Source organism: Sebastes fasciatus, chromosome 20 (assembly GCF_043250625.1).
Source record: "Sebastes fasciatus isolate fSebFas1 chromosome 20, fSebFas1.pri, whole genome shotgun sequence".
NCBI lineage: Eukaryota > Metazoa > Chordata > Actinopteri > Perciformes > Sebastidae > Sebastes > Sebastes fasciatus.
Window position 1 is genome coordinate 23,614,131 of NC_133814.1, and position 60,948 is coordinate 23,675,078.

Sequence of the window (60,948 nt, forward strand, 5' to 3'; positions counted from 1 at the left end):
TTCATTTGGCGCTGAGCGGTGTTATTCAAATTTGTTGGAGAGTTGATTTCTGTAAGCAAAATAGTGCAGAGACGTGCAAGTTTCCCTCCAAAGTCAACGATACGCTATGAGGTTCTTTGACATTCGGTGATTGAGGCACCATACACAGAAGCCTGAGATGGTTTTGTAATGCATTTAATTATCTATATTCTTCTAGGTCGCTTGTCCGCAGAAGAGGCCAGAGGCATCTGCTGCGTGAATCAACTCTCTCCACGTCTATTCCTCTTCAGTGGAGGTAGAAAACATACTGTTAGCCCCGTGTTCCTTCCTGCTGGGTCACATATGCTGACTAAGGCACCACTGTGATAACGACATGAAACCAAGCAAGGCCTCTCCGAGCAACACTGAAACTCAGGCATGTGAACAAAACCGGGAAAGAAATTGTCAGTATTTTGTTAAAGCGATAGCAGCACATCATTTTAGATGTTGTCAAAGGCTGTGAGTTACCCTTACAGAAAAGAAGTTTATTCAAGTATGCTATTAGTATACTTCTTTTAAACTTAAATTAAGAGAGTAGGCTTTCTGATGTACTTTTTATGTACTTATGTACTCAGAATTAAACTTAACAAAAGACAACCGACAAGTATAAAGAAAAGTCCAAGTATACTTAGCTTATACCAACAAGTATACAGAAAAGTCCAAGTGTACTTGGCTTATACTGACAAGTATACAGAAAAGTCCAAGTGTACTTGGCTTATACCGACAAGTATACAGAAAGATCTAAGTATACTTGGTTTATACCGACAAGTATACAGAAAAGTCCAAGTGTACTTGGCTTATACCGACAAGTATACAGAAAGATCTAAGTATACTTGGTTTATACCGACAAGTATACAGAAAAGTCCAAGCATCCTTGGCTTACACCGACAAGTATACAGAAAAGTCCAAGTATACTTGGCTTAAACTGACAAGTATAAAGAAAAGTATATTTGGTACTATTAGTTAACTTAAAGAAAACTTACAAACGTACTTGCAGTAAAAATATTAAACTAGTAGTTTACTGAGAGTATACTTTAAAGCGTACTTTCATAAACTAAAAAATGGACTTTAAGTATATAACTAGTAAACTAACAGTATACCTATAAGTTAACTTGAAGTATAGTTCATATTATAGTTGCAGTACAAAATACAACTTGGATGTAAACTGGGTGTGTACTCAAAGTTTACTACTCATTTAAAGTATACTTTTATAAACTAAAAAGTGGGCCAATTTAGTCCCAAGAAGTATTGAAGTAGTACACTTACAAGTATACTACTAGTGTACTTATTACATAAAGTATACTTGGGAATATACTTGAACTATACTTTAGTTTACGTCATAAAATAAACTTGAAGTATATTTCTTTTTTGTAAGGGTATATATCATCAGTGTTATTTTGAGTGCCGTCCCAGACTTCCTCTGATGATACTGTGAGAATTTGGAGATGATGCAAACGCTTAATGGGAAAGTTCTCAGCAGATAGACAGATGGTAGACTGAGTCATAAAAAGAGACACTTTCTCATAGAAGTATTTTATGAACAATTAGCTTTAGCTGTCATAACATTAATAATCCCACGCCTCGGTATCGGGCTGCTCTGCTCTCACACCACACATCTCCCTGAGAGGAGCGTTTCTATGAGAAAAGTGAATACAGCATCTGATAGTCAAGCCCAGCTATCAATTATGATGTCGAACAGAAAGACAGATGACAAGTACAAATTATGTATTTTTTGAGAAGAAGTTTCTAAGGAAAATATGACTTTATGATTGGCATAAGGTTTGACGGATCCTCCCAGAATCATGTGTTTCACAAAAAAAAAGTTACTAGATACACAGCCATTATTTTTGACCACATATAAACTCAACCCAGTTGCCAGAATTTTTTTTTGGCATTGTACGTTTCCCAAACCACGAATACATTGAATGTCAACGTTTCCGAACCCAAAAATATGTTTCATATCATCTCATATCACGCATGCAGAAACACACAACCACATGTGGTTAATGTTGTGAAACAATTGGTTAGGTTTAGGCAACGAAACTACTTGGTTAAGGTTAGAAAAAATAACATGGTTTGTGTTACAACAATAATGTAACAACGTAGCGCAACAACGTAATGCAACAACGTAATGCAACAACGTAATGCAACAACGTAACGCAACGCAACAATGTTACACAACAACGTAAAGGCGTTACGTTGTTGCGTTACGTTGTTGCGTTACGTTGTTGCGTTACGTTGTTGCGTTACGTTGCGTTACGTTGCTGCGTTACGTTGCTGCGTTACGCTGTTGCGTTACGCTGTTGCGGTACGTAACGTTTCACATCATCTCATATCACGCTTGCAGAAACGCACAATCACATGTGGTTAACGTTGTGAAACGATTGGTTAGGTTTAGGCAACAAAACTACTTGGTTAAGGTTAGAAAAAATATCATGTTTTGTGTTACAATAATAATGTAACAACGTAACGCAACAACGCAACGCAACAACGTAACGCAACAACGTAGTGCAACAACGTAACGCAACAACGTAACGCAACAACGTAACGCAACAACGTAGTGCAACAACGTAACGCACCAACGTAACGTGGTCTTCTGGGTGATCGTCCTGTGTTTGTCACTCTTAGTTGATTTTCTCTCTTGTTATACTCGTTATTATACATCGGAACTTTTAATAACGGTTGCTTGATATACTACGTCACTTGCTCTGACTGAATGCAAAAACGTCCACATTCATGTTATCTGTGGTTTGCAGAAATGTACAATGCCAACATTTTGTCCTGCCGACTGGGCTGAGAAACGACGTACTTTCAGGGACCTTCTTTGCAACCCGGGTCACGACTGGGACACATACAGTTCCAGAGGCTCTTTGACATCTGATAAGGGCTGCAGAGCTGAATTGATCCCGATCTTAAACTCTCCTAAGCTGGGGAGATTGTGCAGATATCTGCCTCGGCCTCTCCTGGGTCGCGCACCCACGGCCACACGGATAGGAAGCAATTTCCTCTGCACTTGGAGCTGATTGCACTGAGCTGGTCCAAAGGGGTCAGAATAAAGCAACAAAAAAAAAAAAAAAGAAGAAGTTTACGCTTGATTAATCAGCAAGAATAAAACAGCTTCCATGTGGGGAGAAATCTGAATTCACTGTCTAGTTATATCTCTGTATATTACAGGAAGTTAAGGGTGAAAGACGCAGACGCTAGTGCCCTAAAATAACCTCCTCAGCTGATGAATGATGACATAAACATGCAAACAAGCACAAAGGCACCGGCCTGTCTGTGGAAGTAGCCATGAACCCTTAGGGAAAAAACTCCAGTTTGTTGTTCTGGGAAGGAGAATACGCCACTGTTTACTTCTCAGTTCTGCACAAATCTGTTTTGCAGTGCCAGCGAGCTGAGCGTGGTGTCTGTGGTTTTTCAAGATACACTACGATATACTCCTCGAGGGCGGGTAGAGCCGCTAGCTAAGGGGAGTGTGCCGGGGCGGTGATATAATGCGACAGAGATTAATTTAATCCAAACGGGACAAAGATGTTGTTGTCATCGGTTTCACTCCCGACCAGAGAGCTTTGTCACGTTCAGAATCAGCTGTAATGCGCCAAATAATTTATGAGTGGAAGGGAAAGAGAGGGTCACGGTCTGGTTGGCACCACATTAATACAATCAGCATCATTGTGGTTACCGATGATGACATCAAGAAAATTGGTTTCTCTGTGTTTCTTGTCTGTGAGGATTCAAAATGCCAGCGGAGAGCTCTGGTTATAGACGGACTACTGACGGTCATAAATCTGCTTCTCATGTGCTGCATAATCCCACACTCACCATGTCTTTACCGCCACCCACACAAATACTTCGCTCCTGTTTCAAAATCATCCGCTGCAGATTTCATTGTTGCTGTGCGCTCTTAAAGGAGGCGAGCTTTTAACGATCCCTCCTCTCATATTTTATTTTTCAGAGTGAACTCGCCTTATTGGAAACATGCTTCAGCTCAAGCGTTTTCTGGGTGACCACCACTTTTTTATGGGTGTGTTTCTGTGTGCCAGTGTGCATTTACATGTACAATACGCAGCTAAAATTGAAAAGACAACTCTGTCCATTACTCAATAAATGTATCCGGTTTGCTCAAACACCACATGGTGGATAGGAACTCCCGAATGCTTCAGAATTAAACATATTTTAGACGTGATGAGAAGCAGCAAATTAAACGATACTTAGAAAGCCCCGTTGTGCTCCACCCTGCGAGGGAGGGCCGGGCCGGGCCGGGCCGAGCCGGGTCACTGTCTTTGGAAAATGACCCGTTGACAGCGAGGAGGAGTGAAGTGAGTCAGCTCATTTCATATGGATTTAACCAAACTGATTACATGTGTGGACGTCAGACAGCTTGCTGGGAAATAGTTGTAACTGCTGAAACGTCTTCAACATGCTGTCTGTGGTTTTCCTCTGTCAGCCTTCATTTGAAAACACGTTATCTCATTTGTTAATCCATTTTAGTGCATATTTATTGCATTCATTTATTTATTTTTCCAAGTAAAAGTCTTGTTGTTTGTCGGCCTTGCTGAGATTCAACCCCCTCCCAATCTGCAGCTCTCTGCAGCGTTTAGCCATTTTCAGCTAATTCCTTTTGTTCATCAGTTTGATTGGATCACATGAAATAACTATAATTAGCAGCTCTGAATGAAAGACAAGCCTAATGTATGCTATCTGTCTAGAGTGAAAAGGCGGTGGACCAAATTTCACAAGTCCCTGAGAAGAGAGGAGATCATTTTTCTAAGAAGTTGGCGGACAAGCGATAAAAGCAGAGTAGAAATCTGACTTACGTTCGACAGGTGGCAGGAAAGACAATAACAATGGCAAGTAAATATTGGCTTTGTCAATCCATTAAAATATTTAATCGCCATTAATCGCAAATTAATCACATTTATTATCTGTTAAAATGTACCTTAAAGGGAGATTTGTCAAGTATTTAATACTCTTATCAACATGGGAGTGGACAAATATGCTGCTTTATGCAAATGTATGTATATATGTATTATTAGAAATCAATTAACAACACAAAACGATGACAGATATTGTCCAGAAACCCTCACAGGTACTGCATTTAGCATTAAAAATATGTTCAAATCATAACATGGTAAACTGCAGCCCAGCAGACAACAACAGCTGTCAGTGTGTCAGTGTGCTGACTTGACTATGACTTGCACCAAAACTGCATGTGATTATCATAAAGTGGGCATGTCTGTAAAGGGGAGACTCGTGGGTACCCATAGAACCCATTTACATTCACATATCTTGAGGATATGTGACCATGACAGTTTTTCCTCGCCAAAATTTAAAGTAAATTCGTAACGTTATTTAACCTCATTCACGAGAAGCTACTGTGACATGGTTGGTACCAAAGGATTCTTTAGGTTTTTCTAGTTTCATATGATGCCAGCATCTTCACTAGATTTAAAACTGAGCCAGCTGCAACCTAAAAATCGCAAGTTGTGTTAGCATGCAATACAAAAAAACAGTTACAGTATAACGCAGAAAACAGGTCAATTTTATTTAAGAGCAATCACATTGACTGAGAGAGCTATTTAACTCTTTGTTAACGTGTTAGCCATAATAACTTCTGTTGCTTCTCTGTTTCCGAGTCTTTCTGCTGTTATTATTGTTGTTATAAATGTCAATGGGATTTTTTTCCTACAGAACCAAGAAAGCTCTCTTTGCTGTAGAACCTTCTTCATGCTTCTTAAAATGAATATTTCTAGTTTCACTCTTATACATGAGCGACAGAACAGTTTACAACCCGTCAAACCTAAACAGACGTTTTAATTGCTCTTGTGTGTGTGGAGAAGTTGACCTTGCTTATGTCAGCTTTCCTTGAGTCATCAGTCCCGTTGACCTCAAGATAATTACCCAATGACAGGTTGTGTAAACTCGTGTGTTAGATTGGCCTTTACGTGCCCCCCTCCCCCTCAATCACACACAAAGTCTACAACAGTTACACCAATTCATCTCTTCTGGAAAACTGAACTTTTGCAGTATCACCTAAAATATCTATAAGCAAAAACACACAGCACTTCTTCATGACTCCAGAAGTGAAATATCTTATATGTTTCTGGAGTCCATAAGGTGGTGATTAAGCGAGGAAACGCATTCTGCCTCCTCGACCTTGGGGCTTGTTTAGAATTGTTTGTTGACAGCCCTGTTTCCTATCCGCTGAACCTCCTGTTGTCCTGAGCGCATATGGTTGGCTCGCCTCTCTACATGCCTGGCCTCGGCTGAGAGACCGAGGCTTACATGGCTCAGTGGAGGCCTCCTGACCCGTGTGCTGCTACTGTCCATCTCTGGAGAGGGGTCACCTACTTCTACGTCTTTCTAGAGAGAGTCTGTTTCGTTCTTTAGATTCACCCAGAATCAGTTACTTAAGATGCAGCCGGGAAGTTAACAGCGGAAGACATCTTTGGTCTTGACGCCAGCTTCTTTCCGTCCCCGCTGAATCACTCGCTCTCGGCCGGCAGGAAACACTACCCACCTCCTTAAAGCCTGCGTCGTTTGAGGAACACAAAGTCAGCTGAACTTTCCCTCGTCTCTTTATCCCGCCAGACAACTCTTCTGGTTTCCATTTGTTTTAAGCTATTAGCGCTCATGACCTGATAAGGGAGTGGTTGGAGGAGCGCAAACATCCGTCTCCGACTACATCCGTCATCGTCCACATGTGTTTGACTTGAGCAATAATATCCGCTCCTGGAAAAGTTGGACTCAAGGGCCCGGAGGTGAAACTACCGGCGTGTAGAAGCATTTATGTAATCCTTCGATGAAGGCCTGAAAATTATGTGTCCCAGTAAGTTCAGAAAATATATTCCATCTCAATAAACGTCTTGGACCACCTACAACATTGTTAAGCAATTCAGCGGCGCAGGCAGCTGACCAGAAACACAACACTTTTAAAGACTTTTATAGGGGTTAGTTTTTGGCACGAGAGAGGAAAGTGCTTCACATGCTATGAATGTCACCTCGAGTCACTTTCCACTGGTGGTTTTTCACAGTCAACAGAAGAGACTTGCTTGCTTTTGCACCACAAAAACACACATCAGTCAAAGACCTCTTCAGCTGCACAATCTATTTGATTTGACTGTCTCTTGTGCATCTGGCAGAACATCAGTGAGGTCTGTGTTGACAGTGCTTAAGCCATTCGAGTGGCGGCCTCATAGACAACTTTCTGGCCCGTGCGCTAAACAATAAGCTTCCACTGCAACAGAAGATGAAATTAGATATTTCATCGTTCCGTTACGGCAGTTTCGACGCAGCAAACAGAAACATGCATTTGTGAGCAACATTTATTCCACGTAGGTCTTTTTTCTTCGGTTGAATTGAAAACGTGGCGACACGGAGACGCTCACTGAGAGCAGGTTAAAGTGATTATCTGAAGGAGTCGTCAGCTGAAACTAAAGGTTCACATAGAGTGTGACTCTTCAACTCAGTGGTGGAAGAAGTATTCAGATAGAAGAGTAGTAAAAATCCTCCACTACGAGTAAAAGTCCTACATTTAAAACCTTACTTAAAGTGGCAGTAGGCAGTATATTTTTGGCATCATTGGGCAAATATTCCATAATAACCTTTCAGCATATTGTAATTCAAGTGTTCTGAGAGAAAACTAGACTTCTGCTCCTCCTCATGGCTCTGTTTTCAGGCTTTAGAAAATCTAGCCCGTGACAGGAGACTTTGACCAATCACAGGTCATTTCAGAGAGATAGCGTTCCTATTGGCTGTTCATTCAACGGAGGCAGCTGTCAATCACTCAACGGTCAAACTAGGCAGCGCTGATCAAATATGAATCAATATTCTGTTACGTTAATGCCTATTTCTCACCTCAAATGTTTTCAGAATCATCTCGTAGTGCACGGTTTAGCTGTAAAATGAGAAAGTTTGTGAACCAGCTGGTGGGCGGTGCTTGGTTTTTTCCTCAACCGATCACAACATAGCGGCCGGGTTCATTTCCTCCAAATGGAAACGCCCACCCAGCCGTTAGCAAAAAGCAGAGACGTAGTAATATAATCATTAAGGTTATGAATAAATGCTAGCACTAGCTGAGTCAACGTTAGCTGTGCTAAGTTTGGAAATATCTGAAAGGGTTCGTTCGGATTTTTTGTAGTTGAGTTGTACGTATACTCCCAACCCGGTCTCACAGGAAGGCGTATAAATACCACGCCATTACACGGACATTCCGCGTGTCATGAGTACACATTTTAGCGTTTCATTTGTACGCCACGCAAACGTCCGCAGTTAGTTTCAGGCAAGGAAACCACTTAGCCTAAGTAAGCTAAGTAAAACACGTCATGTCAACAAAAATCATGTGACAATCGTCTTGTGACAAACCTCACTAATGTAACTTACTCCATAAGTGTCTTTCTCGCTTTTTATACTACGTCACTAACTCCTACCGTAGCATTTATACGCAGATGTGTTTACATTGCAGTCAGTACAGGATACATGGCATACAAAAGACACGCAAAAATCAAGAAAGGCGTACTTATTGGCGTATAAATGCCTTGTGTATTATCGTGGCCGTTTTGTGCAAGCGGGCTGATACTCCCGGAGACTGGTAGCTTTGAAGAGAGCGATATGACGGCTTCAGTTCCCCGTCGAAAAGGGTTGTCTGACGCCAAAAAAGCCACCAGACTCCATTCATAAAAGCAGTAATTCTACCTCGCAGAACACGAGAGTTGCTGGTCTGCAACTGCCTCGATCAGTTAGTTTGTGATTTTCGGATTCTAAATAAAAACGTTTTTAGAGGGGCTGGGGAAAATAGCATCTTCACGCTAAAACATACGTACTCCGACCAAAATTTGAATGTTGAATGTTCCCTTTAAATATAATGAGTAACTTACATTGCAGGATTGTTTCAACCGGATGAACTCGGCGTAATTCTTCTCCGATAGTGAAATAATTTCTTCTCCCACATTTGGACGCCAGTTGTCATTTATTGTGGTCAGTATGTCAGTTCTATAAATATTCCTTATAGAGGCCATGAGTCAAACCAGGACCTGTTAGTGAACTCTCGGCGTTAATCGAGTCCTGTTTCTTACACTCGTAACAGAGCGGGGATCCTCGGGGACGTCTGCACCTGGTATTCAAAAACTCCACCGATGACACTTCACATCGAGAACGGAGCGAAGTGTCGTAGACTTGTTACATTTGCTGGGAATAGATCATGCCTGACTTCCCGTGCACCTCCCCAGATCTGCAGGGGTCACCTGCGGGTCGCCGTGTGTGCACGCAGTAACACGGGGCAGATGCTTTGTCAGCATCGATATATTAACGCACTGTTCACGTACTGCTCTTAAGTATGTGTTCTTGACTTCCTGGGAAACTTCCTCCATGCTCGTAGCCGAAGTTAAAAGCGTGGCATGTGTGTTCTCTCCTGGAAAAGCGGGCTTGGAAATGACATAATGACTGCACATTATGGATGATGTAGTGAAATTTAATATCTACTGTTCTCCACTGGCACGACAAAAGACGAGCTCGCGGCCACAGTTGCCACAGTGATTTTCTGTTTTGTGTTTAAGTTTATTTGGCGCTCTCTGGGAGCTCTTGTCCCCGTAATTAAAAATAACATTTGCAGATAAAACTCGGCGTAAACACCTCATTTAGTCTGGTGCACTCTCTGTGCCTGGATTGCATAACTCCCGTTTGTCTGCGAGTCCGAAGCTTCAGTGAGCGTCGCTGGTCGTGCTGTTTGGCGAGAGCGCTCCAGATATGACAAGCATCCACAGAGCGCTCGAATAAAGCAAAGAGGGATGCGTTTTGAACTCTGAGTGTATGAAGCCTGGAGCCATGAGGGAGGAGAGGAGTGATGTTGAATGATGACTGTGGCTCAAATCCACCCTCATAAACAAAGAAATGTTGGAGATCTCCTCCTCCTCTTCTTCTATTCTTCTCCTGCTTTTGCAAAGACATGCAGACACTTCAAACGCCTGCATTTCTTTGCACAGACATCAGAGATTTCCCAAGAATGCACGTACAAATACACGCTAACTTTAACCCTATATTTAGCTTATTTAGTTTATTAATGTACAGTATTTGCCAACAATTATAACTTCTGATATGAAGACATATTTGATGTCATTACAACGTAAAGTAAAAGTAAAAATATCAGAAATACTGATACAAGTAAAACTCCTGCAGGTATTTGCATTAAAATATACTTAAAGAATCAAAAGTAAAATAACTCATTATTCAGAATGGCCCATTTCAGAATAATGTATATTATATTATAATTATTGATGCAATAATGTGTTCATCACTTTAATGTTGCAGCTGGTAAAGGTTGAGCTCATTTGAACTACTTTATAAAGTATCAGGTAGCTCAAACTATAATAATACATCATCATTTATAAGTTGATTATATTTTGTATTTTAATCATCTGAATCTGCAAAGTTACTAAAGCTGTCAACATAAATGTAGTGGAGTTAAAGTATAAAGTAACATAAAAAGGAAATACTCAAGTAAAGTACAGGTATCTCTAAATTGTACATAATTACAGTACCTATGATATATTAGACCGCCGTTTGTGTCCCGGGCGTTAAGTTTCACTTTCACGTTACAGTCAGCTGTTTGTTCGTGTCCAGTGTTCACAACGTGAAGTCACATTTTCACTGTAAAAATGTAGTAATTTTAAGCCAAACCATGTTGTTTCTCTCTGAACTTAACTAAGTGTTTTTGTTTAATTTACAACATTAAGCACAGGTTTAATGTGATGGAAAAAGTGACGTCCGACAAAGTGTCAGTATGTGATGAGAACATGTTGAAAATCGTAATTTATCAGTTGATCATATTTTGTATTAATAACCTGAATATGTAAAGTTACTAAAGCGCTCAACATAAATGTAGTGGAGTTAAAGTATAAAGTAACATCAAATGGAAATACTCAAGTAAAGTACAAGGATCTCAAAATTGTACATAAGTACAGTACCTAAGAAAATATATTTAGTTCAGCGTGTCCTCATACAACGGTTCGTATATCTTACGAAAATGTATTCCTCATTTTCCGTTCGTTTTCCAACAAATGTCCAGCAACACTCTGCTGCAGTCCTTTCAACATAAATTATTGGTTAGGTTTAGTCAACAAAACAACTTGGTTAAGTTTAGGAAAAGATTGTGGTTTGGGTTGAAATAACTCCGGAAGTGACATAACTTAAGTACGGAAGTTACAAATAAATCAACGTTGACTTCTGGTTTCACACAGGACATGAACGCCGGTCTCCTGGACAAGAGTCTGGTGTTTTTTTGACCCACCCATCCTCCCTGACCTCCTACGTACGCGGTTGATTTCGTGGATTACATATGAATTGATTTCGTGGGATATATACTAATTACAGTGCATTACTTTTATAGCTACGAACGGATGAGAACAGACTGTTTAGTTACATCCCACCACTGCTTATGGTGCCAACAGAAGGAGTTATAATACATTAAAGAGGACCTATTAAAGGGTCTGCAAAGGTACAACGTCCACACCAAAGGGAGTTACTCTCCCCCACAGAAACACTGCTCCTGAGCTGCCTGAAGCGCCTTGCAGTCCCGCCTTTTCTTCCGTAACGTGGTGATGTCACCAAGTAACACATTTGCAAAGCTAGTTAGAGCGGAGCTGGAGAGGAGTCTGAAGAGTTTGGTGTGGTTGACCAATCACAACACAGTGAGCTTTTCGGGAGGTTAAAGTGTAGAATGATAACAAATACGCCGTCTCTTTCAAATATATCTGCCTTTACTTTATTCATGTTCTGTACAGTATTTCATTTCCAACGTCTCTATCATACTATATGACAATAATGGCTATCATTTACTACAAAAGGTTGCATAAATAATTTAAATGTGGAAATAAAAAATAAATATGCAGTTCATTCTTTTTTTTTATAACAGTCTTTCTTTTGTGTCTGTAGAAAAACAGGCCTCCCTCCCTCGTCGTGAGGGCTCCACTGCACAGGTACGATATGTACAATCACAGCCTTCCAGTTGAAAACATACAATCAGGAAAAGAAGCAAACATTAGAAAAAAGGAAGCAAAATGAGCGGCTGACAATATGTGGAAACGTGGTGGATGTTCTTCATGAAGCTCAGTCCCCGTTGCTGAGGAAGGAGGTTGTGTCGTCTGCAGATTTTATCAACGACACAAACTGAATTATTGTTTCCATTATGGTGTTTTTATTCCTATCTTTCCTGTTTGGGCTATTTACAGAGATGGGAAGTGTCTCCGACACAACGGATGGATCTTGGCTGTGGATGGCTGCTCGCTGCTCTCTCTGAAAAAGAATTCAAGTGTGGGCGTGCTGGCTCTGCCCTTAGGTAACAACACAACCACGCTCAATCTTCTGATGCCTCCTACACACATGTGCACGTCTTTCTGTGCTGATTCCAGCAAACAGGAACTGGCTGGAGGAAATGGCTTTTTATGACTCAAATAACACAGGAATGGGCTCATTTAGTAATTACGAGTAGTCACAGCAGCCCCCGTGGTGTTAAAACTGCCTCCGTCTCTTGACTATCTAGTCGTGGGAAAAGGCGCTGCTGTAGCTGACTCCTGGTTGTGGCGGCCGTCCTGCAGACTGAGGCCTTTAGCATACTTGCCAACCCTCCTGAGACTCCCGTTTTTATCGCCCTCTCCCGGTTTCCTCCCGAGGTCACAATTAATGGCACTTTTTTCCCTTTTCATTATCTTAGCCTGTTTCTGGAACTGAACAGAGTGTATAATCTAGGGATGTGATGACATTTCTGTATTAAAAAAAAGGAAAACGACGGTGGGGACGTAATATAATCGGTGTGTGCCCGACCACCGCGTAACACCGGTAACACCGACTACCGTGGCAAGCCTAGTATAATCCCTACTGTTTCCACCCGGACGACAATAGAGCTACACCAACTGACGTTCCCCGGTGGAAGAGAGCAGTCTGTGCTCTCGCCACAGCGCTCGCCACAGCACCCAAAGCCGTCAGGGTGTGGCGCAAGACAATGGAAAGAACGGGTTTCAGAGCACAGTGTGCCGCGTATGTGTCGCGTTGCGTCTGAAAGGACCTTCAGTGAGTGAGATATGGAGAGAACTAAGACAAAGAAATACTCATGCGGGAGAGACTCCCGTTTTCCTCCCGATTTATGACAAATTTTCACAGTTTTTTTCCTTTTCATTATCTCAGTCTGTTTGAACTGAACAGCATGTATAGTCCCTACGGTTTCCACCCGGACGGCAATAGCGCTACACCAACTATCGTTTCCCACCGTGGAAGAGAGCAGAGTATGTTTGAGCTGTTTAGATCAATGTAGCGAAAAGCCGTCGTGGCGCGGCGCAAGTCGTTGGAAATAACAGGTTTCAGAGAGCAGTGGTGCCGCGTTGTTGTCGCATTGTGTCTGAAAGGACCTTCAGTGAGTGAGAGACGGAGAGAACTAAGAAAAATACTCAAGCAGGAGCAAAAAATAAATAAAAACAGATGAATATTAGTTTATGCCAAAGATTAACACACCAGAGGGGCGAATTATTCAGGTTTCTTTCCTGGGAGTTAAAGGTAAAATGAAAAGTTTAACATAAAAATGCTGTTGCAGTGTAGTTATTATTTTGTTATTTTCACTCTTTTAAAGTCACCAGAATGAAGGAAACAAAGTCTCTGAAACTCAAACCCTGCTTTGGTTTTGAAATCCCTATTTTTAAGGTCTCAAGGTTGGCAAGTATGGCCTTTAGTGAGCTGCCTGGACCGCCGTACAGACCTCTGAAAACCTGTCAACATCCCACCGTCAGAGCCCCCAGAGCTGCAGCCATCTCCTCCACACACACAGCCAGAAGCAGATGGATTACAACCACTCTGGAGCAAAGATACACCTTTTCAGCTTTAAAAACGGGGCTGTGTTGCGGTGCAGCGCTGCATCCGCTGGATGTTTGTACAGATGGACTCGGAGCCTCGGGGAGGACTTCTCATTAAACGAAAATCTGTTTGAGTGGAGGACAGAAACCAAGCCCGGGGAGGTTTGGAGCTGTTGGGGGTGATCAGATTCTTGGTGCTACATCTTCCAGTCACAAGCACCCTGCCGCCGACTCATGCAAATAAGCAGCAAAGTTCACAAATCTGCTGAAAATAAAGACTGGCGACGTAAAACCAGCCAGCCAATTAGCTTATGAATTCGCTCTCTTGGATTTCTTTGTGCACCTCCTCCCTATCTGAAGGAGATCTGTTGGTTGGTGTGTTGTGTGACGGGTGTGTGAGTGTCTGTCCTTAAAGATGCCGGAGAGGAGCGTCAGTACGAGTTGCTCGTCAGCGTCGGCGTGTTGTTCTTGCTCCGGTCTTGAGACAAACGACTGTGCTTCTTGTTGCGTTGCGTCTTCGGCACCTCCTTAACCTCCGACTGGTTGTGGTGGGGCCTGAAGCGCTTGCACTTGCAGGAGGTGACCACGCGGATTTTGTAAGTCCGAGTGTTGCCGTTGGGACACTGCAGTTGCACCCTGCGCGTCCGGGAGTGCGCCGGGATGCAGCGGTACTCCGAGGCGTTGCCCCGCCACCACTTGCCGCGGCCGATGGAGTTGGGCATGAGGTGTGAGGGCATGCACTGGCCCGAGCACACCAGCTCCTTGACGGGCTTGGCGCTGCGGCAAGATCCGTCGGTGATGTAACGGGTGGAGCGCAGCTCTCTACAGCTCAGCTCCGCGGCACCTGGTTGAAGAGCAGAAAATCACAGTTACACTCGTGTGGCTTCGGCCCAAAACAAACACTTTGAATCGTGCATGCCAGTACGGACGCTCTGCAGGTTAATCTCGACGCCGCAGCTGTTTACGTCAACGTGACACCACAGATACAAAGTAGGCAGCTAATTTTGACACATTATGAGGCAGCCGGAAAGACACAACTTAACGCAGCAATTTGTAAGTAAAGATTGGAGAGATCATATCAGAGTTTCTGAATTTGATTCACGGTCTGATCATTAGCTGACGACGGGCCTCGACAAAGAGATCCAGCTGGCAGCAATCAGCTGATAGCAAATCCAGACCAGAGGGCCATTAAACAGCTCAATCAAACTTAATGGAGGTTTTTTGGGCTGGAAGGAAAAAGCTGGCATTCAGCGCCGGCCCTCAGGAAACGTATGTGGTGATGGAGGAGTAAATAGCTGTCTGCTTATTTTAAAGCAAACTGGACCAACTGGACATCTGCCAGACTGATTTGAGTTTCAGCTTTCTAACAGCCGTATGCCTGACTTATTGTTTTGGGTTTTTTACAACCAGTGTGTAAAAAAAAAAAAGGGTCAGAAATGATACACTCGGAGAGGGATCTGTTTTCCTCTGTGGCTTTCTTTGCAAAAAAAGGGCTGAACAAAGGATTTATGTGAGGTGACTTCCTTTTTTTTCTTCTCCCCTTGAGAACCTGATCTGGTGTTATTCTGTGGCCGCCGCTGAAGGGACCACAAAGCCGACACTGGGCCGCGGTTTGCACCACCGTATCCCAGAAAGCCAGGTTGTCTTGTTCTTGTGCATTACCCCCCCCTACATTTCCTCTCCGCTGTCAGCCTGAAAAAAACTAATGATGGTGTCCTGCAGACTACTGTAGAGTAGCGTGAGCTGCTCGTCTCCCTCGGTGGCAAGCCCTGGGAGAGGACTGGAGGGAGGCCAGGCCGTGGTCAAAGCCTCGGCCGTGACCCCACAGGGACCACGATCAGGATGAAAAACTGAGAGTAGGATGAAGAGAATAATCCAGGAGGATTTCTGTCTCCCTGTGTGAACCTCAACACGTATTTATATACATAACTCCACCATTGGAGACTAATAGCTTGTTTAATGTGAGGATTTGCACTAATATCCCTCATCAGTCACACTAACACATCTTGACTTCCTAATTCCCCCTTTCGTCCGCTGTCGTTCTTCTAATCTAACCTCCTTGAAATGGGAGGCAAATCTGTGAGAATATTTCCACCACCCATGTTGAATTCATAAGCGTGAGATTACAACCTTCACTGGACACAGGTGGGAATCATTCTCAGAGGCAGCGTTGCATTTAAAAAGCTATTTCTAAAACCCTGAAGAACAAACTGCATGTTGTTGCAATCAGACGGTGATGGCGTAAGTAGAGCTTGACTAACAGTATAAAGAGAGGAGGAAATAAGACGAGGTTAAAAAAAAAAAAAAGCCCCAATGTCTCTCTGAGTGCTCCACTTCAGATTTGGGTTGTAGAGGACAGAAACCACAAGAATGTGCCGCTCTCATCAACCAACCATCCAACAATCCAACCAACTCTGGCCACAGATTCAACTAGAAAACACTCTTCCCACACAGCATCAGGGAGTCAGTGAAGTCTAATGAAGAGGCAGGTGGTCTTTGTGCATTTTTTTTACGTCAGAGCCTCTGATTCTTATCTTATCTTATTAAATATGTAAAAAAAAAAAAAAAAGTCTAATTAAATAATCTAATCCTTTAGACCAAAACAATAATACAAAAATTATAATAAATAAATAATCTAGCCCTTTAGAAAAAAAAAAACCAAAATAATAAAAAAAATAATTATTATGTAATCTAGTCCTTTAGAACAAAACCCCAAAAATAATAATAGAAAATTAACAATTAAATGATCTAGTCCTTTAGAACAAAACCAAAAACATAATAATAAATAATTAAATAATCTAGTCCTTTAGAACAAAAAAAAACAAAAATAATAATGAAAAAAAATAATAATTTAGTCTTTTAGAAGAAAACCAAAATAATAATAAAAATAATTAAATAATCTAGTCCTTTAGAAAAAATAATAAATAATAAAAATTAATTAAATCATTTTGTCCTCTAAAACAACACCACAAAAACATTAACAGGTAAACTTGTCATTTTTCTTACATTTACATTTTTCAGGCATTTAATAAAGATGATTTAAACATGTTTGGAGTCTGAGCAAACAATTCCCACAAATCTTTCATTTCATCTGAAAAAGAAAATATTTATCCTTAAAAATATCCTAAACTTACATATAAACTTTTAATATCAGTGTAGAGAGAATAATATTATACTTAGTATTATATATTTTCATGCTTTGCGCACTTGAACTTTCACACTTTGTCTATAAAACATAATCTTGTATGCATTTTTTAATGTTAGTTTCCTCACTTTTACGCACGAGGCCTCAACTATAAATTACCTTTATCAGGTTGCCCTGGCTACTGATGATCTAATTATCTCATTATCAGTCTTTAATTAGATTTATTTCTAAAGGTGCCACCTGGAATAATAGTTGTTATAATGAACTTACTGTAGGTGAGCGTGTTGGAGTTCCTTCCTCCGGTCTTGGCCCGGTTGTTCATGCTGTTCCCGGTGTTGCTGTTTGTGTTCCCGGTGTTCCCAGTGTTACTGTTTGTGTTCCCGGTGTTGTTGTTGTTGGCCGGCTGCAGCATCTCCTCCTGAGCCGTCCTCGTGTTCTCCTGGTACTCCGGTGAAACCTCCGTGTTGTCGTTCTTTAGTCCTTTCCATCCCTTCATCCCTGCTGTGCTGCAGCAGCATCCCTGCAGCAGCACGAGGAGAGCCACGCACACCTGCATCACGAGGCTCCGAGGTGGAGGAATCAATACGCACGAGAGAAAGGTAGAGATGTGGAGTAGTGATATAGAGAGATGGTGATGAAGTGATGCTCGCTTTGAAAGAGTTGGTGAGTTCCTCCCTCGATGCTCCTCCGGTATTTAAGCGACGAGAGTTCCAGTCAAAGATGACAATTAAAGCTCAGAGAGAGAGAGAGAGAGAGAGAGAGAGAGAGAGAGTGGGAGGGTCCAACCTGGAGGAGAGATGTTCATTCAGAAACTAGAGAGGAAGATGAGGAGAGGAGGAGAGGAGAGGAAAGGAGATGAGAGGAGAGAAGAGGAAGAGGAGAGGAGGAGAGGCAGGGATAAAGATGGAGGAGAAAGAGGAGAGGAAAGGAAGATAGAGGTGAGAGAGGAGAGGAAGAGAGGAAGAGAGGAGAGGAGAGGAAGAGAATAAACAGAGGAGAGGAGAGAAGGAGGAGAGGAGGAGGAGAAAAGTGAGGAGAGAGAATAGGAGAGGAGAGGAAGAGGAAGAGAGAGAGGAGAGGTGAGAGGGAAATAGATTAGGAGAGGGAGAATAGAGGAGAGGAGTAGAGGGAAAAGAAAAGTGAGAGGTGAGGAGAGGTGAAGGGATAAGACAGAGGAGAAAGGTTAGAGGAGAGGAGAGAGAAAATGGAGTAGAGGGGGAGCAGAGGAGAAGAGAACATTTATGATAGGAAATGGGAGAGAAGACTATAGAGAAGACAGAGGGGAAAGGATGGGAGAGAGGAAAGGAGAGGAAGAGAGGGGAGAAGGAGAAAGAGGAGGAAATTGAGATGGGAAAAGTGAGGAAAGGAGAAGAAAAATAGAGGAGGGAGAAAGGAGGGGTGAGGAGAGGATAAGGAAATAAAGTGGTTGAGAGAGAGAGAGAAGATAAGAAAATAGAGGTGAGGGGGAAGAGAGGAGAGGAGAAGAGAGGAAGAGAGATGAGGTGAGAGAATAAAAATAGAAAGGAGGAGAAAGGAGAGGACAAGAAAATAAAATAGAGGGGGAAATAGAGGTGATGGAGAAAGTGAGGGGAGAGGAGAGGAGAAAGGTTAGAGGAGAGGGAGATAGGAGGAGAAAAGAGAGGTGAGGAGAGGACACAAATAAAGTAGAGATGAGATAAGAAGATAAATAGAGGAGAAGAAAGAAAGAGGTGAGGGGGGGGAAGAGAGGGAAAAGTAAGAGGACAGAATTTAACAGAAGAATATTAGAGGAGAAAAGGAGGTGAGAGGAGAGAAAATGAGCAGCAGATCTTATTGTTGTTGTTGTTGTTTACATCATCATCTCCTCCGTTAATGATTTCAGCTGCATTACGTGTCTGAAAAGCATTTTTATTTTGTCAACATGCGTCTCTCTCTCCTCCTGAGATCCTGATATCAGTCTCTGGTCTCTGAACACGAGTTCATCTCTAATCCCTCCCGTTAATTATCCCTCATTACAGCTCTCTGTGGACACATTCACACGGTTCAGACCCTCCTCTTCCTGCTGCTATCAGATACTCTTCATCTGCTGTGTTCATGATTTTAATTCATCTTAATGTTTTATGTTCTATATCTGGTTTGAATAACATAATGTGAGGACTGAATGTCCGCTAAGTTCTTGGCATCCGTCACATCTCAGAGATGTGATGAGTGCTGACAGATGGAGGCTCTCTCATTCAAACACTGCCCTCTGGAGGAGAACAAACTACAAGTGAAGGAGGACAGATCTGGATTAGAGCTTCATTAGCATCACACTGATCTGTTCCTTAAAGGTCCCATATTGTAAAAAGTGAGATTTTCATGTCTTGTATATTATAAAGCAGGTTTAAGTGATATATAAATACTGTGAAAGTATCAAAACGCTCAATCCACAGAGAAATCCACAGCCCGTATTCAGAAACTGTGCGTTTGAAACAAGCGTCAGGATTTCTTGTGCATTTGTGAGGTCATAAATATACAATATTTAGACAATTGTAAATGTGTCCCAGTTTATTTCCTGTTGCAGTTTATGTGAATGACATCAACTGACAGGAAGTACACATGGACCCAAGCTGTTTCCTAGCAACGCAATTCCGTTGCCATTCCGTTGAAATGCACTAAAACGGAGCGTTTCAGACAGAGGGTGAATACAGGTATATTCAGGCAGACAGTATGAGGAAAATAATGTGTTGTTTGAACATTAAAGCATGTAAACATGTTCTAGTAGAAACCCATAATACAAGTATGAACCCGAAGATGAGCATGATATGTCCCCTTTAATGTCTAGCACGGCATAAAGAGGAGTCGGAGAATATCTCTTATGCCTTGCTCAATATCTCCGCTTTATACCCGTTCATTTGAGGCTCAGCGATGCTCCCATAATAATATGCTCTATATACTTTTATACGAGTCTTAAATCAGGGTTTGTAGAGCGAGCGGTGGCCAACTGGTTCATCTCAACTGGACTGGAGATAACACTACATTAAAATAATGATACTGTAAGATGAGGCTTAAATAAGTAAGTCAACATCGTTCTTTTAAAGTAGTGATTCTCTGTCAATTGGCTATAAATGATAAAAAAAAAATGTGCTGTATCATTAAAACTTGCATATCTACAGATGGAGACCATTTGCACCAATAAAACATGAATAATGAGTCCATTATTCCCACCCACGTTAGCTCTGGGCCGATAGAAACTCTGATATGATTGTGACACACAGCAGTAAATTCAATATTTATATTTGTTTTAAAGTTAAAGCAGTCACTGACAGTCAGCTTTAGACTGAGATTTATTTAGATTTATTACAACTATGTCAGTCTACTGTTCATTTCCTGAAAGATTTTAAGATCAGTTACTTGAAATATAGACTATAAATGATGTCAAGTTGAGTTCAAATGCAAATTGAAAAGTATCACCCTCCGTTTAAAAAGGTATATAAGTGGTATTAACATTCAATAACACTGCTAATTTCCCTGCTGTGAGACTAATAACAGATTATCTCATTTGATCTCATCTGAACATGATTCAATGATCAAAAGGAGTCATGGCAACAAGGCCGTCATGTTAAAGCGACGTCAATTAAATATGACGTGTGGCACAGCTGGATCATCTGTCTGTTGTTTTGTTATACAGATGTATTTTATGATCTCTGTCAGATGAGCAGAACAGTGTTCATAACAACTCAATTAATTTAACTTTAATTAATTAATTAAATTCACAACATGGCATAATGTGACGCCTCTTTTATTCGTCACGGGTGCCAAAAAGACTTCCGCAAAGGATACACCCGTGCATCTTCCCTCGCTCCTCGAGATGCATTTATAAGAATTGAGACATCCTTCAAGATGGCGCGCTGAGATCGATTTCCGGGTACAAAATGAGAAGAGCTTCAGAGGACTGGAGGAAGTGACTGTGAAGTACATGTGGGTAGGACAGTTTTGAGCTCTCATGAGCGTTTGCTGCACTGAAGTTTACATGGTTAATAAAAAAAACAAGTTCAAGCCGATGTTCAATCTCACTAATTCTTCATGACAAGAATGAACTTGACATGACAGATGAGAGCTTTTGGTAAGACGTTAGCGCGTTGACGTATTCATTTGGTCCCGGAGTCTTGTGTGCAACATTACAGGAGGGGAGGTCAAACAAACACAGGACTTTCAACCAGGAGAGAAGTGTCGTTACGTTAGTGACGTTTGTGACTGTTTTCCGTACTTATGTTACATTGTTTACGTACGAATTTTACTTATTTTACGTACTTATTTTAAGCCTACCTAAGTGGTGTTGTTGACCAAACATAACTGCAGTTTCACGGTAGCAACATGGCGTGAAATGTCACGCAAAAAGCTTAAAATGAGTCATCATGACGCACGGAATGTCCTTAAAATGGCGTGCTATTAATACGCCTTCCTATGAGATCAGGTTGCGATAACGGTTGCTCGTTGGAGTTGCTCTGACCGAATGCAAAAACTGTCGACATTCAACGTATCTGTGATTTGCAGAAATGTACAATGCCAACATTTTTTCCTGCTGACTGGGCTGCCAGTTTCCATTGTCGATATAAAAACATTGATAGTTCAACTTTAAGTATTAGTCGGTAACAAAACGCTGTATTTGAGTTCATTATGCGTGTCCATTAAACTATTGTCCACCGCTGCCTGAATCTCAGAACGGGTTGTTCATGTTCATGAGTATTGACGGGGCTGTAACTTTAACTGAAGCTGATTATCATTTCATGAGCCCAGATGTCTTAAAGTAAGTAGAGCGGACTGTCGTGTCCTCTCTATTGTGTTCGAGTCTTCAGCTCTGAGGTTGAGCCAGAATGTTTTTAGTGAGCGACGGATGAGCCGACTGTCTACACACAAAGCCAGCTCTGATTACAGCCTTCTCGGCGACGTCGCGACCGATGTCAGTCCCAGTCTCAATTTAGACCTCTCTGGGTTTCTTTATGGAGCCCTCGGGCCTCAGCTCAGTGTTCCTATCATGATAACATCACAAAGAGAACAAATAACAATCAGATGCTCCACAGATTGGAACAAATCCTCTGCTGAGCTCTGCAGAGGACGACGGAGCATAAACTTTTATGGAGAAAAACTGTATTTTCAGTCCATAAACAAACGTCTCAGCTCCTCGTGGTCGGCGTTCGCTCGCGTGATTCATCGTATAAGTTTGTTTCTACTTGATCAGGTTAGAAACAAACAATCACAGGCCGGTGAGAGTAAATAAAGGAGATATTGTTGCTGTGCTGTGTGTTTAAAACTCTGCAGAGTTTGTGGCGGTGAATTATTCATAATGTGTCCAACACAATTATGTAAAGTAGCTTCAAGTTCAGCTGTCTGGCTTCTACATTAACTCTTAGAAAGACATCACAGTGAACACTTTATGAATGTGAACAAACGGCAACACATTGCTGTGAGCCTGCCACATATTAAAAAGTCTAATTCAGATTTTTTCACATCATTAGAGTAGCAATAAGTAGGTTTTAGTAAAGAACGTCAATACTTTTTTGGTATCAACTAAAACGTGTCTGCAGCACCGAGGATCGAAAACTGTCCCCATTTCTTAGTCTCTTCAGTGGACGTTTAAGTCACATGTTTCATGATTTATTCACCGAGTCTGTTTCCTTTGCACATCGACACACCAGCTACCGCCTCACTCAAGTGTAACAAAAGTTATTCCAATAGTTCAAGGTAATATAAGATGATTCATAAACTACATATGACACTTATTACAAGATCTAGATATGAAGCAGAGTGCATCACAATAACTGTATGAAATGTAACAGCACTCTGGAACGGAAGATACTTTAAAACACGTTGTGAAATAACAGGCATATTTTGAATATTTTCTGGTCGATTCTCTTCAGATGTGGATCAGTGATAAATATCCTGATGCTGCAGCTGTCATATGCTGTATATATACAAATTGGACCAACTCCTACAAACAAATTAGGCTTCAAAAGAACAAGAACACATCACATCTGACGGGACAAATCTAAGTAATAAAGTTACAAAGCACTCCGCTCTGGAAAATCTGTGATCACATACAGATATTTATCAGTGTTTGTGCATTTGAAATGTAGATTGTATCCTATCTAGTAAGTGCACATCTGGATATATTTAGCTCCATTTATAACCTCTGCCCTTTCACATGTAAAAACGGCACTAACTGTATTCACACTTTTAAATATGTTGCCGTTTGTGAAAGCAGCTTTTTCTACAAGCAAATATCTAATGAAGACTGAAATTTTCCAAACACTAGATACATTTTCTCGCTTTAACGTGCATTATTCTGCAACAGAGGATGCTAAAGTGAATATTTTGTTGCCTGGACATTACGCTCATGATTCGTACACGTGTAAAGAATCTAAAAAACGACCACAAAGAGCGCTGTAACGTTGATCAATTGCTGTGCATCGACAGTGTTTCATTGACTGTGTCTCTGCTCTGCATCACTCTGTATATCATACTGTAGAGAATACCAGAGCTAACTCAGCTCAGACATCTGATTTATCAACTGCTCATATTATACACACACACTTCTCTCCTAATCATATCTGTACATCGTCGTTTAATGAAAATAATTTATCACCGTGCAGCTGAACGAGAGAATAAAGTGACGCTGCCCGTTTTCATGCAGCGGATTAAGCAGAAATGTTGAGACGAGAGAGAGAGAGAGAGAGAGAGAGAGAGAGAGAGAATGAGGGACGACACTAAAGACTGTAAAAATGGATTATAGTTCAAGACTTGTAACTGTAAGAACAACTTGTCTGCTGGCAGCGACGCTGGTTTGTTCAGGAGGTCACTGGGAGGTGACGGACTGAGCTGAAGCCAAGACACGATAAGCCTTGAAAGTCCAAAGTGGGATTCTTCTTCCTCTCTGATCTGTTATGTGGTTTCCAAGCGTGAAAACAATAGTTTTAACCCTGGCTGTTATAAATGAGACTGCAGCCATTCTCATTGTTTGTCTTTGGGCTTTTTCAGAGAAGCATCAAAATAGAAAAGTACGCCCATTGAAAACATGCCCTGCAAGCCAAGTAGTAGGAACTGTGGGAACTGGGTCTGGCTGGACCTCAGAGACCAGAACTAAGCCGTCCGCTGACCACCCCGAGCCTCTCGGCACACCGCTCGCCACCAGCACGCTGCCTGCCAGCCGGCTGCAGGTGCTATTCTTAGCCGGGAGAGGAATTACCCAACAAATTATTCACCACACAAAGTGGACTGCTATCTGTCTCTGATGCACACAATAGCTCAGTGTGCTGACTTTAGCACCAGGATGTTTTTAGATCAACCCGCTGGCCCTGTTAAAGATAGTTTTTCACCAACACATTGATGCATATTTACTAAAATTTGGTATTAAATATCTGGTAAATATCCATTTCCATTATCTTTTTTACTCATTTTGTTGAATACATTTGTTTATATATCTCAAAGTAAGGTATAAAAAAACAACTTATCAGGAAAAGCACTGGTACTAGTCCTGAAACATTTCAAACAATACCCAATGTTGGGGCTAAATATGTCAAATCTACAGTGGCCCTGAGAGCTTAGCACACTGCAAAATTGAGAAAACACAGCTTCACCAACTTCACAACTCTTTGATGACATTCTCCTTGAAATGGCCATGCCAGTTTTTCCTTGCCAAAATGTAGCGTAACTTTGGAGCGTTATTTAGTCTCCTTCCCAACAAGCTAGCATTACATGGCTTGAACCAATGGATTCTTAAAAGGTGCAGTGTGTAGGATCTGGTGGTATCTAGTGGTGAGGTGAGGAGATTGCAACCAACTTAAACCTCTCCCGTGTGCCAAGCGTGTTGGAGAGCTGCGGTGGCCGACGCAAAAACACAAATGTCCCTCTCTAGAGCCAGTCTGTAGAGTGTTACTGTGTGGGAAGTGAGTGGTGAAGCAAGAGAGAGAGAGAGAGAGAGCGACGGCGACGAGACCGAGTAACGTTATCGACTCCGGCCCAAGCAGGAAAACTAGAAACATGGTGATGCAACATGGCGGACTCTGTGAAGAGGACCGGCTCTCTATGTAGATATAAACGACTCATTCTAAGGTAAAGAAAACATAACTATTCTTATTATCAGGTGATTATACAGTAAATAAATCATACTTATTAATATTATATTCCATACCTGCCAATAAATTCCCCTTATTGTTACACACTGGACCTTTGACTTTAAAACTGAGCCCGCTACAAACTCTGAAAGATAGAAAAGCATCCATCGGCCCACTAGGCGGCGCTCTAAGGCCCACCTTAGAGAATAGCTGTACTACACTTCTAAAGCTCACACATTTACTTGTTTGTTTAATCCACATACACACACACAGAAATGTAAAACCTACAATTTCATGGGTCGGTACGTGCTGTAACTCAGCCTCACAGTGACAACACGAAACACCCACTAAAACCACAAACTGTTATTTTTACATTATGGAATAAAGAAACAAGTGTTGGTAGGCGTTTCTTTATACTTTGAACAGAGCGAGGCTAGCTGTTTCCCCCTGCTTCCACTCTTTATGCTAAGCTAAGCTAACAGCCTCCAGCTTCACACAATGTCGAGCTATAAATCCAGTCACATTTAACCCTTTAACTTTACTTCATACAAAGCTCAAGTCATCATTCATGCATGCTGTAATGTTATAATAGACATTACAGCTTTTCCAGTGTTGCATCAGGTGCCAAAGTGATGACTGACAAGCTGGAACGAAAAAAATATCAGCTTATGAAAATATGAGCAGCAGCGTGCCGTGATATATTATGTAGGTGGTGAATGAATAATCTGGTGCTGCTTCGGCGCCAAGGCTTCCTGACTGTCAAAATCTCCCAGAATACTTTGCAAGGTGTGCTAACTAAGCATGAAAGTACAAACAGGCTCAGCTGCCGAGCTCTCTGCGCGCACACAGACGGTTATTTGATTTGTTTTTTTACAAGATTAATAAAGCAAGATCGGCATGTGAGAGTAATCAACCACTCTTGTATTTAATCCAATAAAAGCTAATTAAAAGCAGAAGCATTAAGGAGATCGTCACGTGCAGGTGCTGCAGCTTTGCTGTCAGGTCCGAGCCCACCCACTGTGCAGCTTCCTGAGCGACTCCAGCCTTTGTTTTACACACAAATGTTGCCTTTCCTGCACATTTTCACAAAAAATATGACTCAAGTCTGGGACATAAACAGTTGCGTGCTTTATAGATATGATCACCGTTGTGGCGCAGCTGAAAGAATATTGCTAGAAAACCTTCATTTGCGTGCTTCTGTGATTTCTACATAAACAGGGTGGAGTGCTAATACAGAAAGTGATGTAAGAATAATGTTTTGCAGTTGTTTAAAATAATCAAGTTATGATTTCCCATGAACAGGATGTTCACTTCCTCGAAAAACTAAAAAGCTGCACACAAAGAAAAACACTCAAAGACTAAAAACTAGCTTATTAAAAACTTAAACTTTGCCTTAAAGACGTACTTATTGATGGAGTCTACACCGCTGCAGTATTTAGTAGTTATGAATATGAGGCTGTAAACTTTGAGCAGGTGATGCATATTGAGTGGTGCAGCCCATCTGGAGCTGATTAAATAAAATGCATCACTCAAACAGCAGAATACAGGCTGCAGACACAGTGCACAACCCAGTCTGATGTATTCTGCATGCTTATAATGAGCGGATATTTATAAAAGGTAATGGTTTAGGGAATACTTCATTTGCGGTGCTTGTGCAGTCAGATCTGCTACTCCTGCTAACACAATGGGTTGATAAAGTACAGCTTTGCAAACAATGTGGCAGTGAAATCTGTTTTGGAGCTGAAAAACGAGGCCTGCGTTTCAACAGCAATGTCACCGACTTCTTTTCCACGACTATTGAATGTCACTGTGATAAACCACGGCTCCGACCGGTCTCTACGAGGATGTTTTGGTTTATGGATAAATTTAGGATATTGTTCTTCTCACAGCAATCAGGTGGTTCTTATTACAGTTTCTCTTAAACGCTTTGGATCAGTCTTCTTTTTGAAATGGTCTCGAAACTGCCTTGTTTTATGTGTTGTCCTAATTTTAAAAGTATTTCATGTGTTTTTATTGGGGCTGTCAGAGTTAACGCGATAATAACGCGTTAACGCCACTAATTTCTTTAACGCAACTTGTGATTTTTAGGTTGTAGCAGGCTCAGTTTTAAAGCTAGAGTGAAGATACTGGTATCATATGAAACTAGAAAACCTAAGGAATCCATTGGTACCAACCATGTCATACTAGCTTGTTGCAAAGGAGGCTAAATAACGCTCCACACTTACACAAAACTTTGGTGAGGGAAAACTGGCATGGCCATTTTCAAAGGGGTCCCTTGACCTCCGACCTCAAGATATGTGAATGAAAATGGGTTGTATGGGTACCCACGAGTCTCCTGAGAAAAGGATGTGCACATTTGTATATACTGCATTTATCTGTGTAGCAATGTGTTGCACGTTTTGTACACAAAACAGAAAATGTGCCACTAAATGACATCAATGCCCGAAAAACAAACCCTACAACAATGAGAGAACCTGCTGTAGTTCAGTATAAAAACAACTAATTGTACCTCCCCACAGATGTAACACCATGTCATAGATATTTATGGGATATACAAGTATCGATTTTGATAATTGAATGGATCATTTTGCATGTGATGCCTCAAACGATGAAATAATGTTTAGAAGTTGTGAAGACAATTTCACTCAGAATCAACTCAGCGGTTTTGATTAGCAAGACATGTGCATTGTTCTGACTCTTTTGCACACATGTGCCAAAACACGTGCAATTTGCTTGACTGAAATTCAAATCTGTTGTGAAAAAAAAACAACCTAATTGTTCAGCAATTTGAGCTTTGGAAAAAATTATTTTCATTTAAGAATTGAGCCAAAGGGAATGAGAAAAACTGTTTCCCATCACTATTACCAAGAACATCTTAGGGATGCAAAAACTGAACCGTAAAAAAACAAACTGTTGCACCACTATTAAATACAGGTCTGCTAATCATTTGATGAAATGACATAAAGAGACATAGAATTATCTGAACACAGGCCTACTTGATTAAGTAGCCTGCCTTATTTCATGTATAAAATCAGTGTTATGGCTTCAGATAATATAGAAATATCATTCATCATCATCAATTTATTTATTTTGGAGTTCAAACACTTTGGAAATTGTCATGACCCAAAAACCGCAACACAAACCGAACCGCCGGGCTTGTTGAGCACCGATATATCACTACAAATCATGCCGCAAAGTATTGAGGAAGAGGAGTGTGCCGATTCCTAGTCAAGTGTGTTTTGTGAGGCCTGACATGGCAGCTTTATCGTCATATCTGTGTGTGGGTTTCATGTATAAACACTGGACCCTCAGGATCAACATACTGCACAGCAAGTGCAGTAAAACGGCGCTCGAGAGACGGAGATGAAACGAGCAGCGCCACCACGGGCACAGCCGCTTGGAAGAGGATCTGAGGATCGCTCAGCTCCACAGCCCAGTCTCTCTCTCCTTCTCCCTTTTCCCCCTCAATATTTCCTAATAATTAGCGCTGCGTCGCAGATGTGCGTTTCTCCCTCTTCACCCTGCTGCCTTTCGATCCTCCGACTGTGAATGAGGGATATTAGGATGACGATTTAAAAGAGAGCATCATATGCTTTCTATTTCATGCAGCCATTAAAATTGAGGACAAAGATGAAAGCTGACTGGCCCATATGAGGAAAAAAAGCTGTGGGGAATTATAGGAGAGCGTATTTAAGGACTGCAATCATGTTTAAGTAGTCTGATGAACTCAGAAACATAAGCAGAGAAAAATGTGAAGTTTGAAAATCAACTTACTGGACTTCATAAAAGCTGCAGGGAACCCGGATAAATGAGTCAACTGGCAGTAAAAGTTTCAAAGGCGACTGATAATTTTATTTAGTGAGATTAGGGGAGAAAGATTCATCTAGGCTAAGAATATGTACAGCTGATTGGACGTCCTGTTTCTCACCAATGAATCATTTCCCCCATAAACAAGAATCAGACAACAAGCTTCCACCCAAGTTCGCTAAACATGACGAGCGACTCCGAGTATGAACAAGACAATGATTCACACAAGAGAACACAGATGTGAGTTTTCAGCTAAAACATGACGTGACACTCGTTCCCAGGGTGTCAGATACGGCGCCCTTTAGCGTCTGTATTATTAGACGCTCAGAGAAAGTGGTCGGGGAGTTTCGTGACGTAGTTTAAAGAATGAAAACACACAGGTAGGGCGCTGGAGGGGAGGTGGACGGGTCCAACAAACACAGGTCTTTCATCCAGGAGATGGTGCCCCGTGTGAGGCCAACAACGAGTTTCATAACGTAAAGTTTTATTTTCACTTAACAAACGTAGTAATTTTATTAAGGCTGTCAAAGTTAACGTGATAACGCAAATTTGTTTTAATACCACTAATTTCTTTAAACGCAACTTGCAATTTTTAGGTTGTAGCGGGCTCAGTTTTAAAGCTAGAGTGAAGATACCTGTATCATATGAAACTAGAAAAACCTATGAAAAAATGTAGGTTAAATTTGGCTGAAGGCTAAATGTTGGTGAGGAAAAACTGTCATGGCCATTTTCAAAGGGGTCCCTTGACCTCTGACCTCCAGATCAGTGAATGTAAATGGGTTCTATGGGTACCCACGAGTCTCCCCTTTACAGACATGCCCACTTTATGATAATCACATGCAGTTTGGGGCAAGTCAGTCAAATCAGCACACTGACACACTGACAGCTGTTGTTGCCTGTTGGGCTGCAGTTTGCCATGTTGTGATTTGAGCATATGTTTTATGCTAAATGCAGTACCTGTGAGGGTTTCTGGACAATATTTGTCATTGTCTTGTGTTGTTAATTGATTTCCAATAATAAATATATACATACGTTTGCATTAAGCAGCATATTTGTCCACTCCCATGTTGATAAGAGTATTAAATACTTGACAAATCTCCCTTTAAAAAGGTACATTTTGAACAGATACAACATTTGCAATTAATTTGGGATTAAATTTGAAATCTAAAACAAACCTGAAACCAAATCCATCTTGAATTTAAGCTCATCCTTCCTCAGAGTCGCTAATTAAAGTGTCATCAGCGAATGTGACTGAAAGCAGGAACTTCAGTTATAAACATTTCCATACTGCGAGCTGCACATAGCTGAAATAAATGGCACTTCATCACACGGAGCCCCGGCGCTGTTATTGATGAGATTTTGGAAACAAGCATCCTGGATTCCTTCAAGTAAGCGGCAGAGAGGGACCTATAACCTGCTGCAACACATAATCCCTCCATGTTACTCCGGCTACTTCCTGACTCTCGCCTCCCCCTCGTGAACACTGTACCTGCATATTTCTGCATCACACACCCTGGACGGGGACTAATGGATGTTGGCTTTTTATTTCAGTAACTAAAAATATAACTATATCTGCATTTTCTAAGATTAAACAGTAATAAAATGGTGACTTTCTTGTAACATTCTCAACTTCTCCCCTACGAAATATAAGTTTATTCAAGTGTGCTATTAGTAATCTTAAATAATAAGAGTATACATTCAGTTTACTTTATGCACTTATCAGAGATATACTTAAGTATACTTGGCTTATACTGACAAGTATACAGAAAAGTCTAAGTATAGTAGAAATATATAAGTTAAAGTATACTTTAATAAACTAAAAAGTGGGCTACAAGCGCTGTATATACAAGTATAGTTGCAGTATAAAAACAATTTAACTACTTTACTGAAGGTACTTTAAAGTGTACTTTCATAAACTAAAAAGTGTCCGACAATATAAAAACTATTAAACTACTTTACTAAGAGTACTTTACAGTGTACTTTAATACACTAAAGAGTGGGCTACAAGTATATAACTATTCAACAAACAGTAAACCCATTTACTTGTAGTTTCAGCACAAAATACAACTCAGATGTAAACTAGTTGTGTACTCAAAGTTTACTTAATTTAGTCCCAATAAGTATTGAAGTGGTACACTTAAGTACATTGATATTAGTATACATGGGGGAAATATACTTGAACTTTACTTAAGTTCATAAAACAAACTTGAAGTATATCCTACTTTTCCGTGAGGGGTATTGATAGTGTGAATGGAGGCGGAGGAGGGAGGAGGTCCCTGGTCTACGGAGGCCCCTGAGGGACCCCACAGCTGCTCTGTAGTAATTGCTTGTGTAAGCGACCGTGGAGAGAGGAGCGGTGCAGAAGGTAGAGACGTTGAGCCTCCTCGGTCACCCTGCTGTGTGACGACGAGTCCGTCCCAGGTGTGTCGTCACAGTCTTGTGAAACATAAAATAGTATTTGCGTCAACATTTGGAGACTTGGAAGGATTTCTCTTTTCTCTCTCTGTCATCTTATTCCCACTCTTGATGTCATTTTCCCCCTCGGAGTCCCTTTGCTTTCTCTCTCTCTGGTGCTCCATTCTTGTGTCATTTTGTCCTCACTGATGTGTTTCAAATGAAGAGTTTGAAAAGAGGTTTGCCTCCACCTAGTGGGGAAGTTGTGCAGCAGCCACAGACACGCAAATAGCACTGCAGGACAGACGCTTTTTGTCATCTCTGGGGTCAGATCAGTTTCAATATTAATGAATGCACACAGAAGGATTCACAAATGTATTTAGTGATTTATATATTAATGACTCTCCACAAAAATATATATCGATGTATAGAAATGTAAAAAAAATCCACAAAGGTTCACAAATATAATTCTGATGCATTCACAAATATTTCTTGTTTTAGATGCAGCGACGGTGACCTTGCAAAATAGATAGCGGAAGGGGAGGAGGATGCCGGCTGAAATATGCGGCCAGCAGTCTACATCCGGTGAGTCAGACTAACTCTTCAATGTTTCACCTTTATAAAAATGAAACTATTTGTGACCCGTTTTTAAAGGTTGAAAGACAGTTTGGAGAAGTCAGTAAGAAAACAAACAGAAGTGAATGAAGCAACAAAGCTATGTCAGCTTACCTTCCTCCATGTTGAACTCTGCGGCCCCTCATAGGTCAGCACGGTCAAGACAGCTGCTTGTTGGTCAACGCCGTAAATCCCTGTGTCAAAGTCCAACTGTACACGGAACATTTGTACGGAATAATTTCACCTCCTCTGATTGCAATTAATTAATTTTGCCATGAAATTTCACGGTTTTAAATCCTGGTGTATCCAGGCCTTAAAGCCTCTGAACACCCACTCAGGTGTTTTCAATTCTTCTGGCTGTTTAGACCTCAACTCAAGTTGAAAATGGAGCTATGATGACAAATCTTCAGCTACCAATAAGAATGATGAAGGTGTGATTTGTCCCGCCCTAACAGGTGCAGGAAGATGCCAATCAATCAGTCCAAACACGCCCACACAGTCCTGAGCAGAGGTCTAATCAGAGTAACTGAGAACACCTGTGAGGTTTTACCGTTTACTTAGCTGTCAATCACCTGGTCCATGCACACCTGTCCCTCATTAAGCTCCTCCCCTTCTGCTCCCTGCTCCTGGAAACCGGCTGCTTCACCTGTGTTAGAAATACTGAGGTCAAGGGTCAACGTAATAATTACTTTTTATTTAGACATGTTCACATTGTAGACCTGCTCCAAAAAAAAAGTGATTCAATTATATTCATTATGTTGCTGTTGTTAGTTTACATCTCTCACCTTTAAACTGCATTCACCCTGTTGTTTTGCTTTAACTCGTTAACCCTTTCATTGGTAATTATGCAGCATATGATATAAAAAAATACTGACTTATATTTAGGGGGCTGCACAATTCATCGAATATTAATCACGATCGCAATTTGGGCTTCCGACAATTAAGCGAACATGATCACCTGCGATACTGACATTTAAAATACGTGCTCTGCTGCATAAATCAAGCGCATTAACTAAAAGCCAGGCGGCGTTCTAGACGATTTGGCTTCACTTTTGGGGAGCTGTCACACCACAGCGCGTAAAAACTTTACTGATTGTTGCTGCTGCAGTTTAGGGTAGAAGAGTGGTATACTGCATATTACTCGTTTTAAATGAAAATGCGCTAACTTCAGGTGAAGAATCAAATTTTTTGTCTTATTTTGATGCAAATATTTGCACATTAGAAGGAATGTAGCACAACATGAAGTCTGTTTATTTAGATGTTAAAGTGTAGTAAAAAATATCTGTTGTTACTAAAACAGGCCCGTTCCCATGCAATGCAGCGGAGAAATGACATATACTGTACATGTACAGTGTACACACACACATATATACTGATGGGTGGATATTGATCTAATACATCTTGTTTGTGAAAATAAGAAGCAACTCGTGATCAGATGTTAATACCTCAGCCATTTATTTCTTAAACATAAGAAAGACGGGACTTCTCCAAGGTAAGAAAAATAACATCGCAATTTAAAATCAAGTGCACTTCAACAACGTCTCATCCTGTAAAGGGAGTCGTCCCCTTCCTACTGCGTGAAGTGAGATACACAAACTGAAAAACAATCTAAAGAATCGATCTTTACTGTAAGGCTTTGGGTGGGGTGCTGTGTTCGTCGACATGTCAGTGGCGGTGACAAATATATATATATAGATCTATATCTATGTATAGATATAGATCTATATATAGAAGTGGATACACCCATAATAAACAGCCAATCCAACATCACAACAATGTCCTCCGCGACATCTGTACAACAACAGAAATGTGACGAGACTGTGTAATGGACTCCAGGAGGAGTCAGGCAGTGGGTTCATTTGTGCTAAAACTCCTGCTGTAAGCCGTTTAACAGAATGGGAGCGAGAAGAAGAAGATGAAGATGGCAGCGCTGCACTTTACCCGGCCAAACGGTATTTGTAAGTTATTTCCGGTGTTTGTTTGAACGCTCTCAGGAGCTCCAGATGGATGGAGTTTACTGCATCGTGGACAATTTGCAGCCAGATGAATTTCCATGATGTCAGATATCGACTGTCAGTCACGGAGGGTTTAAACATCTCAGGTTGGCTCAGATACGCCACGCGGGACGTTTCAAGTCAATTTAATGTACTTTTCTGTGATAAAAAAAACCCCAACTACCTGGCGCTCTGAATGATTTCCACTCCGGTAACTCGTACAGTTTTTTTAACAAGCGCCATGAATGAACTACAATTACCGTCCGGTCCAGGTACCATTAAAGGTGAGTCATCCAAAACAACACGGACAATGACGTACTGTGTTCAGCTTGATGGTGAAGTCGACAGAAGTAGGTCACAATCACACTTTCATGATTTCCTACTGTACAAAAACAAAACCCCTTCTTTATTAGCAGAGAAAAAAAACATATAATCACCTTGTGTCCTTGTAACAGGACAAGTCTAAAGAAAAAATAACTAAACTTTGAGGAGAAAAGAAGTCATCTGCAATTTCAACTCACACAGATCCAATATCAAACAATGTCCTCTCTATATAGACGGGTTTCTTGTGTTCAAACATTACCGGATGCGTTCGCATTCAGGGGGCAAAACCACCGTCACCATCGTTAATCAACGTAACCTTCTCATAGTTTCTACGTTCTTGTTGACTATACTAGACCCCCTGCAGAGTCCGACCACTAGATACCATCATCAGACGTATTAGCCCGTCAGGCCTGGATCCATAATCTCCTTCTGTTTTTAGCAAAAGCATGTGATCCTCTCAGAATATTAAATATTTTCAGTCCATCTTTTCTGTAGTTGGTGCAGTTTACTTGGTGCAGCTTGACTCTATTAGACATGTCGTGCTTTCTTCCCCCGCGCTGCGCACGCATCTCTGTGATGACGTGCCCAGAAACCCGTCTATAGTCGGCCGGTTAAGACGGTAAAATGCAGCAATTCACAACTGCTTTAGTGCGTGTTACATACTCAGTATATATAACAATATACATCAATGGCATTTCACATTTGACATTCTCGATAATACATAAAGTACTGTACCTGGAGTATAACCCACAAAACGATGCTGGTACCTTGTAGAACAAAACATTACAGGGTTTCACATTAAGGAAGATCAGACAGAAAACGTGTGGAACTATTTGTGACGCCAAATTATCAATATCTATTAAAAAAGATTTTGTTGGACAGCAGGTGGCAGTGTTTGTCTGTTACTCGATGCATAAAAAGAGTGTGAAGCCAGCAGTGTAGCCATCATAGACGCTTTCTTTCTTTGTTTGTTCACCCAAAAAAGGTACAATTTTGTAAATAGTGGCAGAAAACATCTACCATGGCTAGTTTGGCTCGTGTTTATCAGACTCTTACTTTAGGAGCCAAAAAACTGTCAATGATGTAATCAATAAGCAGGTTGGTGTAGGCAGTTGATGCTGTAGAGTACGTACCCTCATCCTGGACCAGTTTTACCCCAATAATTATCAAATTTAAACGTATGTAAAACTGTGTAGAGTTAGTAGTTTGTGAATTCAGAAGGAGGGCAGTATTGTAGAGCAGATGTGAATATTTGTATGAGTGAAACCCCAGTCCATGTAAAGCCAATTAGAAAACACACAAATGGCTTTTTTGTACAAAACAGTAGGTCACTTGGCACAAGACAATCTTGGTGTTTAATGCGTTTGTGCGAGGGGTTCTCTATAATCTGTCCAATATCTTCATTGTTGTGTGGTTTGGGGTTCATGAAGAGGTGGTGGGGGAAATGCAGAGTGACAACATGCGTTAAATTAAGACTTGAAAATGAGCTACTGCACCTGATTCATCTTGCAAGACACCAAAACAGAAAGCAGCGCTTGCAGGATGTGTGAAATCAAGTGTGTTGCTTTGCAGATCTGGAACATTTTCAAGTGTGTGAGGTGACCGAATCAAACGGGAACAACCTGTGCACGAACCAGCCCCGGGAGCCAGAATCAGTGCGACCTTGTGACGTCCCCCCTCATGAGAGACATCACAACTACAGTTTGTCCTCATTTCTAACTCCCTTGTGATGATATTCCTTCTCTGACGTGTCCTCCAGGCCAATAATGAGTCAGAGGCCACAGCAACACCTGACATTTCAATGCATGTTTTCAGATTTTGTTTAAAAGATTGGATTTTATGAGACCAGAAGGCTGTATTTATTAACATTTCAGTCTGCAGTACTTTTCCCACTGACCCTACAAATCTCAGCATTCCCACTATTGTTCTACAAATTAAAAAAAATCTTCAGAACATTTCTTGGACTTTAACTACTTCTGCATACTTTAAGCTACAAAAAACATTCAAATATAAAAATGTGCAGCTCTTTTTAACGAAAGTCCTGCTCACAGTCAACTTTTTTCTACCATTTATACTTTTTAAAATATAGTTTTTTTTACAATGTAACTCAATAGAGAGAATCTTCAACCTGTTCCACTTTGAAATGCTACTGCTTCCGCATATTGTCAGCTACAGTCTTCATTTAAACTTTAAACGGATTACAAGAATTTGAACTCTTAAACTTACATTAATCATTCATTCAAATGTACATTTTGAAGATCTCCAGTTTTTAAAGCATTTATAAACAAATTGTCTGTCTTTAAAAACCTGAGACATAATAATTCATTATTTTACTTTGGCAGTCATGACAAAAATTCAGAGGTGCACAAACAGGCGCCACGACTACTTAAGGAGCCTTCGCGCTTTACGCAATATACGTGATGACATCACTTTTGGCCTGTTAGCAAACCACAAATTATGAGCTATGTTTTCCTCTTTTTTTTGTCATTTGGTACAACTGGTCAGCAGAGTTTTTAGCCTGATGAATAAGTCAGTCTTTAATTTTGTGAAATCTAAAAGTAATCTAAAAGCAAAATGAAGACTGGCCTAAAACCACAGACCAGTCTTTGACTGAACAGCGCCCCCTAGTGGAGAGTCTGCAGCCTGCTGAAGATGAATGTTGTGTTTTTGCAGCTAAAAACATTGCATTGAAATGTAAAGTGTTGCTGGAGAATCAATTCATTCTCACATAAAGAAACCCAAATACTTCACTCTCCAGAAAGAAAGAGCTGTAAATGTTTTGCAGCACCAAATGAACGGGTGACGGGTGATGAGTGTACCGTTGCACATGATGACATGGATAATCCGTATCCATCTTATGCTGCCACCTGCATCTTGCTGTATATTATGAATAAAATTACCATGGAAACTTAAAAACTGTACAAAAACACTAGTAAACACGATGATCACATGCCTCAGTATCCCAGCCGGGGAAAAAACGCTGCTATCATAAGCAAGTTTTGCACAATTGTGATAAGAAACATCACAACATTTTACATGTACATTTGAATATGAATGTACATGTAATCCACCGTGGAACAGAAAGAATGGAGGAGCTATTCTGTGATATACAAATATAACATGATATATAAGGACTTAAGACATACTGACGATACCTACACGTTATAGACACATTGCTCATACATTCATATATGTCAACACTTAAATATGTATATACAGTATACATGTATATATTCATATGTATACAGATATATCAAAGGAGGAATAAATAGTGCCATTAATGAGGTGAGACGACCTAGTTTCCACTCTCCTCTCTGGATTCATGCTAACACGTTTGTTCAGGAGTAATCTGATGTGTGGGACAAAGTGGCTGAACTACCGACGCTCATCCAGCTCCGACTTTCCATCTCAAACACGCCCGCACTTCAACGGGAATCCGTCTCAGAAACAACTCTCTGGAGGAGTGACCTGTTGCAGGTTTTAAAAACACTCCGTCGCCTCCACTAGGTTTTAGTTTACAGTATTATGCCAAGTAATAAATACTTTCAAAATGTATTGTTGAACTACTGTTGCCTATATGTTAACAACTACAGCCTGAATAGTCATATTTAGATGTGATTACATTCTATATATCTGATGGGGGTATTGACATATATTGCAATGCTTTACAAACAAAAAAAGTTGTGATTTGACCCTGTGTGTGTGTCAGGCATAATAAACACACACACACACTGTGGGAGTGAGACATGTTGTGTATGGACCTCTGACAAAACTGTGTTGATGAAACAGCGGTACTGGATACTGACCGAATGGCTGTGTCAGGGAATTGGCAGTGGACAACTCTCTGGCGAGATGACTGGAGCTTTCTGTTGAAAGAGGCGGTGGCATCCTCCCCTGGTGACAGCTACAACTAAAGGCCTCTAGTTTGAAGCTGGTAAATCAGCTTTTAACACCCCTAAGCTACTGGCGATTTAGGTGTGGCGTTGGAAATGTTGGTGTGTTATCAATATTAAAAGTGTTAACCAATATTACAACAACGACAAATCTCTTTCCTCTTTTATTGAAGAACCTCTGGGTATGTCCCAGCTCAGTCACCAGGAAAAAATGTTAGAGTTGTACGTTTCTGCAAACCACGGGATACGTTGAAGGTGGACGTTTTGAACCAAAAATACATTTCATAACAGCCTTGTATCATGCTTGCAGAAACGCACAACACCATGTGGTTAACGCTGTGAAATAATTGGTTAGGTTTAGCAACAATACTACTTGCTTAAGGTCAGAAAGAGGATCATGGTTTGTGTTAATATAATAACGTAACAACGTAACGTAACAGCCTAACTAGCATAAATAAAAAACAACCGCCCATAGCGGACTTCCTGACGTAAAGTTACGCAACAAGCGTAAAGTCACCCTTAGTGGACTCTCTCGCAATATACTATGTCACGTTTTTTGCATTCAGTCAGAGAAACTGACGTAGTATAAAAGTTACTGAAAGGTATGTGGTCTAATAACGAGTATAACGAGCTAGAAAGTCCACTAAGGGTGGGAGGATCAAACAAACACAAGACTTTCACCCAGGCAACTTTGTGTCCCACGTGAAACCAAAAGTAAATGTTGACTTTACGCTTGTTATGTAACATTACGTAAGAAAGTCCGCTAAGGGCAGTTGTTATTTATTTACGCTAGTTCCGTTGTTATAGTTGTTACGTTACGTTTGTTACGTTACGTTTGTTACGTTACGTTTGTTACGTTACGTTTGTTACGTTACGTTGTTACGTTACGTTGTTATGTTACGTTGTTACGTCAAGTTGTTACGTCAAGTTGTTACGTTATTATAACACAAAACCATGATTCAAACAATTTTTTCTAACCTCAGCCAAGTAGTTTTGCCGCCTAAACCTAACCAATAGTTTCACTCAGGAGACCGCTGTTTGTGTCCTGTATGTGTATTGTTACGTTACGTTGTTAGGTTGACTAAAATAGGATTATATCTGTTCTGTCAAACACAACACTGAAAAACACCTCCTATGTAAATACGCCATACATCTGTTCAGTCAGTGTTATAGTACTTATTAAAAGTGTTTCCTACCAGTATAATACTCCTCCTACTATCTCTAACACACAAACTGAACCAGCAGAAAGTGTACTTATCCAGTGTAAAACTCTTCTTAGCGTCCAGATAATAGAAGCTGGTGAGTAAAATGACATTTTGAAACGCAGTCCTGCTCTACAGAAAATTATAATAACCTCAAATGAATGTCACTCTTATTATTTCTCATGCAGGAGGAAATTGAATTTGTAAATAAGCCACTTTAGAAATGAAATACTGTAAATTAGCTCATTTGAAGGTTCTTTTTAAAGAGGATATTCAGCCCAGTGTTCCCCTCAGATACTGTGTACTATACTGTAAATGTGACTGAGCTCAATGACAAACTAAATCCCATTTAGCTCTAATGAACGTCGGTCATATCAGCAGCTAAATGCGGCTGCAACATGAACAACCCACGCAAGCAGCTCGTTATTTTTAATGAGTTCGACCTTTGCTGTCGTTGCTGCCAGCCTCGGAGATACAACAACCGACGGACGTGATGCTACCGCTGTCAAACTAGAGGCCGAGGATGCTGACTGAAGTGCTACACAGAGCTTGTGTTAGAGTGTGAATTGTTTGTGCATTAAATATCTGCCCCCAAAAGGCAGGGGATAATTTTTAAGGATTGAGAGGGCAACTCTGAGGGGCTTTTTCAGGTTTTCATGGAATGTTTGGGATTTTCCTCCATCCATTCACATATCGCTTCTGACGTATTTCGTCTGCTGCATCATGTGTGGTTTTTAATATCTAAGTGTTCATTTGGAATTTATAGAGTACTCCTGCTGGCGGAGACATCACTGGCATTCCCGGCAGTGGAAAACTATGGAATGATTGTGCTATAATCTTCTATTTAAGGAAATCTTTAAAAATCAGGGCGAAGTTTTCACCTCCTGTGAGGGGGAATTGAAGGAATGCTTTAAAAGGCGCTGCTTTCGGCAGCAAGACGTCTGCACATCTGTGTGGTGTAGTTTAAAAAATGAGGGAATATTTGATTTGTAGCAGTAGGCGGAGGACTGACGGATGTCCCCGTGACAGACGTGAACTGAACATTAAAAATATGTGTGTTTGTGTGCATGAGGAATAATTATCTACACAGATAAATGCATGTATGTTTGTGTTTCAGAATACCCCTTGGTGTGTCAGATGGGTGCTGGTTTGGTCAGGGTGGGGGTCCGTCTCCTGCGATTGGGAGGAGTCCTGCTCTCATTTGGTCTTTAGTTTGCCCACCTCCCCGTTCAGCTTGCCCTCCTTTGCCAGCTTCTCGTTAAGTTGGCACAGTTGGCGAAGGAAGCCGTCGTTGGGGCCGATCTCTCTCTTGTGCCTCACGGTGGCCACCGCCAGTCGGGCATCCATTTTGTGGCGCAGCATGAGGTAAGCAACGACCATAGTGGGGGAGCGGCTGTAGCCTTCTCTGCAGTGTACGTACACTTTCCCTGGAGGATACAGACAGAACAATAAGATGAGTGCTGCTATGTACGTGGTGCAGAATCACAGAGAACATACGCCACAGAGAAATGCTGAGTCTTACAAGTCATTTTAAAGGATACGGCTGGCAGTATTCTACAATATCTATATCAACAAATCCCACATAAAGACCCACATATCAACAAATCCCACATAAAGACCAAAACAAACAGCAACAAACCAAAAACAGCTTCAAGCCCACTGGTTCCTTCTGCACATGTAGTTCTTTAAAAACAAGTTCACAAATATTTACTTTCATTTTATAGTTTTTTAGTGCACAGTATAGTTATTCTGATGCCTGTCATCAGGTCGGATTCCCCGCGAAATCAGACGAGATGATTTACATGCAGGTTCACCAGACACTCCTTCAGCTCAGACTCCAGTGGGACCCAGATCCGGCTTCGCTGCCGCCTTCAACCTGCAGTCGGAGCTCCGGCAGGAGGTGAAGAGCAACACCACGCTGCTGGAGAATCAGGCCGTATCGCTTGGCCCGCTGGAGGGAAGGGAGGCGAGGGAGAAGCAGAACCAGGACTTCGCAGGGCAGACTGTCAGACCCTGCTGCAGTTAAATGAGAAGTTTTCTAAAGGGACTCTGGTGCTCAGAAACACTACATCTTTTGTCCACAGGGACCGCCAAAATCAACACAAAATGAAAGTTCCTCGTAGCAGCTTTAAGACAAAGGCTCAGTAACTTCCTACAACAGATGGTCACTGTAGATTGTTGCTAATGTGACTCAAACAGGAGGAGGTAGCAGATTTGTTGGGGACTATAATCAGCTGTGATTTAATCCACATTTGGCGCTCTAGAGAGTATTTGTGGCAGCAGGACGGTGTTTGTGGGATTGAGTCAAAATAAACTAGTGTGTGTGTTCATGGTGATGAACATAATGTGGCTCATTGACATTGACATAGTAGTTTTTCGACAACAATGGAGCTCTATGGCACAGAGAAATAACGTTTATCAGGCTTAAATACACATAAATACTATATGCTGACAATAAGAAAAATACAGAATATCACAAAAACAAGTTTCTGTATAGTCCTTAGAAATATAAACACTTCATAAGTTGTAAATGATCATTTTCATGCATTATCTTCACTACACACAGTCCACGATCAACATCATTTTAGACATTATAAACATACTAACACCTCCATCACTCACATTGTTAGATGACTTTGATTACGCTCTTTTGGTGGCATAATCAATTTTAGGGTAATGTGGAAAAACACCAATGCTTTTTAATCTAAGACGCTAAGCAAGAAGACAAATGAGGAAAGAACGAAGAAAACAAATTAAGAAATAAAATCAAAGAGGAGTAAGAGTGGTTGGGGAACATATGCTGTGATCAAAGTTGCCTGGCGAAGCATCTTCTGCTCAAGGAGATGCAAATACAAGACCTGACCTCTGCTGCAGACTCGGCAAAGTCAATCATCTTCACTGAGTCTGCACAGAACACATGCATGTTCTCTGTTCTGCATCTCTATTTTCATGTCTGTGCATGAATCACGACTTGTTTGTGTTTGCCTTCTAAGCTGCATCTCTGTCTGACTTACACTTTCATTACTGACAAGCCCAAACCCCCACGAGGAATCTGACTTGGCGAGCTCCACGGAGCAGCTGATGTGCCGGGGCTCAGGTCAGATCTGCAGATTCTGCACTTTATTTGAAACCCAACACCTCTCTGAGTCCCTCTCCTCTGTACTATAATCTCCTATATCCCTCCTCTTCTCTGTACTCCACCCAGAACAAGTCCTCTGCCAATGAAATGACCTCTTCAATACCTAATCACCCGCCTGCCACAGATCAATGTTGATTCTACTGTATCCTCTTGTTGGACACGAAGGATCTCTGGCTCACTGCTCACTCATTTTATCACTCCATCACTCACTCGCTAGGAGGGCTGTCACCTCTTATTCTAAATTCGAAGGTGGATAATGTACTATTCAAACTGTAATGACCTGTATGAATTCAACATTTTATAAGTGCAACAGACAGTTTATATACTTATATACTTGACATTATTCAATAATATTAAAATATATATGTATTAATATCAGCTACATAGTTGGCTAGTTTTGGTAATAATGACACACTGCTGGTTTTGTGTATAACTGTATGTTTGTTGATTGATAGAATAAAACTAAACTAAATCATGCGTGACTCTGTTTTGACATCAGACTGATGATGCCATTAATGATACTGTTGACGTGTCAGCATTTAAGCTGCTTAAGCTAACGTTAGCGCTCTCTAGAGGAGAGAAACCTGCAGTCAGTTGATAACTCTCATCACTAAGATGACCAACACCTTTCACCTCACACATATGATCAATTATTAATATAAAACATATTGATTAGTGCAGCTTTAACGTGCTGATAATCTAGCTGTTAGTTTCTACGTATGATATTTAGATCATGAAAGTCTGCGGTGTAAACACTTACTGTACTGTAACACACACATCGACCTCATGTGTTCATTATGGCAGACACGTAGGAACAATGCATCGATGCAGTTCCTCATTAAAATCCCAGACCTATGACCTTTTCAGAGCTCGCAGCTCGGGGGGGTCACAAAATGTCAAAGATAATGTTGCACAATGTCAAACTACAGCAACACGAGGCAGCCGGGTATAGAGGGGAAACACTTTCTCCTATTATCCTCCAACGTCCTCCCTCTGCTCTGCTCTGCTCTGCTCTCCTACACCGTCCTTCCTTGTTACAGTCGCTCTTCTCTCCTGATTTACCGCTTACAGTGTTGGTGTACCTTTTGACAAACTGTCTGGGAATTAAGATGCTTTTTTGTGTCAACGCTGACAATAAATCCATATTATAAAACACAGGGTTCAGCACACTAATTAAACACAACCCTCACATCACGTGCAGGGACAAATTAACTAAATTTAGTCGCAGCTTTGGGAGAGCTGAGGGAAAGAGGCCTCGTGGGATTGATTGTTCCTTCAGTCGACATATTCTGCTTTAAAAAATGCTGCACAACACATGTGAGATGTTAAAATACACCTGTCCTCGTCAGTATATCAAATAGCTAATTTAAGACTTACCTGCTGTCCTGAACAACATGGCTAATTAACTGTTTGATGCAATTTGCTGTTTGTTTTAAGTCTCTTTTATGTGACATTTCTTATGTTGTGTTTGTTTTGTCTGTTGGTTCCGCTTTTATTCGCCAAACTTTTAAATCTCAGTGAGACTATCCTGGAACAATAAAGGTTAAATACATTTCTGCATTCTTTTTGACCATTTGTCATACATCGTTTCATTGTTTTATTCTGTTACGCAGTCTAAAAGTGTCATATCACCTGTTTAACGTGGCGACTGTCGGACACAATGAGGTGGATTCGGAGCTACAGGTGTGTTATTCATGGAACATTTCGACATGATCTGATAACGGAATATGGAGCAGGGCTCAGGAGTGTGTCAGATTTAGCTCAGGGCCGTCATGCTTATCTCACTTTAAGATCCACTTCAATGAGGAGAAGTGAGAGTGAATCATTAAAAAGACGCCTTCAATCTGGTGTCCTTTGTTAGACGAACAACAAGAGGAGCTTGTTTTCTCGTCTCAACTTATGGAGACAAATTACCTTCAAGTGGGAGCTACTGAAGTGAGAATGATCTCCTCTACGTTTCTATTGAGGGGTCTTGTTAAGACATAAAGTCTCAATTCTCTTTGGGGTTTTGGTGTATTTTGCAAGTACTGATAACAAGTGATATAAAGTTTTCTGCCAGTATCTGATAACCTGTAATTTTCATTCTCATATTGGCAGTATTGATACTGATATTATAACTGCAACACCATCATTAGTCTACTTTCCAACAGTGGAGTTTACCAGTCATACTGTAAGAGTGAAGCTGCACAAAACATTCTGCTTTTTTATGTATTAATAAATAAGCTCCGTAGAGCTAAGAGGTAATAATTCTCTTTGGGTTCATCAGTATGAGTGACAACTTTCATATACGAGTAGTGATCCAATGTCAATATAAAAATATTGATTATATCCACTTTTAGCATTTAGCACATTAGCCCAATTAACCCCTAAACATAAAGTGCAGACTATAATAACACAATGTGGTTCGAGCTGAGCTTTAAAATATCTCCACCTATTACGATGAACTCACCTTTGCCGTTATTGTGTGCGAGGGCCTTGTCGATAAAATCAGCCCCCTCCTCAAAGAAGGCACTGAGGTGGAACTTCTCCGTGTCGTTGGCTTGGATGCCGTGGTACGTGATGCCCGTGCCGGCGTAGAAGTCCACACTGGTGTTGACATGCATGAAGGAGGTGCCCTCCGCCACGTTGAGGACGTGCGTCACTCCGAGTTTCTGCAGACGCATTGCATTCTGGGCTACAAACCTGGCGAAAAGATACATTGATTTAACCACTTTAGCAAGTTGCTGATGTCTGTGACAAGTCTGCTGCATTGAAACACCAGTAAAAACTTCTAGAGTGCCTCTTGATGGTGAAATAAAACTTTTTTTTTGTTCTCTCACAACACAGAATGATGAGTACACAGCAGCAGAACAAGACATCCAAGACAAATAACAGCACTAATAATAACACCCGACAGATACAGCAGAGCAGCGCGTCAGCACAATTTATTTTAAAGTGATACTTTGACAATGTAGGTTGCATCTTTCACGACCACTCTGCATGTGTTTTAGTGAACACTGCTGGCAGTATCACAGCTTGATGCACAGCCAAATAACACTGTATATCTGCTGGGAGCTGTAAACGCACTTCTGCATGTTGTTGCTTTAAAACAGCACTCGGAAGTGTCTTTTCATACACAATCTTATCATACATCATATCATATATCACAAACTGTGGAGTACTGTACAACTAATTTATTGATAATTGAATTTATTCATAATTTAACCTAGAAAATGTGATGAAAAGTGAATGTCCATCACAAGTTCTCACAGCCAAAGGTGACGTCTTAAAGGCCCAAACAGGTGTTTTTACTTATTCTGGTTGATTGGATCTCTGCTCAGGTTGAAGTTGACCCCCGTACAGTTGTCATGAAAGGGGAAATTAGCTGTAGAGACCAAAACTGTTTTTTGTACCCGGGTGTAAGCATGTTTATTTCTGCTGTAAAGTTGGGTATTTTCACATGGGGATCTGTGGGGATTGACTCGTTTTTGGAGCCTCAAGTGACCATTTGAGGAACTGCAGTTTCAAAACCCAAAGAAATTCAGAGATATAGAGATATGAGATGATGCAAAGCTACAATTACTACAATGGATGCACAAACTTGTGTGTCATTATGATAGCAACACTGATTCTACATGTCCTATTGATAAAAACTGCGTACACACAGAGAAAAGCATGGCGCTCTAAAACAAAGAAACAATGAATAGGGAGGCAGCAGGAAAAATGGGAACAATGCACGCAGGAAAAAGAGAAAAAGACGGATTACAAAGGAGATTTTACATCTTTAGGAAATAACATTTTCAAGCAAGACTGGAGACAGAAAGAAGAGCATCACCTCCATCTTTATCTTCCAGGAAACAATAAATCTGCCCTCCTCCTCCTGCTCTACTGTACTTTGTTTGTAAGAAACAATGCTGCATATTACAGAGCAAACAAACCACAACAAAGCAATAGAGGGTTCTGGCTGCTCCAGCCTGCCTGGCTCGATGCCCGAGTCCACTGTTAGGATCCAACCTGGCCGAAGGCACTGCCCATTGATTCTGAATAAAACGCCTCTTTTGTATATGTTGTATTAAAGTTTTATGGAACATTTCGTGTCACTAATTAGCTGTGCTGAATTTATGTTGAAACAACAAAAAAACTACACCATACTGTTTGCTGTGTACAGTTAATAGAGACCAGAGGGTATGCACTGGTCTTATTTTCTCCTGTGTGTCACCTCTTTCACTGTTAAATACATTAAAAAAACAAGGCGAGAGATGAGTTATTTCATCAAAAATATGCACAAAATTGGGATTATACCAATTTCCAATAATAAATATATACATACATTTGCATAAAGCAACATATTTGTCCACTCTCATGTTGATAAGAGTATTAAAATCTTGACAAATCTCCCTTTAAGGTACATTGTGAACATATAAAAAATGTGCGATTAATCGCGATTAACTATGGACAATCATGCGATTATTCGTGATTAAATATTTTAATCGATCCATAGCCCTTCCTTTATCCAAACTGAATGATAAATCTTCTTGTAACATGCTCACTCTGTCAGCACCGTGTGCTTTTATTACTACATCTGCTTCCAGTCAACATGAGGCTGGCGAGGCGAGGCTAGGTGACCCTGGACGGCTCCCTGGAGGTGCAAGAACGAATTAAAAAATCCTCCCTGCCACCATGTTGCTTTACGGCCAGTGGAGGAGGGAACGAAGCAGCCCCATCTGCTTGTGTGTCAGCAGCAGGGCAGAGACTCCTTCACATGTGAGGACTCTTAACTCATATTAGGGCTGGGCAATATTACGATATATATCATCAAAATGATATATAAATGTCTAACGTATATATTTTTCTTAGGACTGTCGAGTAATATAATTAATTAATGAATAAGTGCACCATCGTTCATAGTTAATCGTGATTGATCACAAATGAATCACACATTTTCTATCTGTTCAAAATGTACCTTAGAGGGAGATTTGTCAAGTATTCAATACTCTTATAATCAATACTCCGTACTTTTCATTTGTCTGTATTTAATGCACACAAAAAATTGCTTATCCATGTGGTTATTTCATATAGACTATTTATTTATTTACTGAATTACCAGAAAATGAGTTGTATCGTGATATTCATGTTATCAAGGTATGAAATTACCTATAACGTGATAGAAGATTTTGGCCATATCACCCAGTCATAATTCATATTAGTCCCCCTTTTTATTATGCAGCTCTTATTCTAACTATTGTGTATATTCAGGCGTACGTGCATAAATGATTGAGTAAATGCTTACATGTACAGTACGAGCACTTACTGTGCGTCTGTTCATGTGGAAGGAGAAGTGACTGTACCGTTTCACATCTACTGTACTAGTACAATGCAGAGGAACACTGTGGTTCAGGCGAGTTCACAGCCGATGGCTCCCCTCCTACAGTATTTACCTGGCCTGTCCCAGCCTCCTCCACCGTGGGATCTGCAGTCCCACCACATCCATTATTAAAGACCAGCTTCACAAAGAGCCAAAGTGTTCCTCAAAGCAAACAAACCACACCTTAAGTGTGTCCCTGAGCTGCACACGGTGGTTTCATAGTGCTGACTACGACTGATCTGGAAACAGTGTGAGGGGTTTGAGTTCTGGAAAATACACTCAAAATCCATTTAAGGGATGGGAACATTTTACGGACTAGTTCATCAAAGTGTCGGGGGTTATTGACATCGAACACAGATCATCATTTTTAAAACTCTATTGCATTATCAGCCAGGATTTTTTCCTTCCCCCTCCCAGATGTCTGTTTTCTATTCATCTCTTTTGGATAGTTTATTGCTTCGTCCCTAGGATTGGTTGTAATCTTTCAGGAGAACGCTATAGATAAAATCCTTACATATCATTTTTAGGGCTGTCAATCTATTAAAATATTTAATCATGGTTAATGGTACATTTTTTATCTGTTCAAAATGTACCTTAAATATATATACAGTATATATATATATATATATACTATATATATATTTGACTTCAGGACATCTCTGACTACATACATGCTGAAAATCAAACATTTTAATGTATTCATTTAGATATTTTCCAAATTAAAAGTCCCTAGAAGTGTATGATTCAACTTTTTCCCATGGTCTAGCATTAAAAAAGTTAACAAAAATTGCAATATCGAATCGAAATACATATCGTGATGGTATCGAATCTGGAGATAGGTAAATCGCCCCAGCCCTAGCAAACCAAATGGGTAATGAGATCATATTCTGATTGGTCCTTTTATCAACTGAACGATAATGTACTTCCCATGAGTGCCAGAAGAACAATCCTATATTTAATTTTGTCCTGGTTGTTGCTGTAAAGTATAGATCGTAGCCTGAAATAGGTCATGGGCCTAATTCCCTATGGGGGGATCCTTTGATAATGAATATTTTCAAGGACAAAGCTATCTTTTTCTAATTTGAGTCATGAGCTGTGATCCACTGCACTACATATACGTATATAAATAATTTGTTAATCAGTGCCTTTGTTTTGATCTTATTTTGCCATCGAGCTACACAATTTAAATTGGACCAGGGTACAACTAATATACAGGATACGTCAGCAGAAAAGCTTAGTGGGTCCCAGCGGTGGAAATAGTGGACAAGGTGCAGGCTTTCATCAACAATCAATACCAGCTCGCCCTGCCTGAGCCATTTGTAATATCACATTACATTACGCTGCCCTCTTTCGACTTGTTTGGACTGCCTATGATGTACTTTAATGTTAAAATACTTTACTAATTAACCCACCATACTGTGCACGGCCACCGATAAGAGAGAGTAAAGATAAATGCTACTTTAAATGATTACAAAAGACTTTCTTCATCTGAAATCACAATCTCTTCTTCAAAAGAAGTTATAAAGCTGAGAGCACATTAGAGTCTCAGTATTGTCTGATCAGCTTCAGCTCCAGATACACGTCTGCCAGCTCTTTGTTGGGAGACTTGGCCCGGGCAGATTGGCATATTCAGATTGATTTTGTAGTAGCGCCGAGGTACAGTAATGTGCTTGTATTCCTCCACCACTCTGTTGGCAGTGACTGGAGCCAAATGACGGGCTGCTCAGAGACACTACGTTTCTCAGGGGCATCCCTGGGCCCATCCTCTGCCATGAATCCATAAAAGTGCTCTGCAAGAGCTTATATTACATTACAGCACAGCAAAATGTATTTGAAAATTATATTTCCCATAACTTCTTTCTTTCTTTCTTCAGTGGCTGTTCCGACAAATTTGACACTTGAAACCTGAAATGATTTCTGATATTTGTGCAATTTGGGATTTTTCATTTATTTAATTTTTAGAAACCTGAAAGGAAACAGAAGATTTAAAATCACAAAATTAATTAATTAATACTGTACTTCCTGGTTCACAATTATGTGGATAAATACACATTGATTTTGTGGATGGATATATACAAATTACAGGGCATTACTTTTCATAGGTATAGCTATGAATAGTGTATGAGAACAGCCTGTGATAAGACATGACTAATAGCATGAATGTTTGCTACTGTGCCAATATGATACCTGAGTTATAGTACTAATGCCACAAATGACTTTTTTTCAATACCTTAGTTTGGGGAATATAAACCCTTTTTTTCATTTGATAAAATATCCCAATCTGTTAAATTGTAAATGAAGGACCCTGCTAAATAAAATATTGTCTAAAGCTACAATAATTTCCTGATTTTGTTCAGATCATATTATCATATTAAAGTTAGGCCAATATTTGTTTATTGCAAATTGCAGAAACAGAAACCATTACATAGTTTGTCCACCAGAGAGCAAAATGTCCCACTCAGTTTGTTTCTTGGTCACAATTTAGATCAAACTAGAATTACCGCCTCAGGGTTGTATGCCTCCATCAACAAGTCAAGTTGCAGTTTACATCCATGTCTGTCCAAAATGTCATCACTAGCATATGAATTCTTGAGTTATGTTTTGTGAGGTGACACAGTGACCATGACCTTTGACCACCAAAAACTAATCAGTTCATCCTTGAGTCCAAGTGGATGTTTGTGCCTGATGTAACACAATTCCCTCAGGGCATTCCTGAGGTATCACGTTCACGAGAATGGGAAGGACGTAAGGTCACAGTGAGGAAGGAATGCAAGGAATGTTGTATATTTGTATTGGCTAATAATACACCTCATACATACGCATGTGTGCTGGTACCAGGAACTGGTTTTACTGGAACATCGAGCTGTAAATTCCCGAAGAGTCGGCATGTTCATTACAAAACCAATAGTGTCCAGTCGACCAACAACCGTGGATTTATGGTTCGGCCTCTGCCATGTTTAATATGCATATACAGCATCATGTACTGTTTGCATGGATGTGTTTCACTGCTTCATACAGGTGATAGTGCTGGAATTAAATTAGATATATACAAATAAATTATTATTTTCTGTTTTCCTTTGTTTTATGTGATAGTAAACTGAATATCTTTGGGTTTTATATTGTTGGTCAGGGGAAATAAATCACTTTGGGCTTTTTTTCTAAATGTGTTTTCACTATTTTCTGACATTTTATAGACTAAAAAGATTTATTAATTTATCAACAATAGATCAATAATGGAAATAATTGTCAGTTGCAGCTGTAAATCTTCCAGATTTAAAAGATTCTTATCAAAAATGTTTGATTATGTTAAGTGTTTATGTTAAAAACCACCGATTAGTAGATTAATTGATTAGTTGACCGTCAGAAAAATTGATTGTCAACTATTTTGATAATTGATTAATTGTTTCAGTCATTTTTAAAGCAAAAAATGAACAAAACTTTGATGGTTCCAGCTTCTCAAATGTGACAATTTGTTTGTTTCCTTTGTCTTTGTTGTAGTAAATTGATTGTTATTGGATTTTGGACTGAAAAAACAAGACATTCTCGTCACCTTATAGGCATTGTCTTCTAATGCTATATAGACCAAGTAATTAATCAATCATATCAATCATATGAAACTAGAAAACCTAAGGAAACCATTGGTAACAACCGTCATACAAGCTTGTTGCGAAGGAGTCTAAATAACTATAGGTACCCATGAGTCTCCCCTTTACAGACATGCCCATTCCCATGTTGATAAGAGTATTAAATACTTGAGAAATCTCCCTTTAAGGTACATTTTGAAAAGAAAAAAAATGTGTGATTCATTTGTGATTAATTGCAATTAACTATGGGCAGTCATATACAGTATATAATAGTCAGCTCTAGGTGGCTTTACAGAAGATTTTTATATTCTCAGAAATTTATTTTCTCTAAAAACTCCTACTATCATGAATGTGTCTGGTACTTGTTACTATGAATTATTTATGTCATAAAGGTATATAATGCTTAAAAAATACGTGTTAACTCAATTATAATACTCGAATCTTCCCACTCACGACTCTCACACAATCCACATGCTCCATCATCTCCCTCTTTGTTCTGCCTGCAGGAACCCACGAGACCGCCTGTTGTTGTTGTTTTTTAGCTTTTAGTTTATGAATGAAATTAATAATAATAAAAACACATTTTTTTTTTAGATGTGGTGATTGTTGTTGCAGCCCAGCTGGAGGGAAAAGGGGAGCGGCTCGATGGATACGTGGAGCTTACATGGCAGCTAGAGCTCTTATAATGATGGAGGATTCATTGAGTAAAAAACAGGCTCTTTGTGTCTTTTAATGTGATTTTAAAAGGGTAAAAATTAAATATTATAATTATATATATTATGTTAAATAATATCCACCTGTGTGGCTGCTGAGAATCAGTGCAGCTGCTGATATTTGGAGGACAACAACACCACAATGTGTTGACAACAACAGGCTGTCGCTGCTTCCCTCCATCATGATGATAACAACCCGCCATGCTGGGCGCGTGCTGCCCGGAACATGCGACGACACTGTTGTCATGGTCACAACAACCGTCTTCAACCGTCACCAACCGTCACCGGTAAGACAAGACAAGAAGAAGTCACGACGAAGAAACGATGAGTGACTCACGCGTTACCGATGTATATCCGCGGGTAGACCTCGTTGAAGTGTTGAGTCGGTAGACTGTAGAAGCCGCTGCCGTTAGACAGCAGCTCGTTGAGTTGTTGGACGGTAACGGTACCGTCTCCGGTAACCGGGACACCGTCCGCCGGTGTCTGCTGCTGCTGCTGCTTGGTAGGACTCAGGTGTTTCTTCATCTTCTTTTCTTCTTCTTCTTAAACTTATGTTAGATAATAACAGCTAGCTTCAGACTGGTGAGCCTCGGCCGGTTGTTCAGCTGCATTTTACCTTCGTGAGTCTTCTAGTCTGAGCTACAACCTGAAGGTGTCTGAGGCGCGAGATTCCACCCATCAACGGTTAAGCGCGAGGGCGTTCTAACACATACTTCCGGTCAAAACTTTCAAAATAAACGACGACAGATCAATCACTTTTTTTTTTATCCAAGCTGCTCTACTGAGAGAATTAATGTTAAAAAAAAGCGTGAGAATCAATAATTTAACATTTTAAAAATGTCTCTGCATCTCTCTCAATATTGTACTTTTTTTTACTCCCAATATATTTGTAGCTTAAAGGTCCCATATCAAGATTCAAGATTCACTTTATTGTCATTTCACTGAGTATTTGCATACACAGAAGGAAACTAAATATTGTTTCTCCAAGCTCCCGTTAGTGCATTAAAAAGGATAGAATAAATAAGTATTAAAATTGACATACCTAAAAATAACAATAAAAGAATAAAATAAGTAAACGTTTCAGACACAATTTCATACAATTTGCAGTGTGTGTGTGCTCATCATGCTCATTTTCAGGTTCATACTTGTATTTTTTGTTTCTACTAAAACATGTTTACATGCCGTAATATTTAAAAAAAAACTTTATTTTCCTCATACTGTCTGAATATATCTGTATTCACCCTCTGTCTGAAACACTCTGTTTCAATGGAATTGTGTTTCTAGGCAACAGCTTGGGTCAGTGTTTACTTCCTGTCAGCTGATGTTATTTACATACACTGCAACAGGAAATGAAATTGGGACACATTTAGAATGTTTATGTTTAAAACAGTGTAATGATCTAAATATTGTATATTTGTGACATCACATATGGACAGAAATCCAGACGGCTTGTTTCAAATGCACAATTTCAGAATACGGGCTGTGTGTATTTCTCCGCATATTGAGCGTTTTGATAGTTTAACAGTATTTATAAAGCAATTAAACCTGATTTATAATGTAAAAGACATGAAAATCTTACTTTTTACAATATGGGACCTTTAAAGGTGCTATTGATAACATTGATAACATTCAGCTACTAGATGTCCCATTCTGCCACTCCCGTTCCATTGCATTTACTTCACAACAAGTCGTTGCCAGCCAATTGACGTCAATCTCAGCCATTTATCTGTTTTTTTCCACACTAACTGACGACACAGAGACACCACGTGATACCAACGTCGTTAGACAATTGATTTAATACTAATGTTTTTTTTCAGGAAAAGCCATACTTTTATTCAGCACCTTTCTAAAGGCTCTGTAGATGTTTTTTTTTTTTAAATATTTGTCTACATAAAAATGTTATCAATAAGACCTTTGACCCAGTGGTTCCTAAACTTTCTCACATCAAGGACCCCTAAACAGACAAATTAGACCACGGACTACCATTTGATAAGATTGTTTTCCCAGGGTCCCCGTTTTTGCTTTTAACAACAAACACAACAGAGTAATAAATATAAAGTGTATAAGAAGTAATGTTAACATCTAATAGAATAACAGTAAAAGTTAAGATAAATTTAGTAAAATAAGTAAACTTAATATTGTGCATGATATTGAGAGAGATACTTTTACTTAAGTAAGGTTTTGAATGCTTGTAGTGGAGTATTTTCAGTGTGATATTAGTTCAAGTAAAGGATCTGAAAACTTCTTCCACCACTGCTTATTGCACAGAGAACTAATAATTAATGTCTTCATGATGACTATTAAAAAGATAAAGAAGAGAGATGGACCTAACACATGTTTTAAATATATCAATGGTGGGAGAGGACCTAATAGAGACTGTCTAATTGTCCATATACTTTAGGAAATGAAAGCCACAATCTGAAGTAGACATGCAGTGCTTTTATTTTAAAGACATAATCGTGTAACTTCCGGTTTTATTGTGTGTGTTTGTGTGTGACTTGACTCATCTTCCTCTCTGCTCCACTATCTCCAGCAGACACACCCCACCGGCAGTCAGACACTCCGGAGACGGAGCTGAGCTGAGAGACCCGAGGACAGGAGGACCCGAGGAGGACCCGAGGAGGAGGACACTGGTGACAAGAGTGCTGCCTTCAGGTGCTGCTCGGAACATCCTAAAGTCACCGCCCACCGAAGCACTGTGGCTGGTTTCATAACGAAAACAGGTAATAAGTAACCATAAGTCCCTGTTGCTAAAGGTCAGCTGTTTCACTGATTGATTTTCTATGCTGGGCCCACAACAAGTGGTCTTTTGTTTTTAACTAGGAATGTTGACAAGGTTTTGCTGGAGGAAAGTTAAACTTTAAACCAGGGGTCAGCGACCTTTACTATCAAAAGAGCCAAAAATAAATAAAAATCTGTATGGAGCCGCAAAACATTTGAGCATTGTGATGAAGGTAACACAGTTTATAGTCTAAGTATATAGTATATAAGTCTAATGCAGTGAGGGCCAAAGAGCAAATGTACTAAGAGTATTAGGGCCACATTAAAAAAAACAATCTGAGATTTTCAGAATAAAGTTATAACTTTACGAGAAAAAAAATTGGTAATAGTACGAGAATAAAGTCATAACTTTACGAGAATAAAGTCATAATTTAACAAGGAAAAAAGTCGTAGTTTACGAGAATAAAGTCATAACTTTATGAGAAAAAAGTCGTAATATTACGAGAATAAAGTCAAAACTTTACAAGTAAAAAGTTGTAATATTACGAGAATAAAGTGCTGCTTTCATAGCGAAAACAGGTAGTAAGTACCCATAAGTCCCTGCTGCTAAAGATCAGCTGTTTGTGAATAATGTGTGAAGGTGTGACTACAGTTTGGAGTCAGACTGATTGATTTTCTATGCTGGGCCCACAACAAGTGGCCTTTTGTTTTTATCTAGGAATGTTGACAAGGTTTTGCTGGAGGAAAGTTGCACTTTAAACCAGGGGTCAGCGACCTCTACTATCAAAAGAGCCAAAAATAAATACAAATCTGTCTGGAGCCGCAAATCATTTGAGCATTGTGATGAAGGTAACACAGTTTAAAGTCTAAGTATATAGTATATAAGTCTAATGCAGTGAGGGCCAAAGAGACAATGTGCTACGGAGTATTAGGGCCACATTGAGGGGAAAAAAATCGGAGATGTCCATAATAAAGTCATAATATTACGAGAATAAAGTCATAACTTTACGAGAAAAAAGTTGTAATATTACGAGAATAAAGTTATAACTTTACGAGAAAAAAGTCGTAATATTACGAGAATAAAATCATAACTTTAAGAGAACAAAAGTCGTAATATTACAAGAATAAAGCATAAAGTCATAACTTTAGGTGAAAAAAGTATTTTTTTATTATTTTTAATACAATCTGCTTATTTTGTGTAGTTTAATCATTTTTATTTATTAATTGATATATATATATTTCCTTGTATTTTATTTATCTTTTATTATCTAAAATACCCATCTCTTATTGCTTTCTTATTCAAGGAACTTTTATGTTGGTTGTTTTGCTGTGCATTAGTCTCTAAATCCATTTTTAACATTCTATATGTTTTGTCAATCGTCTGTACAGCACTTTGAATTGCATTTGACTTGTTTGAAAGGTGCTAAATAAATAAAGTTTGATTAATTGATTGATTGATTGATTGATTGATTGATTGATTGATGTGTCCATTCATGTAACTGTTACTGTATATTTTGTTGGAGTATTTTAAGAGATTAAAAACGGTCTTGAAAGATTAAAAACAATGTTTATATTGTATAATTAGTTTGAATGATCAGTGGCAAAAGTAATTGCATAAAATATTGTTTAGTTGTATAAGTGGGCAGATATTCTATTAAATGTTCATGTTTTCTGGTTCATCTTTCAATTAAATGTTCAGATTGTTTCTATTGGTTGCTTCATTTTTTTGTAACTACAGCATTTGCACCAACCAACCTCGTGATGGGGCTGGTTGGCACAAATGCACAAAATGAATTCAATCACAAATCACCTAATTTCAGAAAATATTTGTGTACAATACTTTTACTTGTAATAGAATATTTCTTTTTTTTGTAATTAGTATTTTATTGATTTTTTTACATGAACATTGTCACATTTTGGTCCACAAATCAAACTCCTATATGCAAAATAATATTAATATAAGTACTGAGTACTTCTTCCACCACTATGGGCTTGTGACCAGAGAGATATTGGTGCCAATACCTGGGCCAGATGCAAATTTTAGGCACGAGAAATTAACAAGAAACTCCTCAAATGAAATCAAACTTATACTTAATAAACACATTTCACACATCCTGATAGATGTATTGCCTCTGTCCACCTCTAGATGTCAGCATGAGCCTTTAGTGGTGGTGTTGTTACTGTACTGAAATGTGAAATACTATTTTGCACGTATACATTTTAAGGTTTGGATGTGGGTCTTATTGCAATGAATGAATGTTACTGTGTACTCAAACAACCTGCTTAGTACTAACTGTACAACCTCAAGGTGGAGCCACATTTCTACCAAATTAAAAACTGCAATTTTAGGAGGCTCAGTGAGATGTCTGTTTAACCAAACAATAATTATAACAACACACACAGTGAAAAATAAGTAATAAATGAATAATGATCACACTGAGATGTAGCCTATTTAACTAGTCATACTCCAGAGTCGGAGGCTTAAATCTCCACTTAAGGAGTGAAGGCTGTTCTCCTCTGTAACCGGCATGAATGAGAGGTTTATAAAGTAGGTTAATGAGTCAAAACAAGTCAGGTGCATTCAGTCATGTTCAGCCAGCGGCCCGCAGAAGATTTATCTCAACCAGTGAAAAAATATCTGAGAACGTTTGCTGAATACTGCTGATTAAAAGGTTTTCGTCTAAATATTATCTTCATATTTTTCTCCACATACTTAGTTTTACTTCAGTTATTTTGGAGAATGTGTCAGTGTTTGAAAGTAATTTAAAGTGGATCAACTACATGAATAGATGATATGTTATGGAATATACAAACCTTCAGTGTACTTATGTGCTGATATTTCGGGATTTATTTTATTTTATAGATCCTGAACTGGGTCGGGTTAACTGTTTGCCGTTTGCTGTTTTGTGGCCTGTAAGTCCCACCTGAGACATCTTATGTTATACACATAAATTTGGTTCGACTTGACTTGACTCTGATGCTCTTGACCCACTTCACTCAAAGCCCCATGCCAGTCATCATTTTTGTGTTTCCATGGCGATGTAAGGAGATGCAGTGCAGTACCATGGCAACAACAAATCTCGTGGAACAAAAATTTGAGCTCCCTGTTGCGCACACACCTGTGTGTGAGTGTGTGTGTGTGTGTGTGTGTGTGTGTGTGTGTGTGTGTCCATAACACAGGCCTGCACTTGCACACCAATTTTTGATGGTAGTATGTGACACTGATAAATGGTGCCTTCAAATGGGGTCGTGGTTTACCGCGTTCATGAAAAGAGTCCATACGAACGCCCCCCCTCTTGTGGTATTCATGACCTCGTAAGTGGAAAGTTTTTGAAAGCTCCGAGTTCACAAGCTGTGACGTGTTTGTTGGCGTTGCCAGAAATGGCCTCATCTTTTCCCTCTGTCATTATGCCTTTGCATTTACTGCATTATGTTACCTGCTTGCTAGCTTGCCAATTTGTTAGCCTCTGTGTGCTTCTAGCGGTGTTCTCACGACTTAACCACTTGAACGCCACGCATATCATGTACACGACTTCCCACGTTGTAAACACGAGCTCACAAGTTTAATTTGAAAGCACCAAAAGTCAATCAGCGCCTAGCAGCAAAGCTATGCTTCTGCCATTTTGGACTGAAAGCGACTACCGGACGCCAGTAAAACATCCGCCTAAAAAGTTCCATGCAAAAGTAAAACAAATTATTTCTATTCTATTGTCATATTCTCCCGGAATGGAATGTGTTGAACAATAATATATTATAAATATAATAAGCGTTTTCAGTCCAAAATTGTGGCACCAGAGTTTCGTCTCTTTGCTTCTATAGGCTACTCTTTGCTGCAGTAAAAGAACAATGCTGTTTCTTTATTATGTTTTCTATGTTTTCTTATTAGCTTCAGTCTTTTAGCACAATTTAATTTATGAAGCCATCAAGTGTATAATTAGGACAGATTTTACAAGACATGTTTTAAGTGGTAAATTTACCACCGTTATCGCTTTAAACTGCGTATGAACGGAGCAAGAACGGAATGCCTAGCAACAGTAACTAAGGGGATTAGCCAACGGTCAAGTTATTAGTATGTTTTATTCCGTGTAGTTCGCTGCAACACCTTCTCATCCCAACCCTTAAACACGTGCCTCACCAAAGCCCTTTCTCGGAGTAGTTAGTGTGTCTCATACCAGTGCAAAAGGGTGCCTTGTGCGGCGGTATCGAAATTCGTCGGTAGCCTATTTGCCCCGGGAATGAGAACGGGTTGTGCAGTTGTTTTTATTACAATCTATCTAATCAGTTCTTTTTTATTTCCCACTTAAAGTAACAATGGACAGCAGCAGGCCTCGCAGCGATAATGTAACATAAAAATGCAGAATAGATAAATTACAGGGAGGAAGGAGCACCTCGAGCCCCGTCTGGCTGAGAGAAGTCATGACTTAACATTGATTTATCAGCATTTTTATTGACAGTTTCCTCTTCCCTCATTCTGCAGCATTGATGCTGCACGGCCAGTTAATTGGACGACCACCACCTGAGTCCTCCTGCAAATCAGCTATCAGTGACAGGCAGTGGAGTTACACCGTACACTCTAATCTGATTTAAAGTGACCCCGGGCTGACTAATATCTGATATTAACTGTGTTATCTTAACATGAAAGAAACTGCATGGAGTCTGTGAGTGGCTGATTAGAGCAACAACAGCTGAGTCCCACCTGTAAATATTGATATTGATAGGTGATATATATATATTTTGAAATTGCTTACGACTGATTGTTCTGCAAGGGTTGATAAGATATAACATATTAGACCCTTGGTAATGTATTTATACATTTTGAATTTGGTGGAAAGGATTGTAGGGAGCTAAATTTTGTTTTTCTTTCTCTACATTTCTCAAGAAAAAAAAAATCTATACAGAAAGAGAAGCCTGGTAATCATTGTCAAATTTCCCCCAGGGAGCTCAAAGCAGCTCTGACTGGGAAAACTGTGAATATACTAGAAGAGCAGATTGAAGATATGGGTCCGCTATCAACACGTAATATGCATATTATACATTTTTATGTGGGATATTCCTTCGCTTATGTAAACATGCAGTGGGCAGATACATTTGCATATCATGTCAATCCAAAGACCGCAACCTTCGTCAAAACGTGTGTGGGTGAAACATGCATTAATGGGTTTTCCTTTCCTTGATCAAGATAGTATAAAATGACACCCATCGCTGTCTGAGAAACACCAGTAGAGGTCTACATTCACCAATAGAGCAGCTCTTTTGACCTGATTTTGTCCTTTTTTAGGGGGTACAGGGGGTCTTTAGGGGGAGATAGCAGGTCAACAGTAGATGTCACATAGAAGTGGTGTACATCATCTGAAAGCTGGGAACCTGAAGATTAATTTGAAATAAACATGAATTAATTAATTAGTTAAAATACATTTTGAAAGTGGGGTTTAAAACATGATGATAGAAGTATATGATGGTCATCCCCATGCTCTTTTATGTCTCATACATTGTTTCAGCAATTTTTGAGGTTGATACCATTTGTTACACAGATTTGGTGCTAAATTTAAATTAAATACCACATTAAGACACCAAGACTTTGAGGAACACCATACAAAAGCCATGCTGTGATTTGGTTTCAAAATCTTTTGACATTTGGAGATTTCTGCAAGAATTGCATTTTTCGGCAATTAAATGGCGAGCACTTCTGTTGCGGAAACGGCTCATAAACCCCCTTATTGTCAATCTAGCTAGGAAAGCCATCCATCCTCTGAATGCTCTAGGTCTGTAGTTTGTGGCTGTAAAGTTTAATGAGACTATGATTATCCTAGAGGTCACCACAGGTCATTTTATACAGTGAGGTCAAGTTTAAAAAAATGGCAAATGGATAAGGGGACTAACATCATCACACATGAATACAGTTGGGCTCATTGGATCCACAAGAGTCTCAGCTTTACAGTGATACCCAATTTATGTAAATCCAGGACTGTTTAGGGACCCCAGTATGCAGAAATATTCAAACACATAATTTTAGATTAGGTGAAAATAACACATTTATACTGCATGCAAAAAACTGCATGTGATTATCATAAAGTGGGCATGTCTGTAAAGGGGAGACTCGTGGGTACCCAGAGAACCCATTTTCATTCACATATCTTGAGGTCAGAGG

The 60,948-nt window shown here is 40.0% G+C and overlaps 2 protein-coding genes across 2 annotated transcripts; both read right to left on the minus strand.

Annotated features, from left to right (window-relative positions):
• Nucleotides 1-11,753: 11,753 nt before the first annotated feature.
• On the minus strand, nt 11,754-40,494 carry sost (sclerostin). Its single transcript, XM_074619283.1, has 5 exons — nt 40,422-40,494; nt 32,459-32,532; nt 32,001-32,096; nt 17,269-17,784; nt 11,754-14,697 (listed from the first exon to the last, which is right to left on the minus strand). The coding sequence occupies exons 4-5, from the start codon at nt 17,552-17,554 to the stop codon at nt 14,285-14,287; spliced, it is 699 nt and encodes a 232-aa protein (XP_074475384.1). The 5' UTR covers nt 17,555-17,784; nt 32,001-32,096; nt 32,459-32,532; nt 40,422-40,494; the 3' UTR covers nt 11,754-14,284.
• Nucleotides 33,318-52,769, minus strand: dusp3a (dual specificity phosphatase 3a). The gene is made up of 3 exons (XM_074619284.1): nt 52,417-52,769; nt 44,888-45,120; nt 33,318-40,726 (listed from the first exon to the last, which is right to left on the minus strand). The coding sequence occupies exons 1-3, from the start codon at nt 52,602-52,604 to the stop codon at nt 40,497-40,499; spliced, it is 651 nt and encodes a 216-aa protein (XP_074475385.1). The 5' UTR covers nt 52,605-52,769; the 3' UTR covers nt 33,318-40,496.
• Nucleotides 52,770-60,948: the final 8,179 nt, after the last annotated feature.

What these genes read in the sequence shown, in the direction of transcription:
- sost (XM_074619283.1), bottom strand. Translation starts at nt 17,554, where the DNA reads ATGCAGGTGTGCGTGGCTCTCCTCGTGCTGCTGCAGGGATGCTGCTGC. An exon ending in CTCCAACACGCTCACCTACA is followed by an intron (nt 14,698 to 17,268) that starts GTAAGTTCATTA and finishes CTCTTCAACCAG; the next exon opens with GTGCCGCGGAGCTGAGCTGT.
- dusp3a (XM_074619284.1), bottom strand. Translation starts at nt 52,604, where the DNA reads ATGAAGAAACACCTGAGTCCTACCAAGCAGCAGCAGCAGCAGACACCG. An exon ending in CGGATATACATCGGTAACGC is followed by an intron (nt 45,121 to 52,416) that starts GTGAGTCACTCA and finishes TCTTTTCGCCAG; the next exon opens with GTTTGTAGCCCAGAATGCAA. An exon ending in CGCACACAATAACGGCAAAG is followed by an intron (nt 40,727 to 44,887) that starts GTGAGTTCATCG and finishes TGTATCCTCCAG; the next exon opens with GGAAAGTGTACGTACACTGC.